This window comes from Rhinolophus hipposideros (genome assembly GCF_964194185.1).
Source record: "Rhinolophus hipposideros genome assembly, chromosome: X".
Taxonomy (NCBI): domain Eukaryota; kingdom Metazoa; phylum Chordata; class Mammalia; order Chiroptera; family Rhinolophidae; genus Rhinolophus; species Rhinolophus hipposideros.
This window is the reverse complement of record NC_138046.1, coordinates 12,913,236-12,985,324: the sequence shown is the minus strand read 5'-3', so window position 1 is coordinate 12,985,324 and position 72,089 is coordinate 12,913,236. Positions and strand designations below refer to the sequence as shown.

At 40.4% G+C, this 72,089-nt stretch overlaps 1 protein-coding gene across 6 annotated transcripts; it reads left to right on the top strand.

Moving 5' to 3' along the window:
• Window positions 1-49,330: 49,330 nt before the first annotated feature.
• Window positions 49,331-61,259, top strand: SLITRK2 (SLIT and NTRK like family member 2). Of its 6 annotated transcripts, none has more exons than XM_081043839.1 (3): window positions 49,331-49,505; window positions 53,249-53,302; window positions 53,436-61,259. In XM_081043839.1, exon 3 carries the CDS (start codon window positions 53,821-53,823, stop codon window positions 56,356-56,358), a length of 2,538 nt encoding a protein of 845 aa, XP_080899965.1. In that variant the 5' UTR covers window positions 49,331-49,505; window positions 53,249-53,302; window positions 53,436-53,820; the 3' UTR covers window positions 56,359-61,259. The 6 variants fall into 6 exon arrangements, with proteins under 6 accessions (XP_080899965.1, XP_080899968.1, XP_080899967.1 ...); XM_081043841.1 differs by lacking the exon at window positions 49,331-49,505 and adding an exon at window positions 49,516-49,842 and having other exon boundaries at window positions 53,778-61,259; XM_081043842.1 differs by lacking the exon at window positions 53,249-53,302 and having other exon boundaries at window positions 53,778-61,259.
• The last annotated feature ends 10,830 nt before the right edge of the window (window positions 61,260-72,089 follow it).

Sequence of the window (72,089 nt, the reverse complement as noted above, 5' to 3'; positions counted from 1 at the left end):
ACAAAATATTACAAAATATTTACAAAATATTTACAAAATTCCTGCAAAATCAGTACTAGTATAACCCTGACATGGCTGATTATGGCCAAACAGAAGTCCAAGCGTGGAGTAGAACAAAACAAGTATAGCAGAGGGATATGAAGAATTAAGTGCAAGCTGCAACATGAAATAGCTCCTGAGAAAAGTCCTCACAAGAAGGTGGCATTTGAGTAAAAGAAGTGAAGGAGCAAGCCACGTGCTGTGGCCAGGAAGAGCACTCCACGGAGAGGGAGCACCAAGTGCCAAGGTTTGAAGCATGGGCTACCCAGCATGTCTGAGGAACAGCAAGGACCATGTGGCTGAGGTGGTACATGAGAGAGAGAGAGAGCTGTAGAAGAGGTAAAGGGGGGAGGGGCACCAATTGTTGATAGATTTAAGGATGTTAGCTTTTCTCTGAGTCAGATGGGAGCCACTAGAAGTCTTTGCAAAAAGGAGTGAAATGAACTAATTTCCGTGTTAATCTCCCTGTTAACAGATTCATCTTGGCTGCTGTATTCAAAATATAGTGGGGGCGGGTGTGGGCGGGGTGAGGGAAGCAGTAGAGGGACCAATCTCCACAAAAGTGGTGAAAACCAAAATCCAGTGTGCAAGTTACCAATTTATTGCCTCTCAGTTCCAAATTCAGTGTGGTGTCTGTCTTTTGATTAGACGAAACTGATATACCGAGGTTAAACTACATTACTTTATTTGAAATACTAATCCCTCTCCCTCCACCTCCTCCAGTCCTAAATATCTAATCTTCTGGGGAAGCTGTGGGAGTAATTGGTGTTTAGCCCAAGATTCAGCCATCATGGGTCTGTCTCATCATTCCTCCATCACTTTCTATCTGGAGATACCACTAAGAGAGCTATAGCCTTGTTTAAATTGTTCTCCAGCTAAAACAAAATTAATTCATGTTAATACATCTTTAGATTAAGACATGATAGAGAAACTAATGTGGTGATAATGAAAATTAGCTATAGAAAAATCAAATATTCATACGTGCTAATTTCAGCTAACAGCACATAGATTTCTGTCACGCGGGGCATCAGGCAGGGTCTCTGGTCCCGCTCCCCACATAAGAACGCAGGATATGATGAGGCCAAAAAGGAACACGCACGGAGCCATAGATATGGGAGTCATACCACTATATTCTCGCTGGCAGCTGAGTTGGAGACACAGGAGACAGGAGCCACATGATCCACAGCCCTCCATGATAACTGCAATCCACTCTTGCTAGCTCAGCCACCATCTTCTGGCTAGCCCCGCTTTTCTGCTAGCGTAGCCATGGCAGTTATATTAGTGGCCAATGGCTCACTGGTTACAGCTAACGGCCACCTAGCCACAGTTGATGGCCATCTACTACCCGAGCGAGCACCTTTCCACGTGAGGGGGAGAGCCTGGAAACTGCACTCCTGGTTCTGTCCCCACACTGTCTCTGTTACTTCTTTGGCAGAACTTTTTGAAGACCTAAGATTGTTACTAGATATGAAAATAAATGCTCATGAGAATAACTGAGAGTAATTACGTGCTTTACAAAAACATAATTGAGAAAATAACAAAAAAGATGGAGGAAAAACTATTGGTTTTGCTTTTGTAAGAAAATTCAAATGATGCTTCACCCAGAAATACTTACGTAATCAACACTTAATGAGCTGCAAAATGCAGTGCTCCTTTTAATTTCCAGCAGGTATTATAAGCTCAGAAAATCGTGTTATTTTAAGCGAGGAGAAAACTCATAACTATTACAGAGAGGCAAACTCTGTGCTATTTTGCCATAATAAGGTTTTTTTTCCCTTCTAGACATTCTAAATGCCTATAATTTTAGTCACCAAGACCCTAACATAAAGTTTTACTAGCAGAAAGCTGAAGTACCTTATTATCTTTTCTATTTATAGGGCACAGATTCACCTAATATCTGGGTCTCTGGCATCTTGGTGTTTCAAGCAGTATCGCAAATGCAAAGAGGCAATACCCCATTTAATCAGAGCTGTTAATTGACCTTTGATTGCATGACTGGCACAGCTAAATTAACTTACATCAAAATTGCTATTTTAAAGTGAAGAAAGAAATTGCCTCACAATCGAGGACAAGCCACACTTAAAATGGAAAGAATTTTAAAATACATGGTGGAATCAACGGACAGGAATGTTCGTAGATTGCAGATTTAAAAAAAAAAATAAAATCCATCCACCATAGGTGTGGCTGGTTTCAAGTATGTTTGAGGTGCTTACTGAAGGCTTAATGAGGGGCGGCGACACGCCTATTAATCTTTGTACTCTCAGTACCCTAAATGCCTGGCATGTAGGGGAGGCTCAACAGATCTCAGATTAAATATGTCGTATCACAGGATAAATATGTTATATGATAAATGTGTCAACCAAAATGAGATGGCAGTTAAGCAGCAGGGTGTAACATACTGTTTCCCAGACATCAGTCATTTCTAGGATACCTACAGGCTACTTACCACTTCCCTTATACCATCCATATCATTGTTTACTTAATGTTCTTGTAATTGACCCACATTTTTTACTTAAATAAATTGTGCTTCATCTTAGTTCATATGCTAATTATATTTTGACAAGCATGAAAATAAATGCATACCTTTAAAAATTTAAAGGTTCCTTCGTGTACCACCCTCAAAAATCTCATGCCTCACCAATTTTACATGTGTTACTTCACTTTGGGAAATACTGGTATAATGAGAAGGGCACACACTCTGGAATCATACAGCAGTGGGTTCTAGTTCCACCTCTGCCATTTCCTAGCTCTGTAATATGAGGAAAGTTACTTAAGCTCCTGAGACTACCACTTAGCCAGGTGGCCTATGTGCAGGAAATGCTTCTTTCCCTTTGGGTCTACGTGGCAGATGCTGGGAATACAAATATGACATGTCTTCACCAGGTTCACAATCTAGCTTGGAAATTCAACTCAGAAAAGCATTTACATACAATGCTCTGTGGCACATAAACATCATCATCATCATTATTATTATTATTATTATTATTATTATTATTATTGTCGTGCAGGGTGTCCAGCGGGGCGGCCTGCGGGGTCTCTGCTCCCGCTCCCCACATAAGAACGCAGGACATGGTGAGGCCAAAAAGGAACACCCACGGAGCCATAGATAGGGAAGTCATACCACTATGGTCTCACTGGAGGCTGGGTTTAAACGATGTGCAACCTGCTGTCCGCTTTGCTGCCAACCGACCAACTCTCCTTGACTCTCCTTACTCTCCTTCAGTCTCCTCCTTCACTCTCCTCGGCTCCCCTCAGTAGCTGCGGCAGTTATATCAGTGACCAATGGCTTAATGGCTACAGCTGATGGCCAAGCAGCCACAGCTGACGGCCATCCACCATCCGAGCCAGCACCTCTCCACATGAGGCCGAGAGCCTGGAAACTGCTTTCTGGGGCTCTGTTCCCACAATTATTATTTGCAGTTTAGGGCTTAAGACTTAGGAGTTTTTACAGTGAATGAAAGTTTGGCGATAATATGGTCCATCTCTGTGTAGATATGGTAATAAGAACTGGAACATTTCCTTCTGAGTTTGTTAATAATTGTGGTTCACATTTTTATTCTTTCAGGATTCAGTATTTGGACTACTTCCCAAAACATTTGAGACAGGTTAGAAATCTTTAAAAAATGCAAATCTGGACAATCAGGGTGTTAAATGGAACAGGAACTATTTAAAGTCAGCAGAAAGAGAAAATTCTACCAGGCAGCTGAGTTGAGTCATTGACTACAGTTTGGCACTGAATTGGGTACCAAGATCCCTGGCAATGAAATCCCAGAAAGGGAGACATGGTGGATCGTTCCTTTAGTCATTGTCTGAAGAAAGCACACACGTTAGTCTACAGAAACAAGCTTTGTTTCTGCAGAAAAAGTCTGATGACATCATCTGGTCTCTGTGTAAGAAACACCAAGAAGCACTGCAGGCAATATTTTTTACGATAACTCTAGAAGAGACACAGAAGCACTGTTCACAAATAGGCCATTCATGTCTAGACCCTTTAAAGAGCCGGAGGATATAGCATTCTATCATAGCTGAAAGGAGACATTGCCACACAGCAGAAAACATAGTCTGAGATACTAAGACATACAAAGAGATTTTGTTAACACATTACAGTATTAGACCTAAGAGAATCCAGAAATTACTAAATTGTACACCTGTTACACATTTCATTCATGTTACAGCTGTCTTACCTCCGTTTCAGATATTCTGCAGTTACCTCGTATGAGAGCCTTATCCTTGAGAGACCATATGTGCTCAATTGTATTGTTATAATATTTGCTGGCCTGTTTTGCCCCGAATTTCACTATAGGGTCATCCCTGCAGGAGAATTGTACTTTTCATCTCATTGACATCAGACTCAGGCATGTAACTTGGCTTGGCCAATGAAATACGAACTAAAGTGTCATGTGCCACTTCTGAGCAGAAGCTTTCGGAGCCATCATGTGGCATGTGGCTCTTCACTTTCACTTTTCCCTCTGCCCTGAGGTGGGCATGTCTCAGAAAGGGCCTGCTCCTTTAGCTTTGTTCGTAGAATGAAGAACATACAGAGTAGAACTGCACTTGACCTGTAAAGGTTGTGACAGGTAAGTGAGAAATAAACTTTTATTGTTGGAAACTCCTGAGATATGGAGACTATTTGTTACCACAGGACAACTTAGGTAGCAAAAGCTGATTAGTATGAAAAAAATGTTAGAAAGAAACTTGCTTTGCTTTCATGAATTAACTCTCAGTTGAGCTTATGTTCTACCAGAATGTTCTGTACTATATTACGTGGAAAGTACAACTCCCATCTTATAATTTTTAGTTCAAGGATAGGCCACTGATGCCCTCAGTTCACAGGGAAAATAATTTTAACAATGATCCCTGATAAGCATGTTGATAATGAATGTTGAGCTAGTTGCAATGTCCAAAAAGATAGATAGGGGGGAAAAAAAGAGTACTATTGAGTGTCTTCTATGTGCTATGTGCTTTACATATATTATTTCATTTAATGCTCATGGCAACCCTAGTTTTGCCTTCATGTTACACATTTAATTTAGAGGAGTTGGATAAATTGGCCATAATTGAAGAACTATTAAATGAGATAGCTGCAACTTGAGCCTAGATCTGACTTACTCCAAAAGTCTTTACTCATTCCATTTTCTTCTTTCTATTACAGGCTTTCCACTGTGCAAGACAGGATGAATTGATGACATAGTCACAAGTATCATTCCAAGGACTACTACAGAAGTTTTGCACTAAGTTTAAACAGAAAGGGGCCAGGTTGCAAAGGATTGCCCAATATGTTCATAGGTCTATAATTTGGGTTTAATATTAATGCCAATATTAACTATAGTTTAATATTTTAGTTGTAAAGGTAGCAGACGCTTAGAAAATTTGGAAAATATAAAAATCACAAGTAAATGTATATTGACCTTATTGATGGTCAGGAATTTATAAACTTAGAGACAGTGGAGGAAGTATCAAAAGAAAAAAAGACATATCTGACTACACAAATGTTAAAAAATGTTATATCTCAAGTACAGACCTTAAATTTTGGCAGACACATTTCTTCTGATATATTCAGTAAAATTCAATTATTGGGCAATCTGATAGTTCTATTCATTCTTGTGATAGTAGCATATTTCTAGGTTACTTTTTAATAGTTTTACTATAGATTAATTAATTAATATATAATTAATTGATATGTAATTAATATGCCATGTATATTATATAACATTAATTAATCAATATGTTATATATTAATATTAATAATCTACGTTATGCATTTTTCATGTATTTGTTTAGTTATAAACTAGAGCTAGAAATTGGGAGTAGGGGGCATAGTAGAACTATTCCACAGTAGACCTGAGGAATCTAACATCAAGAGAGGTCATGATTATTGGCCTGAGGTGATATTGCAGAGGGAACAAGCAGCACTGGAACCTAGCTATGCAATCACTGAATGGGGGTAAGAATGCAGGACTGTTTCTCATGGATCAAATGTGAGATATGAGCCAGGTGGTAGAGAGAGCCACTCACCTGAAGCCTTTTATAAATCCTGCCCAAAGAGACTGCCTAGAGGGTAAAGTGACCCCAGTAGAAGATAAGAATGATAAATTCTCAGGATAAAAGGGAGGTCAGTAGTGTTGATTCATTATTGCCATTGGTGCATCACCAAAGAATATGTGTGTGTGTGTGTGTGTCTGTGTGTGTGTCTGTGTCTGTGTGTGTCCCCAAGGAAAGGAGCTGATTTTTTCATCCATCAAGTTCAAGGAGAGGCAGATTTAAATATCTGCCAAAACACTCCTTAACACATGATCACATTAGCACTACAGCATTTCTTGGGGATATCAGAAAGTAGAAAGCACCAGACCTGCCTGCTCAATGACTCTAGCAGCAAGGGAGCCCACAGACATCACCACATGACCCACCCAGAATCTCTGGATAGTCTAACTGGTGAAGTGCTTTGCCTGCTGAAGCTAGTCTGTAAAGATTGGAAGAGGTGCCTACTTACTTAAATGTGCAGACACAAACACAGGGCTATAAGGATCATGAATAACCAAGGAAACATGACACCACTACAGGAAACTAATAAAACTCTAATTACTCACCCTGCAGAAATGGAAATCTGTGAACTATCTGACATAAAATTCTAAATAATCCTCTTAAAGAAATTCAGTGAACTATAGGAAAACACAGATAGGCAAATAAATGAAATTAGGAAAACAGTGCATGAACAAAATGAGAAGTTTAACAATGAAATAGAAACCATTAAAAAAAATCCAAATTCTAGAGTTAAAAAATGCAATAAATGAACTGAAGGATTCAATACGTAGCTTCAACAGCCGACTTCACCAAGCAGAAGATAGAATAGGAATTGGAAGGCAGGTCATTTGAAATCATCTAGTCAGAGAAGCAAAAAAGAATAAAAAAGAGTGAAGAAAGCCTACATGAATTATGGGATATCATTAACAGAAACAATCTATGCATTATTGAAGCTCCCAGAAGGAGACAAAAGGGAGAAAGGGGCATTAAGCTTATTTAAAGTAATAATGGCTGAGAACTTCTCAAATCTGGGCAGAGATCTGGACAACCAAGTTCATGAAGGTCACTCCAACATTCCAACCCAAAATCAACTTCTCCAAGACACATTAAAATAAAACTACCTAAAATTAAAGACAAAAAGAGAATTTTAAAAGAAGTGAAAGAAAAAAATTCCTCACATATAAAGAAATACCCATACAGACTATCAGCATATTTCTCAGCAGAAATCTTGCAGGACAGAGAGAGTGGGATTATTATTCTAAGTACTGAAAGAAAAAACTGCCAACCAAGAATGCTTTATTGGACAAAGCTGTCTTTCAGAAATGAAAGTAAGATAAAGACCTTCCCAAACAAACAAAAGCCAAAGGAGTTCACCACCACGAGACCACTTTACAAGAAATGCTGAAAGGAGTTCTTGAAGTAGAAACAAAAGGGCAATAATTAGTGACATGAAAATATAAAATGTACTGATAAAGGTAAATATATAGTCAAATTCACAATATTCACACTGTAATATTGTGGTATGTCAATCACTTAACACAAGTATAAAGGATTAAGTACAAAAGTTTTGAAAATAACTAAAGTTATATTAATTTGTTAAGTGATATAGAATATTTTTTAAAAAGGTAAACTGTGACATCAAAAATATAAATATGGGGGAGTAAGAGAGTGGAGATTTTATATGCAATTGAAGTTAAGTTGTATCAGCTTAAAATAGACTGTTATATCTATAAGACGTTTTATGTAAGTCTCATGGTGACCACAAAGCAAAGACCTACGGTAGATACACAAATGATAAAGATAAGGCAATCAAAGCATACCATTACTGAAAATTCTCAATTCACAAAAGACGATATCAAAAGAGGAAAAAAAGAGCATGGGAAAACAGCCTGAAAACAATTAATAAGATGGCAGTTAGTAAGTCCTTACTTATCAATACTTACTTTAAATGTAAATGGATTAACTATCCAATCAGAAGGCATAGAGTAGCTGAGAAGATTAAAAAACAAGACACAACTATATATGCTGTCTACAAGAGACTCACTTGAGACTTAAGGACACACATAGGCTCAAAGTGAAGGGACAGAAAAAAAAAATCCATGCAAATGGAAACCAGATGAAAGGAGGAGTAGCTACATTGTTTCCCCGAAAATAAGACCTAGCTGGACAATCAGCTCTAATGCGACTTTTGGAGCAAAAATTAATATAAGATCATACCCACACTTATTTTACTACAATATAAGACCGGGTCTGTAATGTAATGTAACATAACATAACATAACATAATATAATGTAATATATACATGGTCTTATATTAATTTTTGCTCCAAAAGATGCATTAGAGCCGATGGTCCAGCTATGTCTTATTTTTGGGGAAACAGGGTATACTTACATCAGGCAAAATACACTTTAAATCAAACCTGTAAAAAGCGTGTGTGTGTGTGTGTGTGTGTGTGTACATATGCATATACATATACATACAGAAGGTGCCAATAAAATGTACACACATTTTTTATTAAAGTTTACTGAGGTGACAATTGTTAGTAAAGTCACATAGATTTCAGGTATACAATTCTGTATTACATCATCTATAAATCCCATTGTGTGTTCACCACCCCGAGTCAGTTCTCCTTCCATCACCATATATTTGATCCCCATTACCCTCATCTCCCACCCCCATCCCCCCTTGCCCTCTGGTAACCACTAAACTATTGTCTGTGTCTATGAGTTTTTGTTTCTCATTTGTTTGTCTTGTTCTTTTGTTGTTTTTGGTTTATATGCCACATATCAGTGAAATCATAGGGTTCTCTGCTTTTTCTGTCTGACTTATTCGCTTAGCACTATAATGCTCTATTTTAAGCCTCCTAATTGTTTTCACATTTGCTGCCCAATGGCAAGGTAGTATTCCTTTTTCTTCCATTTTTTTTTTTTTTTGAAATCTTATAACAGTTTACTTGAGCCAAACTGATGTCAATTGCTGGGAAGCAAAGTCTCAAGGAATTGAGAAAATGCTCCTTTTTTTTTTTTTTTTTTACATTTTTTAAAAAATTTATTGGGGTAATAACTGTTAGTAAAATTACATAAAATTCAGGTGTACAATTCTGCATTACATCATCTATAAATCCCATTGTGTGTTCACCACCCAGAGTCAGTTCTCCTTCCATCACCATATATTTGATCCCCCTTACCTTCATCTCCCTCCTCCCACCCCCCTAACCTTCTGGTAACCACTAAACTACTGTCTGTGTCTGTGAGTTTTTGTTTCTCATTTCTTTGTCTTGTTCTTTTGTTGTTTTTGGTTTATATACCACATATCAGTGAAATCATAGGGTTCTCTGCTTTTTCTGTCTGACTTATTCCTTTTAGCATGATAATCTCAAGGTCCATCCATGTTGTCACAAATGTTCCTATATCGTCTTTTCTTACTGCCGAATAGTATTCCATTGTGTATATATACCACAACTTCTCTGTCCATTCACCTATCGAAGGACATTTTGGTTGTTTCCATGTCTTGGCCACCGTAAACAAAGCTGCAATGAACATTGGAGCACACGTGTCTTTATGTATAAATGTTTTCAGATTTATTGGGTAGATACCCAGGAGAGGGATTGCTGAGTCATATGGTAATTCTATTCGTAATTTTTTGAGGAACCTCCACACTGCCTTCCATAATGGCTGCACGAGTCTGCATTCCCACCAACAGTGTATGAGGGTTCCTTTCTCTCCACAGCCTCTCCAACACTTGTTACTATTTGTCTTGTTGATGATAGCCATTCTGACTGGGGTGAGGTGATATCTCATTGCGGTTTTTATTTGCATTTCTCTGATGATTAGTGATGTTGACCATTTTTTCATATGTCTATTTGCCATTTGTATGTCCTCTTCGGAGAAATGTCTCTTCAGGTCCTCTGCCCATTTTTCAATTGGGTTGTTTGTTTTTTTGTTGTTGAGTTTCATGAGTTCCTTGTATATTTTGGATATTAGCCCCTTATCGGAGGCACTGTTTGCAAAAATCTTCTATTCAGTTGGTTGCCTCTTTATTTTGTCGATGGTTACTTTTGCTGTGCAGAAGCTTTTAACTTTGATATAGACCCATTCATTTATTTTAGCTTTTACTTCCCTTGCCTTTGGAGTCAAATTCATAAAATGCTCTTTGAACGCAAGGTCCATAAGTTTAGTACCTATGTTTTCTTCTATGCAGTTTATTATGTCAGTCCTTATGCTTAAGTCTTTGACCCATTTTGAATTAATTTTGGTACATGGTGACAGATAGCAGTCCAGTTTCATTCTTTTGCACGTGGCTATCCAATTCTCCCAGCACCATTTATTGAAGAGGCTGTCTGTTCTCCATTGTATGTTTCTTGCTTCTTTGTCAAAAATTATCTGTCCATATTTATGGGAGTTTTATTTCTGGGTTCTCAATTCTATTCCATTGGTCTAGGTGTCTGTTTTTCTGCCAATACCATGCTGTTTTCATTATTGTAGCCCTGTAGTACAAGCTAAAGTCAGGGAGTGTGATACCTCCAACATTGTTCTTTTTTCTTAAGATTGCTTTGGCTATTCGGGGTCTTTTGTAGTTCCAAACAAATCTGATGATATTTTGTTCTATTTCTTTTAAAAAATGCCATTGGGATTTTGATGGGATTGCACTAAATCTGTATATTGCTTTGGGTAATACGGCCATTTTAACTATGCGGATTTTTCAAATCCATGAGCATGGAATGTCTTTCGATTTCTTTGTGTCTTCTTCAATTTCTTTTAAAAATGTCTTATAGTTTTCAGCATATAGGTATTTCACATCCTTGGTTAAGTTTATACCTAGGTATTTTATTCTTTTTGCTGCAATTGCAAAAGGAATTGTTTTTTTTGTATTTCTTTTCCTGAGATTTCATTGTTAGTATATAGCAATGCAATGGACTTTTGTACGTTGATTTGGTAGCCAGCAACTTTGCTGTATTTGTTGATTGTTTCTAATAGCTTTTTGGTGGAGTCTTTAGGGTTTTCTTTATATAGCATCATGTCATCTGAAAAGAGTGACAATTTCACTTCTTCATTCCCAATTTGGATGCCTTTTATTTCTTTCTCTTGCCTGATTGCTCTGGCAAGGAATTCCAACACTATGTTGAAAAGTAGAGGTGATAGGGGACAGCCCTGTCGTGTTCCTGAACGTAGAGCAAAGGGCTTCAGTTTTTCACCATTGTTATGAGATTAGCTGAGGGCTTGTCATGTATGGCCTTTATTATGTTAAGGTATTTTCCTTCTATACCTATTTTATTAAGTGTTTTAACCATAAATGGATGTTGTATCTTGTCAAATGCTTTTTCTGCATCAATTGATAGAATTATATGATTCTTGTCTTTTATTTTGTTTATGTGATGTATCACATTGATGGATTTGCGGATCTTGAACCATCCTTATGCCCCAGGGAAGAACCCCACTTGGTCTTGGTGAATAATCTTTTTAATGCATTGTTGCACTCGATTTTCTAGAATTTTGTTTAGGATTTTTGCATCTCTATTCATCAGAGATATTGGTCCGTAATTTTCTTTCTTTGTGTTGTCCTTACCAGGTTTTGGTATCAGGGTAATGTTGGCCTCATAAAATGAGTTAGGGAGTACCGTCTCTTCTTCAATTTTTTGGATGAGTTTGAGCAGGATTGGTATTAGATCCTGTTTGAAGGTTTGGTAGAATTCACTAGTGAAGCCATCTGGTCCTGGACTTTTGCTTTTGGGAAGGTTTTGGATGACTGATTCAATTTCGTTACTGGTGATCGGTCTGTTTAGATTTTCCAGTTCTTCATCGTTCAGCCTTGGAAGGTTATATGTGTCTAAGAACTTGTCCATTTCTTCTAGGATATTGAATTTGGTGGCATGTAGTCCTTCATAGTATTCTTGGATTATCTTTTGTATTTCTGTGGTGTCCGTGAATAGCTTCCCCTGTTTTATTTTTGATTTTGTTTATTAGTGTCTTCTCTCTTTTTATCTTAGTGAGTCTAGCCAAGGGTTTGTCAATTTTGTTAATCTTTTCAACGAACCAGCTCTTTGTCACATTAATTTTTTCTATTGTCTTTTTGTTCTCTATTTCATTTAGTTCTGCTCTGATTTTTGTTATTTCCTTTCTTCTGCTGACCTTGGGTTTCATTTGTTCTTCTTTTTCTAGTTCTTTAAGGTGTAACATGAGGTTATTTATTTGGGATTTTTCTTGTTTCTTGAGATAGGCCTGTAAAGATATAAATTTCCCTCTTAAAACTGCTTTCGCTGCATCCCACAAATTTTGGTAGGATGTATTTTCATTGTCATTTGTTTCTATGTATCTTTTGAGCTCTCCTCTAATTTCTTCTTTGTCCCAGTCATTCTTTAAAAGTATGTTGTTTAATCTCCATGTATTTGTGCTTTTTTCTGCTATCTTTTTGCAGTTGATATCCAATTTCAAAGCCTTGTGATCAGAGAATATACTTGGTATGATTTCAATCGTCTTAAATTTGCTGAGGCTGGTTTTATGTCCCATTATATGGTCTATCCTTCAGAATGTTCCATGTACACTAGAAAAAAATGTATAGTCTGACGTTTTAGGATGAAGTACTCTATATATATCAATTATGTCCGTTTCATCTAATGTGTCATTTAGGGCTGCTATTTCATTATTTATTTTCTGTTTGGATGATCTATCCATAGCTGTCAATGATGTGTTTAAGTCCCCTAGTATAATTGTGTTTTGGTCAATTTCTCTCTTTAGTTCTGTCAGTAGTTGCTTGGTATATTTCGGTGCTCCCTGATTGGGAGCATAAATATTGATGACTGTTATGTCTTCTTGTTGTATAGTCCCCTTTACCACTATGAAATGTCCATCTTTGTCTCTTGTTACCTTTTTCACCCTGAAGTCTGTTTCATCTGATATCAGTATGGCTACACCTGATTTTCTCTGGGTACCATTTGCTTGGAGTGTCAATTTCCACCCTTTCACTTTGAGTCTATGCTTGTCCTTATAGCTGAGATGTGTCTCTTGGAGAAAGCATATGGTTGGATTCAGTTTTTTAATCCAATCTGCTACTCTGTGCCTTTTTATTGGTGAGTTCAGTCCATTTACATTTAGGGTGATTATTGATATGTGAGGATTTCCTGTCATTCTATCTTTAGTTTTCTGGTAAGGATGTGTCTCCATTGTTTCTTTGCCTGTGTGGTGGTATTCTATGTTTCCCTCTGTTTCTTCTTTCATTACAGTATATATTTCAGTTCTGGATTTTTTTTTTTTGAGTGGTTACCCTTAAGTTTATGTAAAAGAAAGTTTGATATTTAGAGTATTCCATTTTCTTCAGCACGTTTACTTTCTCCATTCCCATATTCCGCTTCAGGCCTTTACTCTCCCCCTTTTTATGTTGCCATAAATTGTCCCTGTTGATGGTCGTCAAATAGCCTCCTTTAGTATTTCTTGTAGTGCAGGTCGTGTATTAGAAAATTCCCTCAGCTTCTGTATGTCTGGAAAGGTCTTTATTCCTCCTTCATATCTAAAGGATATCTTTGCTGGATATATTATTCTTGGCTCATAATTTCTATCTATCAATACTTTGAATATTTAGTTCCACTCCCTCCTGGCGTGTAGAGTTTCTGCTGAAAAATCTGATGATAATCTAATGAGCTTTCCTTTGTAGGTCACCGTCTTCTTTTCCCTGGCTGCCTTGAGCATTCTTTCTTTGTCGTTGATTTTAGACAGCTTCAATACAATGTGCCTTGGAGAAAGCCTGTTGGGATTGAGGTAATTAGGTGTTCTATTTGCTTCTTGGATTTGAGGATCCAGTTCTTTCCACAAGTTTGGGAAGTTCTCATCGACAATTTGTTTGAATATATTCTCTGTTCCCTTCTCTCTTTCTTCTCCTTCTGGTATGCCCATTATTCTTATATTGCTCTTTCTGATGGAGTCAGAAAGTTCCTGTAGAGTTCTTTCATTTCTTTTAAGTCTCAAGTGTCTTTCTTCTTCCATCCGTGTCATTTCGACATTTCTATCTTCAATGTCACTGATTCTTTCCTCCCTCTGGTCAACTCTACCAGAGCTGGCTCAACTACCTAAGCTGGCTATTTCATTCTTAAATTCTTCTATTGAGTTCTTAATTTCCAGGAATTCTATTTGGTTCTTTTTTAAAATTCCAATCTCTTTCGTAAAATGCTCATGTTCTTTGATTGTGTTTCTGAGTTCATTAAACTGACTTTTTGTGTTTTCTTGCATCTTGTTGAGTTTTTTCAGAACTGCAATCTTGAATTCTCTGTCATTTAAGTCACATATTTCCATATCTTTAAGTTCCTTTTTTGGAGACTTTTCACTTTCTTTCTGAGCTGTCTTGTTGCCTTGGTTATTCATGGCAATTACTGATTTATTATTTCTCTTCCTAGACTTCTACAGGAGTGGGTTCTGCAACAGGTTGATAGGAAGACGTCTTTCTTTTGTTTTCCAGTACTTGTTGGTAGAATGTTTTATTTTTTCTCCGACTGCAGCCTTTTTTTCTCTCTCACACGGTAGTGCTATGTTTTCTCTGCACTATTCCAGCTTCTTACACAATGGGGGGATTCCCTGGGAGACGGGCTTCTCCTCTGTCAATAGTTCGCCTGGGTCCCAGGGCGCAGTGTCTGTGTGGGTATGTGGAGAGCTTTTGAAGTTCCAAAGCGCTTCCTGCACCAGATTCAGAGTCCATATGTTCAGCAGTTCTGTTTACTCCTGCAGGGATCTGCCCAGATAGGTGGGGCCAGGGGCGGGGTGAGTTGTGAGAGGTGGCCCAGAGCAATGGCTGCGACCACCACCACAGCTGGTCCTGCTTCCACAGCTCCCTCCCCTTTGCCGGAACTAGTTGAGCTGCGAATCTGTGTCTGCGGTCCACAGTTCTCAGAGCAGCAAATATTCTGTCCTTTGATCTGACACTGCTACTTTATCGCTTCTAGCACTGGGCAGGTAGGGGCGGAGCGAGCTCTGGGAGGGTAGGGAGTGGGTGGCTATTCTCAGTGCCTAAAGCTTCCATTCTCTGCTTAACAGTGAGGGCTTGAACCACCGTTTTCAGCCTTCTTCCCTCAGTCTTTTCTCCGAGGTCTTTGCCGTGAGTGTTGGGTTCAGCTGCATTATATTCTGTCCCCTCCGCCCTGTGGGCCATAAGCGGAGCCCTAGCAGTCCGAGTTCTTCCCTCTCCTGCAGCTGCGGTAGTTCTGGGATGCAGTGAGCTTGGAGCACTGAGCTAGGTCTGCATCCTGCATCCTGTACCCACGCGGCTCCGTCTCCACACTTCTCCCTTCCCTTCTCCCCCGCTTGCGCTATTCGCCCACCTTTAGGTGACTTCAGTAGTGGGCCTCTTTGTCTTGCCTGTCTGCTGTGTGCAGGGAGTCCTTTGTGGAGTTACAGTTGTTTGATTAGTTGTAAATTCCAGGGGAGATTTACAGAGGCTCACCTCACGCCGCCATTTTCATGACGTCTCCCACACATTTTAAGAAAAGAAAAACTGGATTAAAATTGTAATACTCAATATATACCAATAACAAAAGATGAATACAAGTCACATTTGACTTCTGCAATTACAAGAGGTGCTCAAAGTGGTTATCATCAGTGTAATTTTAATACAGTTTTTTTTTTCTTTCTTGAAATGTATATAAAATGTATATACATTTTTTTGGTACCCTGTGTGTGTGTGTGTGTGAAATAGAATACTATTCAGCCATACAAAATAGAAAATTTTGCTTTTTGTGACAATATGGATGGACTTTGAGGACATTATGTTAAGTGAAATAAGTCAGAGAATGACAAGTACTGCATGATTTCACTTATACGTCGTATCTAATAAAATGAAACTCATAAAAACAGAGAGTAGAGTGGTGGTTGCCAGAGGCTGGGGATGGGAGAAATGGGGAGATATGGGTCAAATGATGCAAACTTCCCGCTGTAAGATAAATTCTGGGGATATCATATACAGCATGGTGACTGTAATTAATGATATTGTATTGTATACTTGCAAGTTAAGAGAGCTGATCTTAGTTATCATCAAAAAAGAATAGTAATTATATGAGAGAACTGAGGTGTTAACTAACCTTATTGGGGTGATCATAGATATAATCATCACATTGTACACCTGAACCTTACATTTGTTATCGGTCAATAATATCTCAACAAAGCTGGAAAAATCTTCAAATGAAAAAAAAGTGATAGGAATGGAAATAGAATTGATTCAGAGAACAGAAGAAGAGAAGTGGGAAGAGAAGAATTTATAAAGGAGGTGAAAGAGGAGGAAGAAGATGTAGAAGAAGAATGGACTGCAAAGGAATAGCAACTACAGCAACAGTAGCTGTAGTCAGCTCCTCAGTCTATGAATGGGTGGAGGCAGCAGCCAAAGAGAAAAGTGTTTTGCATTTTAAAAAATTAATGAAAAAAAACACCAAGAAGATGTTATGAAGTAGGTATGATCAGAAAGAGTTCTTGAAAATTAAAAATATGATCGCTGAAATTTTAAATCTAATTAAAACATAATAATGGAAATCTCCTTCAAAGCAGAATGAAACTAAAAGAAGAAGGATAATGTGAGGGAAAATATAAAACACAGAAATTCAATACAGGCTGTCTAACATCCAACAAACAGGTGTTCTAGAAAGAGAACTGCAGGGGAGAAATTGATAGAAGGAACAAAAGTAAATTTCCTGGAGCTGAAAGACTTGAGTGTTCCTAATGTAGGAGCCCACTAAGTGCCCGGCACAGAATAAAAGATGAAAGGCTCACACTTGACACATCATTGTGATATATCAGAACCGCCAAGAAAATGCCACAACCATTAAGAGAAAATGTTAGGTTACCTACAACAGAATGGTAAGCAGACGTGCATCAGATTTCTCATCATCAGTAGTAGATGCCGGATGATAATGGAGCCATGCATTCAAAACATAGGGTCAAATTTTATGCTTGAACCCTATATATAGCTGAAATATTTCTCAATGTTGAAAAAAGGATAAAATTAATTTTCAAACATACCAAACCTCAGGTTCATCTTACAAAACTAACAGAAAATATCGAAGGTGCCAAAAAATGTACACAAGTGGACACTTTGGTCAACGTTGCTCAAGCAGTAGTTCGCCGTAATCAGAAGTGTCTGGATGCTGATGGTAACCACTTTGAGCACCTCTTGTAATTGCAGAAGTCAAACGTGACTTGTATTCATCTTTTGTTATGGGTATATGTTGAGTATTACAATTTTAATACAGTTTTCCTTTCTTAAAATGTATATACATTTTTTAGTACCTTCTGTACATAAAGGAGTAAACAGACAGAGGAAAACATGGAGTCGGGAGACAATGTAATTAAGCCAAGAAAGCAGTGAAGAGATGTTCCAGGATCACAGCTGTGCACTGAAGTTCACCAAACATCATCTTACCAAATGAGTAGTTCAGAAATACTGTCTGAAGTTGTTTGAATGTGCAATAAAATTGTTATTATATTCCTTAAACTTACAAAGTTAATCAGGAAAGGAGAAAAAAAGAGTGAAAAAAAACATACCAGGGAGCAGTAAGTAAAGATGTATGATGTACAATACCAATAAATCAAGAAACAGTGATGTATACAAATTATTTAGAAATTTATCAGTAACCAGAAGCAACAGTTTATAAAGCTAAAATGTGTGTCTGTTGGATGAACAGGATTGATAGTTGAGAGATGAGGGGCAAGAGAATGTTGCTTTTCATTTTAAGCAGATAATTTGGAGATGGAAGAACTGGATCAAAGTCGAGGAGACCAGTCAAGAGCTATTGTAATTGTTCAGCGAAGAAATGCGGAGGTCCTGAAGTAGAGCACTGGCAGTGGGCATGGAAGAGAGGACTCTGAGAGAGCCTACTAGTGAGTGAGTAGTGTTAGTGGGTAAGTTGAAGATGACTCCATTGTTTCCAGATCAAGTGATTTTAATTAAGTAAGATTTCTGTTCAGTAAGCAGTTTTTCCTGTTTGTGTGCAACCTTCTTATGCAAATCCAAAAGTATCTACACTATGTGGAGACCTCATTGATCCATTATAATTAATTATTGATATTTTCCAACATATTCTTTACATTTAGTAGCATCAGATTGTGCAACTCAAAAATTCCATGGCTGCTCATGGCTTAAATTATTCCAAGTGGAATGGGAAAATGGAAATAAATTGACTTATAGAATGTTGTAGAAAGAGTCTTTTTTGATGGTGGGCAGAATGGGGATAAAATCAGCTTGGCTTTATCTACATATCCAAAATTAATCACTATTGTAAGGGAAAAGCATGCTTTTTTGTTTGTTTGTTTCATTTTAACCATTTTTAAAATTAGTTTCAGGTGTACAAAGCAACGTAATAGTTAGACATTTACACCCCTCATAAAGTGATTACCCCCCGCTGCCAAGCTACGACCCCTCTGACATCTTATATAGCTGTTACAGTACCATCGACTATCTTCCCTATGTTGTACTCCACATCCCGTGACTAAATATACCTATATATAGTTGACATTAAATATTATTCTCCTTCAGCTCTTCGGGTGTACAGCGCATTGGTCAGGCATCTACACAGTCTATGACCTGATCCCCCTGACAAGTCCAGTGCCCATCTGGCACCTTCCATTGATCTTTACAACATTGTTGATTATATTCCCCATACTGTATTAACTACCAATTTATATTTCTTAATGCCTTCACCTTTTTCACCCTGACCCCAACCCCATTCTCATCTGTCACCCTGATAGATCTAGTACCTATCTGGCCCCATACCAATAGGTATTACAATATTGTTGACTATATTCCTTAAGCTATAACCTACATCCCCATGACTACTGTATAACACCCAATTTGTTCTTCTTTAATCCCTTCCCTTTTCACCTGTCCTTAACCCCACTCCCATCTTAAAGAAGTGCCTCTTAGATTCCTTGTAATACTGGTTTGGTGGTGATGAATTTCTTCAGCTTTTTCTTGTCTGGGGAGCTCCTTATCTGTCCTTCAATTCTAAATGGTAGACTTACTGGGTAATCTTGGTGGTAGGTCATTGCTTTTCATCACTTGGAATATTTCCTGCCACTCCCTTCTTGCCGGCAAAGTTTTTGTTGAGAAATCAGCTGACAGTCTTATGGGGGTTCCCTTGTAGGTAACTAACTGCTTTTCTCTTGCTGCTTTTAAGATTCTCTCTTTGTATTTAACCTTTGGCATTTTAATTATAATGTGTCTTGGTGTTGGCCTCTTGGGGTTTATCTTGTATGGGACTCTCTGTACTTCCTGGGTTTGTATGTCCATTTTCTTCACCAGGTTAGGAAAGTTTTCTGTCATTATTTCTTCAAATGCATTTTCAATTCCTTACTCTCTCTTTTCTCCTTGTGGTACACCTACAATGTGAATGTTGGTACACTTGATATTGTCCTGGAGGCCCCTTAAACTCTCCTCAATTTTTTGGATTCCCTTTTCTTTTTGCTGTTCTGATTGGGTGTTTTCTGCTACCCTATCTTCTACCATCACTGGTTGGATCCTCTGCTTCATCTAATCTACTGTTGATTCCCTGTAATATATTCTTAGTTTCCATTATTGTATCCTTTATTTCTGACTGGTTTTTTAATGGTTTTTATGGTTTCCATCTCCATTTTTATGAGATCATTGAGCATTCTTATAGACAGCATTTGAAACTCTGCATCTGATAGATTCCTTATCTCCATTTCGCTAGTTCTTTTTGTGGAGCTTTGTTCTGTTCTCTCATTTGGGACCTGTTTCTTTGTCTCCCCATTTTGACTGTCTCTCTGTGTTTGTTTCTATATATTAGGTAGGGCTGCTATGCCTTCCAGTATTAGTAGAGTGGCTTTATGTAGTAGGTGTGCTGTAGGATTCAGTGGCGCAGTCTTTCTGGTCACCTGAGCCATGCTTTCCAGGTATGTCCCTTGTGTGGGTTGTGTGTGCCCTCCTCTTGTAGTTCAGCCTTGGTTGATAACTGCACATCAGTGTGAAGGACTGACCCTTGAGCTCACTGGTTGTGAGGACTGGCCTTCACTACAGTGGAAGAGTTGTTGTGCACGGGCTGATTCTACGGAGCAGGATCTGCCTCAGCAGGACTCTGATGCCTGTCCAATCTGCCCCTTGGGTGAGTCGTACTTGGAGACGGCTAGATGATGCTCCTATTTGTTTTGAAGCTGTCCACTGGTGGCGCCAGCCCCAGGACCAGCTTGGAGGGGATCCATTGTAGGTCTACTTCAGCCACAGCCTGTGCCCTACCCAGGACCACCTAGCTGGAGGCAGAAAGAAATCTGCAGATGGCTGCCATCCATGCTGTACCTGGAAGTGCTTTGAAAGACCAAGCCATGAACCAAGGCTGGCTGCCACTAGTGCCGGCTTAGGCTGCTCAGGCAGAGGTACAGGACATACTCAAGCCACATGTTGCTTATCTGGGTTCTGCAAACCTTTGAGAGACCCTAGGAAAGTCTGCAGCTTGAGTCAAATTAGGCAGTCTGCATGAGAAAGCCACTGACAGCAGCCTGGGTGTGCCCAAAAGTTGGGTGGGGCCAGGTCTCAAATCACCAGGGTGGGGTGAACAAATGGCAGAGACTCAGAAATGGTGGCGCCTGTGTTCGCACACTGGGAAGGGGAAAGGCTCAACAAAGAAACAATGGCCTCTGCCAGCTCCCCCATCCAGGAAAAAGCTTTCTCTCCTGTCCTGTCCCAAGTCAGACAACTCAATTCCCCACCTTTTGTCCCTGCCATCTTTCCAGATGCTGCCCCAGCTCTGGAGCTCAGAGCGAATGATTCCACTGGTGGGTAAGTCCGTGTGCAGTCCCTTTAAGAGGAACGCCTGTGAGTGCAGCTGCATGTCTCACTCAGTCATAATCTCCGCTGTTTTTCACAACCAAAAATTATGGGGACTTCTCTCCCCAGCACTGGAGCCCAGGGCGGGGTGGGACTGATATCTCTCACTCCTTTAGGGTGTAGGGGGACCTTCACCACTGAAATAGCCCTCAGAATTTTTAAAGGTGTGGGACTGGCCTGTTCCGCGTCTCTGACCTTCCTACCTGTCTGGAGGTGGCTTCTTCTGCAAGTCCTTAGTTGAAAGGCTTCAGTTAAGCTTGATTTTAGGCAATTCTCAATAATGGTTGTTTTGTAGATTAGTTGTAATTTTGGTGTAGTTGTAAGAGAAGGTAAACAGCATTTACCTACTGCGCCATTGTGGTTTTCTCTCTCTCTCTCTTTTTTTTTCCAAATGGGAGATTTCAGCTCAATTTGCCTTTAAAACCTCTCTACTGACTTTAGTAACCATGTTCTATACCTCTATGATCAACAGACCAATAATGAAGCAATGGTAAGAAAATCGATGGTGTTATAACATTTTTGTGCTCAAATTAAATACCACAGCTTATCTCTGTAATTATGATATTTAGAAAGGGCGTCACCAGAAAGAATGGGGCAGAAATCACCAGAGAAAGCTATGTAATCAATATTTGGCATGAGTGAGAAAGAAGTCACACAGAGCAGCCACTGAGCTCCAAGAGAGTCTGACTGAGAGGCCATTAGCTAAGATGATGATTATATCATCAGATAGGTTAGCTGATAACTTGTGTAAAGTGCTTAGAAAACTCCTTACACTAGAACAGTTAATAAGGTTGACTTCTTTGTATCTGATAGTTAAGGCACGAACTACCATCCCATTAATAGATGATTTTAAAAAAGAGATAACGAGAAATCTGGGCTTCAAGTTTTAAAAGATGGATAGAGCATACATCTACTTCTCTTCCCTTCCAAGGTCCTCTTGAAATTATTGAAAATATTTGTTGGGGGTCGGGGGAAGCAATCGCAGTGTCAGAGAAATCAGAAAGACAGCGGGCTGAAGATGAGAGATTTTGAAGAAATCCTGGATGATAGAAAGATAGTAGAACGCAGATGAGATGGGTTTGATTGAGGAAACAAGATTGAAAACCCTAGCCCAAATAGAGGGCAAAGAGGAAGTAGCCATAATAATAATTATGGAATACAGTGCATTTGGAATAGCTAAGCCAATCTGCCACTTTATTCCAGTCTCTTCAGCATTCTGCCCGGTGTACTGGTGTGCAAGGCACAGGCTCTCAGAGTCCTGAGAACTTGTCTCCAAATTAGGTAAGCAGTTTGCCTGGAGAGGGTCCTTGGTGTAGATGTTAGGGCCTGAGAGAAAAGAATTTGAGGTAAGTCTGTATCTTCATATGAAGCACTGAGGGACAAAAATAAATGAGAAGACAAAACAAAAGAAACAATAAAAAGCTCCACTCAGGAGTGCAATACTCTAAGACCCTCCCCTCCCCCGGAGAGGAAAACCATCCTATTTTTGACACATGCAGCAGCATTCTGAATATTTGTCAGCAGTCATTGGAAGCCAAGCAAAGGAGATGGGTGGGCAGTTTAAAAAGGGCTGTTAGAACTGGGGTGCTACAGAGAGTTTACTTTGGGTAGGAGAGACCCTGGGCTACTTAACTAGCTAAGAAGACGCTGAAAAATGGCAGGGATAGGATGAGGTCTGACAATTAAGTTCGTGAACTTTTTGCCATGATGTTGCTGACCTTTATTGATATCAAAGGGATTATTCATTATGAATTTGTACCAACTGGACAAACAGTAAACCAAGTTTACTATTTGGAAGTGCTGAAAAGGCTGCGTGGAAAAGTTAGATGAAAACGACCTGAACTTTTCACCAACAATTCATGGCTCTTGCATCACGACAATGCACCAGCTCACACGGCACTGACTGTGAAGGAGTTTTTAGCTAGTAAACAAATAACTGCATTGGAACACCCTCCCTACTCACCTGATCTGGCCCCCAATGACTTCTTTCTTTACCCAAAGATAAAGGAACTATTGAAAGGAAGACATTTCGATGACATTCAGGACATCAAGGGTAATACGACAACAGTTCTGATGGCCATTCCAGAAAAAAAGTTCCAAAATTGCTTTGAAGGGTGGACCAGGTGCTGACGTCAGTGCATAGCTTCCCAAGGAGAGTACTTTGAAGGTGACTGTAGTGATACTCAGCAATGAGGTATGTAGCACTTTTTCTAGGATGAGTTCGTGAACTTAATTGTCAGACCTTGTACACCTCCACACACATAACAAATACATAGGACATATGGGTCAGGACCAAGTAGTTAGATTAGGGGAGCCCCTTCACCTCCTCCCTCTTTACCATCAAGAAGCTCAAGAGTGTGTTATAAATATGTGATATTATAAAGGAGAAATGACTACTCTTGCTCAAATATGAATAGTACCATGCTCAAGAGTTCCTCTTACAATTTTCTTTTTCTGATAATGAATGTGGTCCAATGACCTTTCTTTTTTTTCTCCCTGAAGCACACTTTATTTCTGGAAATGCAGATAAAGTGCAATGCAGGGAAACACAATCCCTTTTGTTTTGTTTTCCTTTAAGATATGGAGTTCGGTAATCAGGAGTAACCTGTCATGGCACATGTGAACATTGGCAGCTCAGGGTTAAAGAGTCAAAGGAGCGAATGTGAAGGCTTTTTTCTCTCCTCTCTCTGGCACCCCTCTAGGGAGCTCACACTCCTCCTGGGAACTCAGGGGAGGCTGGGTGTCGAGATTTGATAGATAAGAAGAGCTTGTGGTTATTTATAAAATCCACTTGTATAAAATAGCTTCTGGAGGGCTCGGGTGTATGTATTTCCTGTGAGTTCTGCTTGTGCAGCTGCAGCTTAGCATAAAGGTGGAGAGCTGAATAGCACACATGCTGAATGTTTAGGTCAGCTAGCAATGATGAGCCCTGTTTTTTCGTGAAACCTTGCATATAAATAATCAAGTGCCTTCCGAGGTATCCACAGAGCCAAGGAGAGAAAGATCACTTCCAGGGATGATTAGGGACTGCTTTATATGATGGGGGGCTGGATTGATAAATTTCAGTTCTTTAGCTCTCTCTGAAACATAGTATCAGTTTAAAATACCTACAGAATTCCTTATTCAAAAGCATATTCACTACTCGTTGGCTGATTTTCAGCCTTTGAAGGGAAATTTTCAGAAAAATCCAGATGCCATTTGAAGCTAAATCTGGTTTTAAAAAATTGAATGACCAACCTGGGTATTATTCTTTGAGTCACAAGAAATGTCTGGTGAGAAAATAATGAAAACAGTTTCATGTGTTCCTGGAAAAAATATTTGGGTATGTGATGGCCAAGGAGAGTGGCTCAACGTGCCTTGAAGAAGTGTATGGTATCCACAAGGAATTAAGTGGAAAGATGTGCACAGTTTGGGGCAAAGCAGTCCTTGTCAGTTCACTTCTGAGGACAGAAGCACATTATGGTGCTTTATTGGTCACCTATGAGCAAGGGAGATGGACTCACCAAGGAAGAGGCATCTGGGGATACTGGCAGGCAAGGGAGGTGGAATGTACATGCATAGGCCCCAGAATAAGACTCACATATCAGAGATAAAGTCCAAAAAGATTTATGGAATTTAACAGAGTTAAAAGCTGAGAATGATGTTAGGTGAAAAATCAGGAAATAATTGTATAGTGAATGATTTCAATTACAATAAATGTTATGTATGAAAAAACATTGGTCTGTCTATGTCTATCTGTCTATCTATCTGAAATTAAGACATGCCTACAAGATTGTCAAATTTCACAAGTACTCCCATCATTGCACAAGCTCATGGTGGTCCCAGATCCTTGGAAGATTGGGACAAAATCGCTGTCATGTTAACTGGGTGAGATTCTGCACAGGAGGAAATAAAGAAGATTGTACTCCACATCTGGGCAAAAGAAGGGTTATCCAGATGTTGCTGCCCATAAATGCCTGTGGATATCACGCTCTTTGGCCCTCTGATGTAGGAGAGTGAAAGGATCAAGTCGTGAACATCTGTGATCGACGAAGACAGAGCACACAATGACAGTTCTAGTTTCTTGAATTAAAAAGTCTCATTACAGGGCTGCCATGTTAAAAGAAGCAATGCTTAAGGGAACTGGCCTAGAGTTACGCTCCAAACAATGAAGAAGGTAATTAGAGATGTCCAGAAACTCTGCAGAGATTTTGTTTGATGTTCGTTGTTTTAAATGGTACAAATCCTAATGGAATGTTATTTTCACTTCAATATTTAGTGTTTGAAGAATGTTTCCAAGTCGGAGTCTCTTGCTATCTACTCCTTTCTCCTTGGCTACTATGGTAAGCACTGTGGGCTTCCTACCCAATAGCCTTAGGTCTCCCTTCTTCCTTGGTAGTATAACCCAGGTTTTGTTCAACGTTCTCTGAATTGCAATATCCTTCCCCATACTTAAGTGGTGAGTTTTGATTGGACTTTCTAAGCTGAGCATTTCTCTTGGTCAAAATGTAATTCTGCTTGCGCAAGTGATGTAATTCTGGCCAATGAGACTTTTGGAAATCTGATGGAGACTTCTGGGAAGATTTTTTTTTTGTTCTTAAAAAAGAACTTAAGAGAGATATAGACTCTTGTTGTGAGAATTAAATGAGTTAATGGATATAAATCACTTATAAGAGTGACTGCCACCTAGTCAATAATTGACTGACATGTAACAATTCAATAATTGTTAACTATCATTGTTGTATTGTTGCTGTTGTTATTGTAAACATGTAGCAACCTAGAGTAGCTATGATACCCTAGATATGGTATAAAATGTATACTACATTTCTATCATTGTAGCTAAGACAAGCACTCGCCTACAATGAAGGCACATAGCCACAGGAAGAATTTTGACAAAAACTGGGAAAACCAAGATCTCCAAGAATTTTTCAACTTAAACCTGCAGAAGCTGTTTCAGAACTAATGGGATATAGGTGTGGAGTAATATTATTCATCTCACCATAGTCATGGGGAGAGCTCTGATGCTCCCTCAGTAGGAAGAAGGAATAATCTCACAGAACTTGTGTTTATTTTTCTTTATTCTCCATTTGCTACCCTACTCCAACTTCCCAAACCAAATCTTTCCACATGTATAACATATGTATTATGTATTGGTCACATGGTAATAACAAGGTTATAAGAGCTGCAATCATAAAATAATATATTCTAGAAAACGAAAACCTCAAACCTCAAATTTAATACAGAAACCTTTCAATTTCCAGATGATTTTGATTTTCATTCATTTATCTCTAATGTGAATACTAATGGAAAGGTTTAGAAATATGGGCATACGCAGGACACAAATGCCATTTCCTCCCTGAACTCTTAGGTAAGACATTAAAGTATAACGTATAACAAGTATGAATATTAAGTATTCTAGCTTTATATCTCATGCATATTTTCGAAAAAATCTACTTAATGTGAACAAAACTCATTAATGAGCCAAAAAACCCTTTCAGCACCATAAAATAATGCCACACCAGTCCATGACTTGAAAGATGAAACTTATGCTAAAACATTAAGACATTATATATACATTTATCTTGGCATTTGTAAATTTGTTCCTTCATTCGTTAATTTTAAAAAAAATTATGGTTTATTAGAGGATGTTGGGGGTGCTGCTGATAAATTTCCGTTTCCCACTAGGTAGAAGATTGGTCCACAGGATGCTAGGAAGGGTCTGAACTAACCCCAATTGCTATCTAGATACTAAGTGTTAGAATATTTCTCTAGTCTTGCACAAGGTTCCCCTCACAACTAGACTCAGTTTCCACTTCCATAAAATAAGATGTTGAGCTGAAGGTTTCTTCCAGATTTAAGATCTGAAAACTTTCTTCACAAACTGTGGCAGAGACAAATTATATGTGTTCACCACATGGCTTCATTTTCTCCAGGGCACACAGGAAGACTACACTTTCCAGTCCTCCCTTACATGTAATTAGGACCACATGACCTAGTTCTGGTCAATGGAGTGTGGTGGAAGTAATATGCACCACTTCTAGGCCTGGCCACTAAAGTGCCCCATGTAATCTTCCACAATCTCCCTCTCTCCCCCATCTGCATGGGTGGAAGTGAAGCAATCCAAGATGATGGGAAAAGCCCAATCCCCAAGTTCATGGCTAGCAGTAGGGCTGCCCAAGAGAGCTTCCTAATCAGAAAAATCCACATCAGATTTTAAGCAAATGAGAATAAACCCATATTAAGTTAAGATCTCACACATTCCAGGTAGTATGCTACTGCCAAAATGAGCATTAGCTTGACTAATGCAAACACACATACATACATAACACAACAAAGCCAGACCTGCTGTCACAAACACTGACAGCAAACGCCTGAATATTGGTCTGAGTACCTCCCTTGTCTGGAATTGCGGATATTGTTAAGTACACCAAGCCTCTGGGAATAGATAAAGGTAAGGTAATAGCACAAATGAAAGACAGTGTCTGGATACTTCATAACAGCTATCAAGAAATTTTAAAAATGTGTTCTATGTTGTACATCTTATAAATTCTAATAAAAGCATGTACAACTAGAGCATTTCCTACTTTAAAACTATGTGTCCTTGAGTTCAATAACGTATGTTGTCAATTGTTCAATATATACATGTATCAAATCATCACTTGGTACATCTCAACCTTACGCAATGTCACATGTCAATTATATCTCAATAAACCTGGAAAACATAGTTTAGATTGTCTTAAAATATAAACTACTATTGAAACATGGGATATGTATACATGTATAAATTTCTAATAGGTCATGGGCTTAAAAACTGTAAGTTCTAAGAAATTTCTTACAAATTTGTTTTCAGAAGTATTTTTTTGTACATAGGGATGTCAGAATATTAGGCGTTTTTTTTGTGTGTCCTTCCTAACTTTTCATGATTTTTCAATATAATATTCTGCCTTAGGGTGTTTAGAAGTACTGTATTATATCATTTATAACCACTATGAATATTAAATATTTCTACAACATAACTTTTAAACACTTTATCATTTCAATGTTTATATAACAAGAAATGGAATTAATTTAAAAATAAAACTGACTAGTATTCATTGTATGATTATTTCAAACACTTACAGAATAACCCTGGAAAATGAACTAAATCCAAAGCTGGGGGATGAGTAAGTAAATGGGGATTTCCCTCTCCCTCTCTCTCTCAAGGCAAGGGGGCAGGGTTTTGAGGTTGTTTAATCAACTGACCTTGGGGTGGGGAGATCATCCTGGATTATTTAGATGGGACCAATGTCATCATAAGGGTCCTTATAAGTGAAAGAGAAAGCGATAGCATAAATGGACATTGAGATTATCATGCTAAGTGAAATAAGTCAGATCGGAAAAGTTGAGAACCACATGATGTCACTCATATGTGGGATATAAATCTGAAAGCAACAGACGAACAAAACAAACAAACAAAAACTCATAGACACAGATGATAGTTTAGTGGTTACCAGAGGTCAAAATGGAAAGGAGGGTGGTAGAAGAAGGAAAAGGGGGTCAAATATGTGGTGATGGAAGGAGATTTGACTTTGAGTGGTGAACATACAATGCAATATATAGATGAAAAGAAAAGATTCATATATACAGTAGTCATTTTTCTTCAGCATGCATCTTATCTCCATTCCATTTTGCAAATTCAGACCTTTACTCCCTCCCCTTTTATGTTTTTGCTATCACAAATTATCCCTATTTATGCTCTGAGTTCATTTCTGAGTTGCAGTGAGAACCATATGACTTCACTCATATGTGGGATATAAAACCAAAAGCAACAAAGGAACTAGACTAACAAAGAAACAAACACTCATAGACACAGACAACAGTTCAGTGGTTACCAGAGGGTAAGGGGTGGCAGTAGAACTGGGTAAAGGGGGTCAAATATATGGTGACAGAAGGAGATCTGACTCTGGGTCATGAACACACAATGCAATATATATACGTGGATGATGTATTATAGAATTGCACACTTGAAACCTATGTAAGTTTACTAACCAATGTCACCTCAATAAACTTAATTATAATTGATTTTAAAATACAGACGATGCATTATAGAGGTGTATACTCAAAACCTATATAAATTTATTAACCAATGTCACTCCAATAAATTTAATAAAATTAAAACTTTTTTAAAAAATAAATAAGTAGAAGAGAAAGGCAAAAGACAGGTAAGAGTCAGCGAGACTTGACGATGCTATGCTGCTGGCTTTGAAAATGGAGGAAAAATCCATGAGCCAAGGAATAGGGGTGGTCTCCAGAAGCAGAGAAAGGCAAGGAAATGGATTCTCCCCTGGAGCCTCCAGAAGGAACACAGCCCTGCCAACATCTTGATTTTAGCTCAGTGAGACCCATTTTAGATCTCCAGCTAGCTGTAAGATAATACATTTGTGTTATTTTAAGCCACCCAATTTACAGTAATTTGTTACAGCAATGTTAGAAAATACAAAAAATATTCTTGTTGAGTATCTCTCTGTGCTTAGCACTGTGCTGGTCATTTAGAGAGATGCCAAAAATGATTTAGTCCCTGCCTTTGAGTTGCTTACCATCTGCTTGACAAGACAAAGCTTAGACAAGGAATGCCTAGGGGGTAATAACAGATGACAGAGAGTTTAGAGCTAAAGTGAAGGCTACAGAGGATAAGTGCTTCTGGAATTCTGAGCACATAAACAGACATAAATCACCGGGCCTAGCATGCTCCTGATGAAGAGTTCTGTAGGTACAGGACGATGGCGTTGGAGAAGTGCTGACACAGTGGGTTATCTGTCATCATACTGTGCTGCAGGCCTGGCATGTTACAAATGAGATTCCTGGGCATCCAGAGGGAGCTTGAGGTGATGGGTGGCTCTCATCTCCACACTGATGTGCTGTCATACAGAAAAGAATCACTGAACACTGCAACAAAAATAATCCATTAGCTCACACTCTCCCAGCCTCCTTAAGAAAGCTTTCCAGCCTCCAAACATCCCAGCTGAAGGTATTGTCACACCGCCTATACAGTGCATCTGTATCATCACTCTTTCCCTCATTCCAGCCACCCTTTCTTGTTTTCAAGCTAACTGATAGTCCCATTCACCTTCCCCAAGCTCTTGCCATTTTTCTCTGCACCTGGGAACTTAGCTCCGGACGCCTCAGGTTCCTAACCTGTAAGATGTGAATGATCAGAGGATCTATCCCACAGGGTAGTTATCTGTGAGGATTAAATGAGACTTGGTAAGTAAAATGCTTAGTACAGTGCCTGGTAAGCCCTCAATCAAAGTGCAGTACAATTATCATCATTCATTGGGACCAGGTACCACTTGATCATAAGTTGAGCAATCATTTGTCCAGTTTGCACGGACAGCCCAGGTTTATACATCCTGTCCCATATTAATTATTAATAGCACCCTTTTTCACTCACAAAATGCCCCCAAATGGCATCTTAATCATAAGGAACAAGGCAAGAAGCCAATTGTTAGAATTCAGTTAGCAGATCGGTAGCAACAGAAAAACTGATTTATAGTAAAACGTCTGACTTCTTCAATCTTCCCTGCCTAAGGAGCAGGGTGGGTGCTTGAAACAGAGCTGGGGCTGAGTCCCTGGAACAGGCCAAAGGTACAGCAAAGGCTGTGGACAGAAGACTTCAGAGAGATGTTATATTTCTCTGCTCCTTGAACAATTTCTTCTCCTTGCTCCCTAATCCAGGGAGAAAGCAGGGATTAAAAAGAGCCAATTCTGCTGCCATTTGATTTTTTTCAAGCAGGCATTTTTGTCTGTCTCCCTAGAAAGAACAAAGTCAAATCCTTTTGATATCGAATTGCCTCGATGCTTTAAAGCCCCAGAGCTGTGATTATGGTCTGAAAATAGCTCTTGACATAAAACAAAGATTAAAGATTCAGGTGAGTTTAAAGATGGGTTCTCCTTAGTTCTAAGGAGGCTAAAACCAGGGTTAGACCAAGCGTCAATTTATTACAGGCATAAGATAAGAAATTGTATCTGAGCATTTCTTCCTTTTAATAGCTTTTCCTTTAGAATGACCTCTTTCCATCTTTATAGTCACGATTTTACATGTATATGGGTATATCGATATATATTGTGTATATATATGTGTATATATATATGTATATATATATATATATAAATTGAGAGAGAGAGAGAGAGAGAGAGAGAGAGAGAGAGAGAGAGAAGAATATCTGTAGGTATTGAAATGGAAGAACGCTATATACATGCTGCAATGCAGAATATAGGTGTAAAAATAAAAATATATGTAATATATGTGCCTGATATGCTTAATGAAGAATCTGAAAGAATATCTCGGGGGAGTGAGAAAGGAGAGTGAGAGGTAGGTAAGCTTTACATTTTACAGTATAATCAATGTGTTTCTGTATCATTTTACTTTTTTAACTTATTTGAGCATGTTACTTTTGTAATTAAAAAAATTCACGCCAAAAATTATCACTTTGATTTTTTTAGCATAATTAGGTTTCCAAAGCATGCAAATATCTTTTTTAAGACTATGTATTACTAGACAAGATGGTTGCACCAGAAAACTGAGGTCTTAATTTGAAATTATATGTTAATTGGAGGCCAAACAACTAACAGGAAATAAAGCCTCTCGAAAGCATAACAGCGTCACCTTGTAACTTCCATACTCAGGAAACTCATTCACTTCTTTAAACCTACAGAATCGTGGAAGGCAGAATTATAAAACACCCCCTTTGTGTATAAAACCTATATAGTCCTTTCCCCTGGAGTGTGGTCAGGACTTGTAAATATGATGGGATTTCACTCACATGAGTAAACGAGTATGCCATGCACCATGCACCTCGTAAAGGTGAACGGGTTTTGCAGATGTTTATTAAGGTCCCTCCTAAGTTGCCTTTAAGTTAAAAAAAAAATGGGAGATTTTCCTGGGTGGGCCCGACCTAATCAGGTGAGCCCCTTAAACCCGAGACTACAGTTCAGAGACAGCAGTGGAAGCAGCAAATATTCTCCTGGTGACTTTGAAGCAGCAAACTGCCATGTTACATAGAGGCTCATGTGACAGGAAATGACAGGCAGGCTCTCAATGGCAGGCAGACTGAGGGTGAGGGCCTCAGTTCTACAACGTCAAGAAAATGAATTCTGCCAACAACCAACAGGCATGAAAGAGGATCCTAAGCCTCAGATGAGAGTGCAGCTCTGGTGAGACCCTGAGCAGAGGCCCTGGCTAAGCCATGCCTGGACTCCTGACCCATGTAAACTGTGAGGTAACACATGTGTGTTGTTTTCAGTTGCTAATTTTGTGGGAGTTTGCCACACAGTGAATGTGGCATGTAGAAAACAAATACAGGGATTAAGCCCAATTTCCTGCCTAGCATTCAAGACCAGTCTCCACTTCTTGCTTTCACAAAATAGTCTTAGTGCTCTTTCTTCTAACCCAAGACAAGTCTCTCTGCAAGATCTCACAAAAATGTAGTTACGTTCCACATACTATCCTTACTACAAGAAGAGATAGCAGAGGGACATGGTTAAATTCACAGACAGCAAACAAGAGCTGTCTACCAGAAAGTTCTGTGATGATGGAATTGTTCTCTATATCTGTGCTGTCCTCTACAGTAGCCACCAGCTACGGGTGGCAATTGAACATTTGAAATGTGGTTAGTACAACTGAAGAAGTGAATTTTAATTTAATTTTATTTTAATGCACATAAATTGAAATAGCCACCAGTGGCTCCCAGATTGGCCATCCAGGTCCAACTCCCAGCTCCACTACTTAGCTGGGTGATATTGCACAAGTTCCTTCACCTCTCTGTGCCTTAGTTTTCTAAGAATTTGATCTACCTACCTCATAAGGTGTTTGTGAGTATGAAATGAGTTACCACTCGAGAAGTACTCAAAATAGGGTTCTGTATATAGTAAGCATTATATATGTTTGTCAGATGAATAAGTAGATCCCACTATCACCTTTCGCCCCATCTCAATCCTACCTATTTACTTTTTAAACCGTAGAGATGTCCCCTCTTACCTGAAAACTTTGGGACAACTCCCAAATCACACAATACTTATTGGTTGTCAAATTAATTTGGCACCTAATTGCATACTGCCTTGAATTATTATTGAAATATTTGTAGGTGCATTTTCTCTCTCTCTCCAAGGGTGAACAGTCCTCGGTGGAAATTGCTATATCACGTGTGCCTTTTTGTATCCCTTACAGTGCCAAATACATGTAAGTTTATCTAAAAGACCTTCAATCAATAGTGCTTGACATTTGTATAAGGCATTGAAATAGAGATGAAGAAAACAGAGACAATGACCAGAGATATTGCTAACACATTTCTTATGTAGCTAAGGTGCCACTAGGCTCAAGAAACAATGAATCTTTAAAAACATGCTGCCAAGACCTGAGAGAGAAGAGGAAGTTAGAATCCCAGGAGGAGAAGTTTCTGAAAAGGATGTCAATGACCCTTAGAAGGAATTCGTACCCAGGTAATACACAAACCCTCCCTCACACCAAGCACAGCCCATAATACTCCCAGCAATTGTGGTATCATCATACGCTGTGGGCACTGGGGGATTCTCAGAGGACAGAGATCCAGCCTCCTTCCCTGGAGATTGGGGACAATCAGTCCAGATAGGTTTTGAGTCTTGACATCCTAGGATGCTGGCTTCACTGTAAGCTCCCAGAGCAGTCACAAGACTCATTAGGAACTAGTTCTGTTGCAAGCTAGACCCTCATCCCAAAGTGTGACTCCTGGTCTGCTTCCTTCCTGCCTTGTACTCAGCATCACAGCGTCCTGTCCACTGATCTTGCCCAGATTTTTCTTTGGGATCATGCCTCAGTCTACCAAATCATTTGAAATCGCTTCACCTCCTGCCTAAGAACAAGACTTGGGTTCAATTTATGTCAGGACCTGTGTCCCCAGCAACTCTCTATGACTGCACTTCTAGCTTAAGCTCTGTCTGTACTGACTCGTTTTGGCTCCAAGGAGCCTGACCACCTCTTTCTCCCACTTGGATTTTCTTTGACCTGCCAGGCTTCCTAAGAAAGGATTCAATGGGGAGTTAGGAGGTACCAGGGACAGCAAAGTGATACCAAGACTAGAGCCACTGCTTTCTCAAATCATACTGAATCACTAGCTCAATTCTGTGCCACTGTGCACATGACAAAGTGACAAAAAGGTCCCTCCAAGAGCTTACTTAAGCTCACACTCTACTCTCTTTTATAATCACCAACTCTGTTTATTGAATGGTTATACCTATTTCTCCTAAGTTTAGGAAAGGCCAATCGACTTTTACTGCCAGGCATATCCATTTACACTTGAGAAAAGTTCTGCATATAGTCTTCAACCATCTAGTTGGTTAAGGAAAAAAAAGAAGATATAGGGGTTAAATCCTCCATTGTGAAACAGTAGTAAAGCAGCAAAAAAATAAATTTAAGAAAAGCAGCAAACTAGCAACTGTAATATTGTTCACTGTTAAGAACTTCTCTGCCTTTATTATCCATTACTAACGTAGTCTTTTATTTTTGCTGCAGTTTCGTCAGTAAGTCTGCATACAGTATACTATAATAGGAACAAACACTCACTCTACTCCTTCTAGAATATGACAACAAAGGTTGAATCATGAAGCTCATTAGTAAATACCAGTAACTTTTAGTCATTTAGTACTAGAATATTAAACACAATATTCTCATTGTTATTTTGCATCATGATTCAAAACAAAACATATCATTATAAAAATATAAGTTTAGTTTAACTATAAGCTGTAAAGACATTTCCATTACATATTTTAAGCATTATTATTATTATTTTTTTTACAATTCTGGAATTGCAGAAATACTTCCATGTTCTTCTTGGAAATCAATCCTACTGATCAGTAATTCATGAAAGTTGTATTGTAATCTGACTACCAACATGTCACCAGTTCATATTAACTGCAAAGAAGACCAGTATGAACTAATGGGGGAAAAGAATAAAGAAAAGTATTTTCATTACAAGAACACAAAATGTGACAAATTTCTAGTCAAAATATTTCTAAGCATTTGCCTCTTCTGTTAATGAAAATAATGCTGCCTTTCGGGTGTTATGAGCAATAAATGAGATCATGTTTATCAAATGTTTTACGTAGGGACTACAGTAAACATTCAATAAAAATAGCCATTGTGCTAGCCGTTATTATGGAACCCCAGTGCCCCAAGTTTTCTAGCCTTCTAGGAATCTCCTTTCTTGAATGTCTAAGTAAAGCAACTTGAGACCTTACCCTAGAAGCAGGGGTGTCCAAAGTTTTTTCAATGTTTTTCACCAAGGGCCATATGCGGTAAAATACACACACAGCCGGGCCACTCTCTCGAGCTGAAGTACGTATTGCCTCACCTGGTTTATTTAAGTAAACGAAATATATTTTTGGAATTTGCTGCAGGCCAATAAAAAATGGATTGCGGGCCGCAGTTGGCCCGTGGGCCTCAGGTTGGACCCCCCTGATGATGACGAGTAATCCTGTGTATTTCAGATGATTCTGGAGGAGTATAAATCCGTCTCTCTTACTTGTTCCTTAGAGACATCTGGCTCCAAAATGCTACCTCCTTTTTCTCAGGATCACTGCTGACTTTGGTGCCTCTGGTTACCATTAAGCCATTCCAGTTCTCAAAAACAGTTCTCTCTCCCCTCCTCCAGGTAGAGCTAACACAAATTTGAAACCGGTTTGTGGTGGTTAACACATCGTGCTGGAAACTTGAGAATTTCATGAGAATATTACAAGGCAGAAAAAAACAAACTTAGCTCAGTATTAGATATCATTTCTCCCTCAATCCATAGGATACACCCCATATGGAGGGTCTCTTGCAGGTAAGCTGCCAGAGTTTTTCTCCCATCATCTCCCTCTCTCTGTCTCTGTCTCTCTCTGTCTCTGTCTCTCTCTGTTTCTTTCTCTCTCTCTCTCTCTCTCTCTCTCTCTCTCTCTCTCTCTCTCTCTCTCTCTCTCTCTCTCTCTCTCTCCAATTCCAAAGCTCTTAAGCTTTTTTGTCCCAGGGCATGCCAGAGGAAATGAAAAATCCCTAGATATCTATGAGGGTTTGGATTCCCATCCCTCCATTCCTCACTAAAAGTAAACTTCTGTATTATTAGAATCAGTTAGCATTCCATTTAGAATTATTTATACTTAGATTACTTCCAATATCAGAGGACAAAGAATAAGTACTTAGCTTACTTCTGTATGTCAATAAAGCTCACAATTAATCCCTTCCAGAACAAAGAGAAAGACTACCTACTCCCAAGGCACATTCCCACTTTCACTCTTCCAGCCCCAGGAAGCAAATTTCCTGCAATTTTTGAAAAGCAGTTTTATCCTTGCTGCCAGTCATCAAGGAATCAGAAATATTGAGGTTCAGTCTTCAACTACCTCACTACAATATGAGTAACAGTAATAGGGTCTTGCCAGGCTATTTTAGCAAATGGATTTAAAAAAAATAACGTTTAAAATTAGTGCATTGACTATTCTATGCAAATGAAAAGCTCCCAACTTTCAATTAGAAAGCAATTGGTTTCCACTGTGCTGCACACCTGAAGCTGAAATTGAATAATATTGAATGTCAACTATAACTTAATATATATATATAGTCACAGGATGTTGTCATGCAGGGTCTCTATTCCCGCTCCCTACCCAAGAACGCAGGATATGGTGAGGCCAAAAAGGAACACCCAAGGAGCCATATATAGGGGGTCATACCACTATATTCTCACTGGCGGCTAGGTTGGAGACACAGGAAGCAGGAGCCACACGATCCGCCACCTGCCGTCCACTTCTCTGCCAACCAACAACCTCTTGCTAACTGCAATCCGTGCTTGCTAGCTCAGCCATGGCAATTATATCAGTGGCTAATGGCTAACTAGTAACAGCTGATGGTCAACCAGTCACAGCTGATGGCCGTCTACTACCTGAGCCAGCACCTTTCCACGTGAAGCCGAGAGCCTGGAAACTGCTCTCTGGGACTCTGTCCCCACAGATGTGCAGTACAGCATACGGAATATCGTCAATGGAATTGTAACAGCTACATAGGATGTCAGAAGGGGTAGTAGATTGGGGGGGGTTATCACTTTGTGAGGGGTGAAATGTCTAACTAGTACATTGTTTTGAACACCTGAAACTAATTTAAAAAAGAAAGAAAGAAAGCAGTTGGTTTCTAAAGTAAGCCAACAATTACCCTGCAGATTTGTTGAGGGTTTTTTTTTTTTTTAGATAGAACAAAGATAAACTTCAGCTTAGCCTCCATTCAAATGATGCCAAAAAAATCCAATTAATGAGCTTTTGAGAGACTGTAAAGACGGGCTTCATTTCTTTCTAATGGTGTTTCAACCATCCAGAGTGATTGCATTTAGATACGGTCACAGAATTCCCTAGCAGACAACAATCTTATACTGTCTTAAGCTTATCCTATTGTTTTGTAGGAGAAAAAAGTTAGGCCCTGAAGGGGACTTGCTCAGGTTTACACAGCTATTCTATGGCTCCTGTGCCAGGGCGTACAGATATTTATTCTTAAATGGCAAGACCCTCAGGATGGTATCGCTTTAGAAAAATGTCCTTCGATAGATGAATGGATAAAAAAGTTGTGGTATATATACACAATGGAATACTATTCGGCGGTAAGAAAAGATGATATAGGAATATTTGTGACAACATGGATGGATCTTGAGAATATAATTTTAAGCGAAATAAGTCAGACAGAAAAAGCAGAGAACCATATGATTTCACTGATATGTGGTATATACCAAAAACAACAAAAGAACAAGACAAACAAATGAGAAACAAAAACTCATAGACACAGACAATAGTTTAGTGGTTACCAGAGGGTAAGGAGGGTGGGGGTGGGAGATGAGGGTAAAGGGGATCAAATATATGGTGATGGAAGGAGAACTGACTCTGGGTGGTGAACACACAATGGGATTTATAGATGATGTAATGCAGAATTGTACATCTGAAATCTATGTAATTTTGCTAACAATTGTCACCCCAATAAATTTTTTTAAAAAAGAAAAATGTATCTGTTTGGATTACTGTCACCTGAATATAGAAGTTTAATTCTCACATTAAAAAAATAATAACAGGTAAACAATATAGGCTGATATGATGGTTCCATGTGGTCCTTAGGTACCTAAGCATATTCTAGAAATCTGTTCCACCACCTTAGAGAGTAACCTTAGTCTTTATGGTCCATGATGACTGTTGGAACAGAATCAAAGCACAGCGGAATATAGGAATTCACCTCCCCTTTTAAGGAGACTTCCTAGAACTCCCAAATGGCATTGCATGCTCATTGGCCAGAACTTAGTCACGTGGTCATGCTTAGCTGCAAAGAAGTTTGGTAACGATAATCTTTACTCTGGAACACAATGCGCTAGAATAAAAATTGGGCATCTTTGACTCAGCAAGCAATGGAGAACAAACACTGAAAGGTTACTTTCAATATCTACTGCAGCAGCTTTTGCTTGTCTTAAGGTCTGCCTTAAGCTTTCTAAGGATAAGTTTATATTCACGAAGAATGACAGTCACTTCTATTACCAGTGACTCTAGATTCAGGTAAATAGCATGTCCATATGGGGCCCGGTTTCATGGTAGATTACACCACATGTAGCAGAAATTTGAACTTAAATTTAAGCCACATTTACCATGGGGAGTCAGGCAGGTCTGGGTATTTTTAGCTAAGCCATGAAACAGGCTTGCCAGGGGCCTATCTGTATGAAGGACTGAGGAGATTGCTGGCGGAGAATTCACCTTAAGGATAGAATCATTCATTCGTTGTTGTCCTCCCATTCATTTATTCAACAAATATTTATTAAGTATGTTATATGCCAGTCACTGAACATATACAAATTGGTGAACAGTAGCAATGACAAACCTAGTTTCTGCATATAGACTTTCCAATCTAGTGGGGGAGGCAGTCATTAAAAAAAAGTAAATAATAAATGAAAGAACTAAATACACTGTTATAAATAGTGTTAGATGCCATGAAAAATAAAATAAATAGGAGTTTGCAATACAGAAGAAAAAGAGAGCCAGCTCAGAACACCGAAGACATGGTAACAAGTACAGGTGTTTATTATAAGGGTGTGGCTTGTTTCTATTGGTGAAAACATTGGAAAAACTTAGATATCTATTAACCGGGGAATTGATAAAAATAATTTGATTTCTTTCTATGATGACTACTATATAGCAGTTAAGCTGAATGCATTAGATTTCTATGCACCAATATGGAAAGATCTAAAAGAAATGTTAAATTAAAATAAAGAATGACATATACAACATTTTCTCACAAAACAAGTCTATATATTATCCATGTATACATATATAAATATATGTATGTATGTATATATACATATACGTATGTCATGCAGGGTGTCATGCGAGTTCTCTGGTCCCGCTCCCCACATAAGAATGCAGGACATGGTCAGGCCAAAAAGGAACACCCACGGAGCCATAGATAGAGGAGTCACACCACTATATTCTTTCTGGCAGGTGGGTTGCAGACACAGGAAGCAAGAGCCACACTGTCTGCAACCCGCCGTCCACTTATCTCTGCCAACCAACCTCACTTGCTAACTGCAATCCGCCGTCCTAACTGCAATCTGCGCTTGCTACCTCAGCCACCATCTTTTTGCTAGCCCCCATTTTGCTGCTAGCGTAGCCACGGCAGTTACATTAGTGGCCAACAGCTCACTGGTTACAACTGATAGCCAAATAGCCACAGCTGATGGCCATCCAATCACAGTTGATGGCCATTTACTACCTGAGCCAGCACCTTTCCACGTGAGGGCGAGAGCCTGGAAACTGCACTCCTGCTCTGTCCTCACAACATATATATGTAAATATATATAAAAGAGACTGGAACTATACACACCGATGTTTGCCTTTGGGAAGAAGTGAAAAGAATGAAACTGGGGATGGGATACAAAGCAGACTTCACTTGAATCGTCACCTGTTTATTTTTATATTAATAATATTGTTAGTATTTGCTTTAGCTCTTTTTTTACATCATGAATTTTGGAACAAAGGTATTTACTATGTTATTCTCTCTCTCTCTTTCTCTCTGTCTCTTTCTCTCTCTCTCTCTCTCTCTCTCTCTCTCCTTTTTCAATGTTTCGTTCTGTTAATTCTTTTAAAAAAAAACGAGATAAAGAACTTTGGGCTCCCCCAGGAGCAAAGATTCTACTGCTAATATTTCCCTTTGGATCCATATATTTTTATTCAGCCACTTACTACATTCATGTCACAAAACACAAATGACAATTAAATACACACACGCACACAAATTCTCACAAACCAGGTGAAGCCACCATAAGAGCATTGGTCTTGCTATGATAAAGATTATTACTTCACAATACCTCTAAATCCAGTCACTTTTGATCTATCAGATACTTTCTGAGTTTAAAAAGAATGCATACAATGTATGACTAAGCAGACTTGACCTCGAAGAAGCACAAAGCATAGCATTTCTTCTTGCTTTGAAGTTGTAAAAAAGAATTTCAATTTTAACAAACTACGAACCAAATCATGGTACTCCATTAGAGAAAAGACATTAATGGTCAGTTTTCCCAATTAATTACTGAAGAATTAGTGTATATGGCAATGTCCCATGAGGACATTTTGTACTTTAAGTAGATCAAATTACTACAGAAAGAATGAGGGTACAGTCACAAGACCCCATGATATTAGTAGCTATCATTTATTGATTGTCTACTGTTGGGGACTTGGGGGTGACAGCTGTTCACTCCTTGAAATTCACTGGGCGTTCACAACTAAGAAGTAAATGAAAGTATCATGCAGATGGAAATAAAATATCAATTATTATGAACCTTAAATTCAATCAGTTGGTTAGATCTATGGCCCCAGTTGGATTTCCCAGTGAAGACTTGTGAATTGCATTTAGCCACCCAGTCCCAGGTGGGGCTAAGCATATTCTGAGGGTAGGTGGCATTGACTGAGAGAGAACACAAAAGACGCCGAGCTAAGCTTGTTCAGATTCTTCACCAAAAGTCACTAGCAAGGTCACTTCTCTTTTGGGCTTGAGGGAGAGACAGAGAGAACACTCTTTTCCTATCATTTCCGAAAAGAATGGTATTATTCCTAGCTCTGTGGACTGAGCTAAAGACACTGGAAAGAGAACATGGTTCCCTCTTCCCCTACTAAATGTCAAGCACAGTAGGAATTATTTTGTATGGATTTTCTGTGTTGCTCACAACCCTTCCAAAGTCAGCCTAATTACCCAGACTTGACAAAAGAGGAAAATGAGACTCAGAATTTAAGTCACTGGCTCATACTCACACTTTTGGTTAGATGGTTGAGCTGGAATTCAAACTTCTATCTGTACAACTCCAAAGCCCACACACTTTCTGCCATCCACACCTCATACCCATGAAACCACCCGATTTCCCTTGAAAATAATTATCGTAATGTAGGTAGGACATGAAAATGTCACTAGTCCTTTCAACTCTCTTAGATAATTGGTGCTTGTCAATCTGGTGCATTTGATGCCGTATTAGATCATGCTAAATGCAATGTCATTTCACAAACATTTATTGTTTAATTTTCAGTTAATTCACCTTTGTAACTAAGAGATCAGGTCTCATTCTGTGTGGGATGTGTACACACAGTACGTATTAGAAATTAAAATGAGTTACAAATGTGTCAAGAAGAGATCCTGCTGCTAAAATCCAGGTCAGGTTACTTGAAATGGATATATATCTTCCTCTTCTAAATGTTAATTAGATGTTCTATTTTATCTTCAAAAGTTTCTAGCAAAATTTTCTTGAAGTTGACACTTATAAGTGAAGACAGCTTCAAGATAGCATCCTCAGTCCCTATTCTAAAGGGTTTATATAACTTTACTCAAACTTTTGAAATACAAAAGAAAGCAAAATGAAAAAAAAAAAACCCTATTATGGACCGTGGTCTCCCTGTAATACCCTCAAAATGATTCCGTAAACCTAGTAAATGATAACACGAAAAGGAAGCTATTTCCGACTCCATTAAATTTGACATTTTAGCATCTATGTGTCTAAAAGAAAGCAAATCTTTTCAAAAGAGCACTCAATACCAAGGTCTGTGATCTTTTTTTTTTTAATTCAATAGTTACTTTCAAGCATTTTTTTGTTCCATTTTATGTTGTTTGTTACTCAAAGCAGAAATAAGTAGCAATAAACTTTCAGTCAAAACGGTTTGAAAATCCAGTGTTATCACTTCATGTGGCTGACCAACGAGACACTTTATGGGCATATCGTAACATGGTTCATAAGCAGAGTGTATTGTGCTGTGTTAAATTTTGCTGATTGTCAATGACAAAATACAGTTCTAAAACGAATGTATCAAAACATCAAACAACCGAGCAGAGACATTTAAATGAGAGTTGGGAGATCTGAGTTTTACTCTTGACTCTGCCTATGTGACTTTGTATAAGTCACTTCACATCTCTGAGCCTTAGTTTCCCCATCTATAAAATGAAGATTTGGGCTAGAATTGGCCCTGCAATTTGCATCACATTCCCTTGAGAGTCTTATAAAAATACAATGCCCAGACTCCACCTCCCGAAAATTCTATTCAGTGAGTCTGGAGTGGGGCTCAGAAATCTGTTTGTGTACCAAGGTCCCAGGAGATATGCATGCTGGAGGTTTCACAAACCACATAGTAAGGTACACTAAATCTGAATCCCCTTCTAGCTCTACCATTCTACTAGCCCATGGAAAATTCAGTAAAAATAGCGATCACGAAGGCATCTGTCCTGTAGAAACTTCTATGTGGTGTTGGCTATTTCAAATAATAATTTTCTCAGGCTATAGACCGCTTCCTGTGGTGCTGATAGTTTTCTTTGACAAAACATTTAATGGTGGATGAAGGAATTCCCAAATCAACTTTAAAAGAAAAAAAGGAGGAGGAAGGGAAGGAGGGAGGGAGGGAGGAAGGAAGGGAGGGAGCGAAGAAAGCAGGCAGGCCTCTACACAAAACACAAATTCTTAGGCTTTCCAAGTGCTTTTTGTCAACATCTATACTCAAAATAATCACTGACATTTTGCAAGTAACAAATTCTGAAAGATGACTAACTATTTTGGTATCTCCATGAAAGATAACAATTGAACATGCATGAAAACAGCTTTGTAAATCTGCAGAGTTTAACTGTAGATCACTTGCCCTACTCCCCTGTATTCTGAGACTTTTCTATATAGAATTATTTGTTGTATTAATATATCATAGTAGTTTTTAAAATTACTTAAGGTGTTGTTGCATATTTTTACTGTAAATGGATCAAGAATTTGGATAATTTAACTTTATATAGGTATTAGGGTTCATTAGCATTCTGGGACTTTTTTAGACAAAGCACTTAGTTAAAAATCAGTGGAGAAGCATAATTTGATGAAGGCAGGCAGCCTGTGATCAATATCACAACAGCTCAAGACTGAATTTGGCTAATGGCCACAGAAGGGGTAATGAATGAACAATATCATTGTTGCCTATACACCTCAATATTGTAAATGTAAACCACAGTGGATCTGTTCAGACCCTTGAGTAAGTCATGTTTGAATTCCAAGCAACTGGCACTTTACGTCAGGGACTCAGGCTTCTCTAAAATTGTTATGTACTATTTTTTGTATTCAAGAGATAGGAGTTATCTTAGATTGAGTGGTTATATTTTATAAAAATTGTAGACAGAAGATAAATTCATTAATTTAACAATTATCCTTCCTTGCTGCAAACAATAACCAGCATTTATCCTTTAGCAATAGTGTATGTATCTTCTGAAGTATTTTTACTTCTATTGAAATATACATTAAAATAAAAACAATTCAATATATTTAAATGATGGCAAATAAGGTGTCTCGTTCAAATAGTGCCATTTCCTGACCTGTACCATCTACACCTCAATAGGAAGAGCTAAGGGACACGCATACCAAATTCATTATTCTGAAGCAATGATGAGTTGCAAAAAAGGAGCTTGCTTTTGCTTTCTTTCAAAATATTAATAAAGTGACACTGACCCTACTACTGTACTTGAGTTGCTGTGATGCTCAGGGTGGGGGACAAATCTGGTGGGGATTATGCCTCCAGTTTTGTCATGGATTCCTGGAGTTGCCCCAAAGGGATGCTTTTGAGAAACTCCATATGCTTCCTCCACCCCAGATAGACTTCAGGCTATTTTTCTGATAGAACTTTGGGGATATTTGGATTATCAAACATGTCGTGGAATTTGAAGCTTTTTTTCTTTTCTTTTTAATTTGCCAAGGAACTAAAGTACTATCACAGACAGATGCAAAAGTTGTTTGACATACATGCTGGGGCCATTACATATGACTTAGAGGTGACCTCACCTGCAATAATCAGGTGAGTAGGGGTGTGTGCCAGGTGTCATTGTAATGTCACTTAGGGAATTTTTTGGGAGATGAAAAATGGAAGGGAAAAAAGAAGAACTGATATCACATCTGAGTAATAAATCACCAAGATTCAAGTTAAAAAAAATCCATTCTTCTCTCATTGACTTGCAATGATGATTGAATTCCGCATTCAGCATGTAAATGATTTTTTGTTTTTTACTTTCTAGATCTTACTCACCTCCCCTTTGAACCCACAATTTCTAAACCCTACTTCATTTTGTGCAAATCACAACTTCAGGGTAGATCGGGAATGTGTCATCTTTGATGTTTTTTAATATTAATAGCCTAGTCTTCTTCACAAACAATGACTTTGAAAAATCAGAAATACTTAATGCAAATCCTTAGTAGCTGTTCTTCTGGATGTAACTCTTTAGAACTGGGTGTCCTGCGTGCAGACATTTTTGAATGTCCCAGCAGCGTCAGCATTAACCTCTCTACCACAGCACATACTTTACCATATATTTATACTGGCCAAACATAAATACATAAATAAAATCAACAGAACTTAGTCCAGAGGCTCAAGTGCATTATACCATTCCAATGATGTACAATGTCAAAGCCAATAAATTTGGTTCCCTCCTGAACGTGTTAGCTTGTAACTCCAGACCAACTTCCAGCTGCAGTGAGATTAATAGGATGGAATGTGTCAAGAAAAATGAAATACCTACTAATGCCGTCCTGAGCCTTGTCTGTAAAATCTACGGTTTTTGCCGTGTATATTCACTCTCAAGTGCAGTAAGCTTAAATATGGTTCTTACAATGAATCACAGAACTCAGTCGACAAGGAGGGAGACCTAAAACCCTTAGGGAGCAGATGCCATCGCAACACTACGCTTGAGAATTGGTGGAGAGCCGTAAGTTTTTCTTTGCATCACATGCATTTCTTGTTTCTTTATTTCTATTCTTTTTCTTTACTGCCCCCTTTCTCCGTTCTGTCCCATTTTTTCCTTTCTGCGCTACTCAAGCCAGCATGTCAGTGTTTTTCAAACCTGTTAGTTACTCATGATACAACCTATTAGTCACTCATGAAATCAATTTAGTAGGCCACAGCCAGCCACTTTTAAAATCAACCACAAAAGAACATTTCAGGATGCATGGCTTTGACAGGGGTAATATTGTTTCAAAGACTCTTGTTTCAACCCATGATGGCACCTTGGGTCATGACGGAAAATATATTTCTTCATGAAGAGCAGTTCCAGTGTATATTGCTTGCCTCCATTCATGGTACTTGGGGCATAAGAGGTGGCAGCCTGTGGGGTAAAGTAGATCATCCAGCAGGGCATCATGGAGCCTGGGGTCCTGCTCTCGCTCCGTCACCAAGTCGCAGTGGACATTATGCGTATGTTCCTTCAATTTGTTTAAGTGCTAAATAAACATAAGGTATTTATACACACATACACATACTATATTTGTCCACACAGAAAGCATATATACACATATAATATAAACAGATATATAGATGATATATAGATATAGAGGTATGATTATAGCTTAGCTACAGACACAGATATAGATATATACATATGGCATGCTGGTGCTACTCAAGAGTGGTAGAGACCAAGAATGCTGCTAAACCTCCCACACTACACATAACAATCCCTCAAAACAAATAATTATCTGGTCTAAAGTGTCAATAGTGCCAAGGTTGAGAAACCCTGATAGATACGTACATATTATATCCAACTATTATTTAGAAAATCTAGGGAAAGGATAGGATGTTTTGAAGTTTTCATTTGAATATTTGAACTCATACAGCTCCAACCAGAATCATAAATAACTTTCTAATCCTGATTTGATCATCCAATTGAAATTAAAACACTGCTTTCTCCCTAAAACCATTGTTGTGTATAATTTACTTCTTTGAAGAAGTGAGATCAGGAATTCCTCATTTCCAGGTTTCCCCTCACATGTTTACCACTTCACAAGTTTCAAAGGCTTTGGTCTGAATCCTGTCCTTACAGACTCCACGTGGCAGATGCCAGTACCTAGTTTCACACATGATAGGGGCGCAGTGCCTGCTCGGGAGCCCCGATGAGTAAGAAGCAGAGGTGGGATCTGAACCGAGGTCATTGGTCTCCCAGGGTTTGGATACGTGTTTGATTAAAAGACAAACTACTCTGGGTCATGGCCCAGCACAATCCAACCAAGCTAATATGCCTGCCAAAATAATCAAAATAATTGAATTGAAAACTATCCACACTTTCAATAGCATCACAGAACCAAAGTGTACAATATCCCTTAACCTATAATTACTGGTCTTAACGGCGTGTCCTCTGTGTTGCAATTCTTTATTTAGGAACTTGTTGGTCTCTGTCTGAACTCTTTGAAACCTTTGGTTCAAAATGGACAGTAATCTCTGAAAACACCTCACATCTGTCTTAGAATTTCTGACTCTGCATGCGGTTTCTACTTTGTATGATTTTTATTTTGTTTGCTTGTTTGTTTGTTAAAGCTTTCCGGCTCTGGATAGGTGCGGAAAGGTGGAGAAACCACATTCTCAGGCAAACTATGTACTACCTAGTAAATTGGAGAGCATTTCCACCATCTTAGACATGTGTGCACATGTCCTTTTTTACTCATCCTAGGTGAAATTTCTGATTTCCTCCTACTCGGAGAATGAAATTATAAAAGCACAAACAAAATGTAATTTTATTTCTCTATATCCCCATCAGCATTGCAATCAGGAATCTCTAAGCCCTTTAGTAATAGGAACTAATCAATAGAGAACAGCACAGAAGTAGAGAGGTGCATTTACACTGCTGCTACACCAAAGAATCAATTATGCCATTTTTGTTAATTAACAAAAGTACATTAATGTGCAAGTCTTTTTTTTTTTTAATGTGCAAGTCTTTGATATATGTTTTTATCAGGACATTTTCACCAACACAGAAACTTTTAGAAAAGTCAGTATAAAGCAGTTCTCAAATAAATTGCTACATTTAAAACTCTCATATGCTTCCAGTTCTCTTCTACAATTATCTGCAACAACCCTTCTATCAAGTTTTGCATTGCTCGTAGATTTTTTTGTGCGTGTGCATTCGGGACACCCTTCGAAATAGCTGTTCACATACTTGAAAAGGTGACACCGACAGAAAGAAAAGTCTGTGTTTTTTCATTTTATCTTACTCTCAGTGTGCTTTTCTGACGGGTGGTAAACACGTGAGACTTGCTTACAAGGCTAATTAAAATTGAGGCATGTCTTATTTTACATGTTTCTACTGGATCAAAATAAAATACCGTTTTTTTATCATTGATGTCATGTTCCTCATCTAATCTGTACACAAGTTATTGCTTCTTTGTGTGTTCCGTTTGGCTGGGGACACACCACCCTTCTCAGTAAACTGTCTCTTTTTTTCAGCATGACTGTCTCATTATTTCTGCCTGTGAATGGACTCTTAGCTCTCTGTTTTGTGGTTGTTTATAGCACCCATTAAATAACTACAGGAAAAGATGACACAGTCAGAAATGAGGTAAAGACAGAGGAGACAGCATTAACTGCCCTAAGTTAGTAATAATATGATGTGGCCAGGCTGCAGCTGGAGGGTGCATCAAACAGCGCGGTGGGATTTACACAAATAAGGAGATAGTAAAGCAAGGCAATGTTTCTGAATATGTAACTGTAAATAGCCTGCGCGCATCCATATGTGAGAACTGTGTTATTCTGAAATGGCTTATCTCACTGGCAGGGAAATCTCAAAAAGGCTTTCTCAGGGATGAAGTAAAAGGAACAGTAATGATCCTTAACGTCTCAGACATATGATTATAAGAGATCATTCTTTGGAGTATTACTAAACTCTGCATATGTTCACAATATAAGATTACCAATAATGTTCCTCTGAAAAGGCCCAGCATGGTCTCCTCAGAAAACTATCATGAAAAAGAAAGCCAAGAAGAGAAGGAAGAAGCACACACACACACACACACACACACACACACACACACACACACAAAAACCCAGGGTAAGGACAAGAATGAGATGGAAGTCAGTGCTGGGAGAACCTGGTTTAAATGTACAGGAAATAACCTTGAAAGCAGACAAATCCCGACCCAAAGTCATTAGCACGAAAGCTAATTTTGCACCCCTCTCCTCCCGTCTCCTTTTATTCTCCACCATCAAGCTTGTGGATATTCTAAAGAATTGGGGGTTTTGCAGACTGAAAGAGATGTGAGAAGGACAGGGGAGGGTGATGATTTGAAGGCCACTCTCCTCCAGGATGGAGGGGGAAATGTTTTGGTGCCATCAAATAAACTCCCTACTCCTGGCTTAGATGAATAAACTGCAACTTCATCCGGAACACGCTGGGAGGGTGAAGGAAGGGCGTAGGGAACGCAGGTCTGGAGGAGAACTACAGTGCTGGGGCGAAAACCGCACCCCCTCTTGAACTACAGTTACTCTTTCACAGAGCCTTCCTTTAATTGAATCACAACCACCTGGACTATCCAGGGGAAAAAGGAAGGAGAAGACGGAAGGGAGGGTGGCCAAAAGTACTCTCTAGTTGATCTGGAACGCTAAGGGCTTGCTTTTGTTAACAGGCTTGCACAAATCTAGCTCAGCCCCAAATCTACGGAAATTCCTTGTTTACCATCCTCCTAGGAGGGTCCTAAATATCTGCCTGCAAACTCCAATGATTGGGCGCTTACTAGTTAAGGGAGGCAGCCGTCCCGGAGGGTGTCCAGCTCCAAGGGCTGGCTGCTCTTGGACTTGTCCGTAACTTCCACCCAGTGGTCTTAGTCTCCCCTCGGCTTTGGTACCGAGCGAATGCCATCCTTATTTCCCTTGACCGAGTCCGAGCTGCAGCCCACGGTAGAAGCTGCAAGGGCTGGGCAGAGTTCCAGGCGCGAGGGGCCGAGAGGCGTGAACAGCGCTCCGCGGCGTTTGTCAAAGAAATGGAGCAGCGGCTCCTCTGTGGGCTGGTACATCCCCCTCCCGGGTACACAGCGGGGACATTTGATCTGCAGGGTGATTGATAAGTGCGGGAGAGGGGCCGTCATCCCTCCCTCCCTCCCTCCTCCTCCTGCTCCCTCCTGCTTTGCTTTCCTCCTCCTCCACAGCTCCCTCCCTCCTTCCTGCTGGAAGCGCTGCCCGGCGGCGAGCAGCTCCAGTGGGGATCTGCCTGCCCGGGGGCGCCGCCCGTGCTCGCCGCCGTGCCCTCGCTCGCGGGCCGCGCGGGTCCCAGGCTGTGTCGGCTCCCGCGCCTGCCCGGGTCGCCGATGCTGCGGGTGCCTCCAGGGGAAGCTGCGGGCGGCACGCTCACTGGGTAAGTTCTAAGCACTCGGGAATGCCGCGGCGGCGAGGCGGGCCAGCGGGCTCCGCTCGGCCCCCTGGCCCCTTCTCGGCCATCTCCCCTCGCGGAGGGAACAGCGTGGAAGGGCCGGGAGCCTGCTGCCCAGGACTGCGCGCTGGGGCCACCCTCGCCTCCCACCCCGCCAGGGCTGTGTGGCTCCGGGACCTTCCGCGCGGGCGTGGTCGGGCTCCGGGCGTGGCACAACCCCCGCGGTCACTGCCACCCCCGGGGCGAGGACAGCGCGTGTGGCCGTCTCGGCTGTGGGCCCCCGAGCCCGGCACCAGGCGTCTTGCAGCAAGGGGGAGAGCAGGTAGGGTTGCGCTAGCGGTCGGGGCCCGGCGACGCGGGACTCGCCGAGCCCCCTGGTCGCCTGGAAGCGTCCTTGGGGAAAGGCATTTGCCTGGGGTTGGGGAGTAAGGTGGGGAGAGAAGGCGGCCGCCGGCAGGCAGTTGAATACCCCCCTGTGCCCCCCCCACACACAGACCACTGCTGCCTTGGGGACTCCTGTTAACCCCCTGGTGGGTTGGCGGGTGGCCGAGCGGAGGTAGGCTGCGCGCCCACCCAACTCACCCATCGCGCCCTGGCCAGCGCTGGTGACTGGAGCCAGACTCTACTCGGTTAGATGCGAGGGACACTGACGCCACCGAGTCCCGGTTTCTGCCTCCCTCGCCCCGGCGAGGAGAGGGCGCGTTTGCCTTATTTTAGCGTCCGCCTCTGCCTCCCTCGGGCTCCCAGCTCACCTTCCCACTGCCTTCAAGCCCGCTCTCCCTCGCCGGGTGTTGTGGCCGTTCTTCCCTAGACGCGGGGCCAAATGAAACTTGCTTAAAGTGCTTTATCGGGGTTGAGGCTGATTTGCTCTCTACAACTATGTTTGGGAACGCCGCTGGGGAAGCTCAGGGACGGACTGGAGACTAAGGATTGGTGGGAGGTTCCACGGGAAGATCTGCCACGACACCTCAGGGTCCCCCGTGCTTTTACCCCTAGCTGGCTTCCCGCATTTCCTTCACTAAGGTTGTCAAGAATTTCAAGAGCCCCCAGCTTTCCCAATTTCTTCTCTCTCTCTCTCTCTCTCTCTCTCTCTCTCTCTCTCTCTCTCTCTCTCTCTCTCTCTCTCTGAAATTCCTAAGAAAAGTGTCTGTCCTCAAGAAATATTGACAGCATCATCAATGCTTTGAAGGAAATTACCATATTTGAGAACTAAAACTAATATTTGATATTTCACTTTCAGATACATTTTTTTAAAGAACACATTTAGGTAAAACATCACCACCCCTATTTAAGTTTAGCTAGATAGTTCTTCCATCATTTACCCAAAGCAGTAGTGAGCTTTTTGGAAACCTGCTGGACTGGGACTCAGAATTCCTGGGTTCTGTTTCTAATTTTATACCTTCTTGACCTTAAGCAAGTCAGCACTTTCCCTGGTTGAGGAATGTCCTGTCCGTATACTGAATCTGATTTCAAAGGTCTTGTCCAGCTCTCCTGTTGGCTTCTACTTCCATGAAATATTAGCCTAATTAATAAATGTTTGTTAAATGGATGACTGAATGAGTACACCATATCTCTCTAGGAACTATGTATATGTAATATTTGGAAATATGTAGAAATAAATGCTTCTTTGCTATGAAAGGAAGCTTAATCATGGTCTTGCGCTGCATCACTCTGCTTGCATCTAATGATGCAATTGCAATAGAGGGAGGCCCCCTCCCCCTCTGAGGACAGCTCATCTCAGTGTCACCCTTTGGCATAGAGAAGGACAATGTCAGGCCTCAGAAGGAAAGGATCTTGCCCAAGACCAAGCAAACATTACAGAATGGGGAAGGGGCTCATGATGTCTGGTGCAAGGCTCTTCCCAGAAGGAAAAGGAAGGGGGAAAGAGAAAGCCTGTGGAAAATTCTGGGGGCGACTGCCATAGCCACAGGTTGTTCTAGTGTGTAAGTTTATATATAAAGTGTCCTGAGCCCTTCTTGGGGAGGAAGAGCTTATACTGACAAAGAATCCCAGAACTTGAGTTTATGAGGGAAGAAGGAGGGAAGAAACAGAGGGCTTTGTTTTCTCAAAAGGCTCATTTTGCCTATGTGATCCTCTCTATTCCACATTTGCCACAGCAGTGGGCCCCTGTGTTGCCTCTATCTGCAGCAGGCTGGGCCTGAAGAGGTGGGGAAAGCAAGCTGAAGTATTTCGCGGGACAGGCACATGACTTGCTCCATTCCTTTCCCACTCTTTCATTCCCTCCTTTTCCTGCCTCATCTCCCTGAGAGGTAGCCCCTGGAACTTCCGGGCAATAGCAGACGTTCACATCTTGCAAATGGACTGCACACTGGGAGACTCCTGAGTTCTGGGAACTTAAGGTAACGAAGGAAGGAGTAATGATATGAGGAAAGCAAAAATCCAACCCCTGGCCATTAACAGGGCTTTGGAAAGGTTAACTGAATCTGATTGAATGTCATAGCTGGGAGGGTCCCTATAGTTTCAGTCCGGACTTGGTTCATGTCTCCTCTCTTTCTCAGGAGCCAGTCTTCCTGCCTTGTTGCTCTCTGTTCTCCTAGCTTCCTGGCCCCTGCCTGCAGCCTGGAGGGCTTAGGCACCCTTCCTTGGGCTCCCACTCCCAGCTGAGGCTCAGCCTGGCAGTGCCTTTCTGACACCCACTCCTCTTCTCCTTCCTTTAGGCAAAAAGCTCACGTTTAAATCTCATTATCTGGCTAAGTATAAACCTCTGGGGGAGAAGGGTTTGGTTGTTGTTTATTTCGGTCCATAACCTAAGGTTGAGCTGACTTTCAGAATCCAGGCAAATATCGGGCCAGTCACCACCAGAAAGTAATTCTCTGAGTACTGAAACAAAGCTCTGTATGTAAAACATACATCCCCTGGGAGAACTCCTCACCCTCCTACATAGACACACTGGTGCGCACATTGTCCCCCCCCTCAAAGCATCTGAGCTAGGAGATTGGCAGGCAGCCCCAATCCTGTAGCAAAGAGGCATATCTACAGAGAGAGAGAGAGAGAGAGAGAGAGAGAGAGAGAGAGAGAGAGAGAGAGAGAGAGAGAGAGAGAGAGGAGATCCTAACGGACTTCTGCTTGAGAATCTGGAATGAGATCCCCCGCCTTGGAATGGCCAAGGAGGAAGGGGCAGGTGGAAAAAACCACCAGCAGGGTGCCAGCCCCTTAGCCGGGGCCCTCCTGGAGAACCCCTCTCAAGGCGCCTCGCCAGCCGCTCGCCGCCCGCGGGTTGGAGGTGGAGTAATTCAGAATCAACTGCTGCAGCCGGGATTTGAGCTTTGCAAAGCCACTAGCTGGGAAGGGAAGCATCTGCCCCTCCCTCGCCCAGCGCACGCCCTGGATCCACTGCCTACCCCCACCCCTGTGACGTCACCCTAGCCCTGTCCCGGGGAGCCTGCAAAGCCTCTCAAATTCAAACTGCTAAGCGCACTGCTGCCGCTGCCACCGGATTGGAAGCGCGCACCCAGGCTCAGCCGTCGCTGCTGCCCGCAGACCGGGCCGCCCGGCTCCCCAACCTCCCCACGCAATCGCACCCTAAGTCCGGATCGGCTCAGCTTCCCGCCGCTCCAACCCTCCGGTTCCTCTCCTGCCGCCTGCCGGATTTCTAATTTCTGCGCACCCCCCCCCCACCCCGGGCCAAATTAAATCAACCAACAGAAAGCAGGGCATCCCCCCGAAGCGGCGTCTTCTTTTACCTTGCTCTCCCTCTTTTTCTGAAGATGGTAAAGTACTGGCGGACTGCAGAGGAGAGGGGTCCCGACTTCTCCTAATGTGTGAGTAACCCCCATGCCGCTCTATCTTTGCTCTTCCATCCTCCCCCTCCCCCGCCGCCAGTCCCCTGATTTTCCCACCCCTTTTGCGCAGTTAAAAAAAAAAAAAGTAAAGCAATTTCTGCTGCGAGCGCAGGACGGGGGAGCCGCCCGCGATCTCTCCAAGATACCCCAGGGAAGGAGGAGGTGGGCTGAATTTAGTAGGACAACTCGGTTACTAATGACTCCGTGGCTGGCTGCGACCCGCCGGGAAATCAGGTGCAGGCATGAGTGTTGGGGGACGCTTGTGTGGGTGAGCTGGGGGCGGGGGAGGGAAGAGAAGAACCGCTTTGAAAAACGCAGTGATTTCATTCTGCCTTGTGGCCCACTCCCCGCATTCTCCCTCCCTCCCACTCGGCCCCCTTGCTTTGCCATTTTAATCGGGCTTCCTTGTTTCTTTCTCCCCGCACCCTGCTCTCTCCTGCTCCCCCCCCCCAAGGTTTGCCTGTAGGTACCAGAGCTGACACCGACGGTGCCTAAAGATGCTGAGCGGCGTTTGGTTCCTCAGTGTGTTAACCGTGGCCGGGTTCTTACAGACGGAGAGTCGCAAAACTGCCAAAGACATTTGCAAGATCCGCTGCCTGTGCGAAGAGAAGGAAAACGTACTGAATATTAACTGCGAAAACAAAGGATTTACAACTGTCAGCCTGCTCCAGCCCCCTCAGTATCGAATCTACCAGCTTTTCCTCAATGGAAACCTCCTGACGAGACTGTACCCAAACGAGTTCGTCAATTACTCCAACGCGGTGACTCTCCACCTGGGTAACAACGGGCTGCAGGAGATCCGAACCGGGGCATTCAGCGGCCTGAAAACCCTCAAGAGACTGCACCTCAACAACAACAAGCTCGAGGTGCTGAGGGAGGACACCTTCCTGGGCCTGGAGAGCCTCGAGTACCTCCAGGCTGACTATAATTACATCAGTGCCATCGAGGCAGGGGCATTCAGCAAACTGAATAAGCTCAAAGTGCTCATTCTCAATGACAACCTTCTGCTGTCACTGCCCAGCAATGTGTTCCGGTTCGTCCTGCTGACCCACTTAGACCTCAGAGGAAACCGGCTGAAAGTAATGCCTTTTGCAGGTGTCCTTGAACATATCGGAGGGATCATGGAGATTCAGCTGGAGGAAAACCCATGGAACTGCACTTGTGATTTACTTCCTCTCAAGGCTTGGCTGGACACCATAACTGTCTTTGTGGGGGAGATCGTCTGTGAAACTCCCTTTAGATTGCATGGGAAAGATGTGACCCAACTGACCAGGCAAGACCTCTGTCCCAGAAAAAGTACTGGCGACTCCAGTCAGAGGGGCAGCCATGCTGACACACACGTCCAAAGGCTGTCACCTACAATGAACCCTGCTCTCAACCCAACCAGGGCTCCCAAAGCCAGCAGGCCACCCAAAATGAGAAACCGGCCGACGCCCCGGGTCACCGTGTCAAAGGACAGGCAGAGCTTCGGCCCCATCATGGTCTACCAGACCAAGTCCCCCGTGCCCCTCACCTGCCCCAGTAGCTGTGTGTGCACCTCTCAGAGCTCAGACAATGGTCTAAACGTAAACTGCCAAGAAAGGAAGTTCACTAATATCTCCGACCTGCAGCCCAAACCTACCAATCCAAAGAAACTCTACCTGACGGGGAACTATCTTCAAACTGTCTATAAGAACGACCTCTTAGATTACAGTTCTTTGGATTTGTTGCATTTAGGAAACAACAGGATTGCAGTCATTCAGGGAGGTGCTTTCACAAATCTGACCAGTTTACGCAGACTTTATCTGAATGGCAATTACCTTGAAGTGCTGTATCCGTCTATGTTTGGTGGACTGCACAGCTTGCAGTATCTCTATTTAGAGTATAATGTTATTAAGGAAATTAAGCCGCTGACTTTTGATGCTTTGATTAACCTCCAGCTACTGTTTCTGAATAACAACCTGCTGAGGTCCTTACCTGATAACATATTTGGGGGCACGGCCCTCACCAGGCTGAATCTGAGAAACAACCATTTTTCTCACCTGCCTGTGAAAGGCGTTCTGGATCAGCTTCCAGCTTTTATCCAGATAGACCTGCAAGAGAACCCGTGGGACTGCACCTGTGACATCATGGGGCTAAAGGACTGGACAGAACATGCCAATTCCCCTGTCATTATCAACGAGGTGACCTGCGAGTCTCCAGCTAAGCACGCAGGGGAGATACTGAAGTTTCTGGGGAGGGAGGCTATCTGTCCAGAGAGTCCCAACTTGTCAGACGGAACCATTTTGTCAATGAATCATAACACAGACACACCTCGATCGCTTAGTGTGTCTCCCAGTTCCTATCCTGAACTCCACACTGAAGTTCCACTTTCCGTCCTAATTTTAGGATTGCTTGTTGTCTTTATTTTATCTGTCTGTTTTGGGGCTGGTCTATTCGTCTTTGTCCTGAAACGCCGAAAGGGGGTGCCAAGTGTTCCCAGGAGTGCCAACAACTTAGATGTAAGTTCCTTCCAGTTACAGTATGGGTCTTACAATAGCGAGACTCAGGATAAAACGGACGGCCACGTCTATAACTACATCCCCCCACCTGTGGGGCAGATGTGCCAAAACCCCATCTACATGCAGAAGGAAGGAGACCCAGTAGCCTATTACCGAAACCTGCAAGAATTCAGCTATGGCAACCTGGAGGAGAAGAAAGAAGAGCCAGCCACTCTTGCTTACACTATAAGTGCCACTGAGTTGCTAGAAAAGCCGGCCACACCAAGAGAGCCTGAGCTGCTGTATCAGAATATTGCTGAGCGAGTCAACGAACTTCCTAGTGCAGGACTAGTCCATTATAACTTTTGTACCCTACCTAAAAGGCAGTTCGCCCCTTCATGTGAATCTCGACGCCAAAACCAAGACAGAATCAATAAGACCGTTTTATATGGAACTCCCAGGAAATGCTTTGTGGGGCAGTCAAAACCCGATCACCCTTTACTGCAAGCTAAGCCGCAATCAGAACCAGACTACCTCGAAGTTCTGGAAAAACAAACTGCAATCAGTCAGCTGTGAAGGGAAATCATTTACAACCCTATGGCATCAAAGTATGCTGCTCCAAACTGTTGGAAGCACCGCATTTGTTTTTATGTTTGTTTGTGTTCTCCCCTCCCCTTGCGTCAATGGGGGACTTTGAAAATGTTTGGGGGATGGGGTGAAGCCATGATACTGCTTTTTCGAGCTTTCCTTTAAATTATTTCTCTCTTGCTCCCCTTCCCCCCCTTTCCTCCTTCTCTTCTTAGGAATCATCATTGACCATGAATGTTTCTACGATGCATTTTTTCATATATTTTGTTTATGGTTTTGTTTCTTTTCTTCTTTTATTTTTTCCAGTGGGGAATGGGAAGAGGAGATTATAGTGAATGAAGACAGAGTCAGCAGACTTTTCAAGTGAAAATGGCTATTTAGTGTATTTTGTAGAAGATCTCCAAAGATCTTTCGAGAACTATAAATTCTTTTGTAAATAATGATATGTGGTATTTCCATCTTCAATTATCGGGTGTAGCCAGTAGGCATCACTGCTTTGTGTTAAAGTGCCTTTGCACTTTACGTACATTACTTAAATGTTGCTTTTAGCTTCGATAAATTGAACATATTTTAATGTGTTGTATTTTTGAAATTAAAAACACCGTAAAATAGATCTAAATGTGAGCTATATTAAGTCAACGTACAATTTGCTTGAGTTGTTGAAACCAGCCTGTCATCAAATGATTCTAGGTCTAGGGCTTCATAAATTTAACTGTAAAATATTTCCTTTCCTCTGGATTTGTTCTCAGTGATTTTATTTAAGTCAACTAAGGGGATTTAACAGTGGACTAGAGGTAATAAACCGCCTCAGTTGGGATTAGTAATTCATTAATAAAATATATTTAACCCAATATCAGAGTGAATTGAACAATTAATGCCCTTCCGTAAATCATTATTTTACACTAACATGGTCAGTGTTTTAGATTATTTTTCTAATTAAGAGTACATTACACAACTTGTAATATATTTTTTCTGCATTAAATTAGATATTTTTATATATTTAAATGACAGAGTCTGTATTTCTAACTTTTTAATTGAAATTAATATTTTTTCTGCCTATTGAAACATTTTCTATAAACACACACCAGTAGAGGCCGCCACACACCTCATTTAATAAAGACATATGAGCCATTAAATACCTTGAAGGAAGACTTCAAAGGTGAGATTAAAACTTCCCAAGTAAATTCTCTGCAAATTCAAGGCAGCAGAGACGAACGCATACGTTACTTTCTTTTAGGATTAACGTTTAGACTCGGAATCCTTCTCAATTTTCACCATGTTCAGAGAAAGCAGGTTTTCCTCTTGAGTTTATCGGAGTGTTAACAGGGTGCTCTCGAATCATATACTATTTGCATCTCCAAATTGATTAAGAAGTACCTAAACCAAGAAAGTAAGCATCTTTTTTTCTTCTGCCTTCTTTAGGCATGTGTTACTTGATTTTTTTTCCCTTGTCGGTTTGAGCGAGCCTTTTGTTTTGAGCATTAAAATGATTTTAACTAACCAAGTCTATATAACGTTTATGAAGCCTTATTAGCCTGTAAGTAATTTTTAGATGCAAGCATTATTGTGTGATTTAAACAAACAGCCCTTCTTTACAACAAAAAATAGTTTTGTTTTGTCTATTGTAAATCCTTATGCAACTGGGATGGTGATCTGCATATAAAGTAGTCCAGCTTTTCAAATCCTTATTAAAGCAATTGATGGCGTCTGAAAGGAGCACACTGTTTCCTTTTCATAAATAGGTTACTGAACATAATAACCCTTTATTATCATGTGGAGATTGAAGTGGATCCTCATAACTTACTTTTAAAGCTTTAAAATGACGAATAGTATATTGTCTGTCACTATAAACAATTCATGTGATAGGCTTTCAATTAAAAATTACTTAAATCCAAATTATTTGGATGAATGACTGGTGCAAAACAATTTTTTTTTAACAATAGAAGGTAATTGTGTCTATATAAATGTAAAGAAATGCCTCCGACAGCCTAGAATCTCTGAATATCTACAGTGACAAGCTAACGTGTTCATTCTTTGATTAGAGATCATAACTCCTATTTAAATCCATTAGATCAAAATTGAAAACGATGGCCTGAAATGATCTACAAGAAAGTTAATGTAAAGAGATTTCACAGAAAAGGAGTTAGAGTATTATGCTAGCTGAACTTGGAGATAGCTCCTGGAAACCACTCCTCTTTGAATGAAGTATTTATATATGAGTTTCAAAAATCCTCTTGTGGCTGCTCTCATTTGGTGCAATGACAAATACAGAATACTGAGGTAGGTATTTGGGGAAGCGATTATGAAGGGAAAATAACATACATATTCTATTAAGATAGTTTTCAGGTTTAAACTATATGACCAGGACTATTGATGTAGCGATACTACTTCAGCATTTGTTCTTATTCTCCTGAAAGTAAAGTCATTCCTGTAAAATGCCATTATCCATAGAGAAACTAATTCATTCATTTTAAATACAGATACTTTCATATTCATTTAGTTACATGATTCTAAAGAGGCCTCCTGGAAGAATTCAGATTCATAAACTCTCCTACTTAATAATTATGGTTTAATTCTAGATTCTCATGCTTTTTAGATCTCTACTTTATTTGTATTAGGTTTGAAAATGAAATCGTTTGAATTTGCTCCAGATTATTTCGTTTAAAGGCATAATATACCATATATTTTGAAGCTTTATTTTCTAATGCAATCACAAACACTTTATGTTTATTAACTTAACATCCCCACTGACTACGTATTGTTTTGCTTTATCCACTCAAGTGCTTTCAAACATATTTTATTTCAGGATTTTTATTTTTATCTCCTACAGCTGGATTTTGCTATTTCACTTTTATTTCACATGCACCTTATAATGGGTATGAGCATCCGCACAGGGAAATGGTTGCAGCCAACAGAATGTGATCTCCCCTGGCCCTGCCTGGAACAGATCTATGTCTGGCCCTACAAAGAGCAAATGGCAATTCCCTTGGATGCTAGCTCTTAATTAGTTGCTTTCACTGCTTCTGAATATACCTGTGGCAAAGTCTGTATCAAAACACTCAAAAGTACCATTTCTCAGTCTGGACACAATTGCCAAGAGTCTAATTTGGTTCTGGACATTGGTCAACTTGTGTGCCTTGTGAGTTCACTCCAGCAGTTTGATGAGGAAGGAGATTACCCTTCAATTTACTCTGCTTTGTCCTCTGACCTCTAAGGTGATTTTGTTTTTCTACGTATCTCCATGTCATCAAGGGCTCAATATTTTATGGATTTTACAAAAAGTGTATAAGGAACAAGAGAGAGGTTCTGGGATTTTTCAGACTGGGAATTCATTTTGATTGGACGCATTTTGGAAACACACAGGATTGGAGGCTAGAGTGAAGAAAGCCTTCCAGGCAGTTCTCCCAATGCAGTCATTTCTTCAATCAGTGAAGAAATAGTTATTGAGTGCTTGCCTCCTAGATGCCAGGCTCTATGTTGTACGCTGAGGGGGCACAAAGGTACAGTAGACAGGATCTCAGGCCCACCCCCTCACCCACAGCGGTGGAGAGCTCAGTACTAATAAAGGATAGGAATGACAATTGCCCAGAGTAAATAGTGGGAACATGGAAGAAATGTAGGAAGTTGCGTTTTTTTAAAGGTGATGCTGTGCAATGAAGCATGAAAACTGTCATGTCTTCAATAGACTAGCTATAGTGTAACCATTATTGACATCTCTTTAGAGTTACACAGGTAAAAAGGAAAAAAACCCACTAAAATAAAATAAAACAAACTTCTGTAGAACAAGGCCCAACAATATGGCCTGAAGGTAGCTATATATGTGTGCTGTCTAAAGATCTACAATTTAAAGATGAGTCCCAAAAATGTAAATACAAAATCACAAATGTACTTTACTGTTCTGGACTATCCATGTTTTAGAGGCAATATTTACTTTATATTTCAGTGGCTTAAAAGATCACATTTTGGCTTAAGTGTCTTTTACCAATACAGTGTGAAGGCACTTACTTCAATCCTGAGAGAGAAAATTAAGTACTGTATATAGGTGTACTTTGCTTCTCACAATGGTTGTGCAAAAAGTCATGCGTAAATTGTAGTTTTGTAAATCAAATTGTATTTTAAATGCATTAGGGGAGCTGCCATTTAGAGGAATCTTGTGAATCCTTTTATAAAGCAGAAAAGCATTTTATAATACAAATAATCATTCTCTAATTTATCTGTTTTGTATATTTGGATTTTCAATATTGACTTTGCTTAAAACAGAGCCCACCTGCATAATAAGAGTGTATTTTGCCAATGCTGCTTGTGCTACCAGTTTCTTGGTTGCTAAGGGCTTATACTTGAAAATCTGCTGCAGTTTTGTGTGAATTGAGCTATCAAGCGATTCCATGATGGTGCAGTAGCATTCCTGAACAGTCCAAGTAGGCAACCCATTTCAACTTAATTGAACGCAGGACTCTTCTGCCCAGCAGCGTCTCCTCTCAGATGTGGCCATGTTTCATTAGAGGGTAGAGTGACTCCTGGCTATAAAGTGCTCAGAGTCACAGGTTTTATAATAAATATGTTATTATGTAAACATATTGAAGTGCATGTGTGTTAGAATTTTTTAGCAGTATTTTAGCTTGAAAGTACTTGTACAAATACTGTTAGATTTAGTTGCAAATAATTGTTCTCAAGTTACTGGAATAAATGGCAAATGAAACAAGCTCTCGTGTAAATAGATTTCTGTGCCAAACAGTGACATTGTTTCAAAAAATAAATGTCATATTTTTGGGCTGTTAATAGGCAAAATGAAATATTGGAAATGTGATCAAATGATATTGTGTTTTATTGGATAAACTGTTTACACAGTTATTTTATGCTGTAGTTAGCTTTCAGTTAATAAATAAATATTCACTAAAAATGAACACTTGAATTAGAAAAATTCTTCAGACTCTTAAGAGGAATTAATTGCAAAGTATTACTGGAACCATCCTCTTTGACTTGCTATGTGCTCTTCAAAGGTTTACAAATTAAGGTTTCTCTTCTTTATATGATCATAATTTACATATGAAGGGTCAATGAGCTCTTTAAAAACAGATTAACACTTTTCTTTGAATGTCCATTAGTATCAGACTTGTAAAAATCAACAAAAACAATTCAAACAGAGACGTTTCTTTAGGAATTAAAAAGTCTACTGATTTCCCACTCTCCCCACCCACACCCCACCCAACTAGTTTTCACCATAATGTTCTAATACCACAACTGATCTAATAAATTTATATTTTATAAAATAGGAGACAGATTTACATGCAAATCCAAGGAATAGCAATTATGAATTCATTAATGGAGATACTATTCCCTAGATTCCCAAGACTAAAGCTGAATGAGACTGGCAGGGGGCGGGGAGGTGGATTTGTTGCTGTCACTGTGGTTATGTGACAACAAAGTTACTTCAGCTGTTTGCATTTGGTGGAACATCAGACTGTATCTGCCAGGTATGCTCCATTCGCAAATGTCTAACATAACAAAGGATGTGAGATTCCTGTGGTGGACACGAGGACTTAAAACAGAGTATCCTCTCTTGAGATTATTAATTTGCTATGTGCACAGTAGATTCCGTTTATTTGTGTAGCCTTCACAGGGTAGCTGAAACAATTGGAAGAGCCTCATTGTAAAGTGTTTTGTTGGAGAATGAGAGATGGAACTTTGTACAGTACATTATCTGATCCTTTCAAAAGATGAGTTGAAATGGAGTGGGAATGAAAGTAATGTCCAGCTCCGCATTCTGAACACATGTAAGATAAAATATCAGCAAGTCGTGTGTGTCTATTGATGCTGGCAAAGGATCAGCAAAAGATGTTGTCATTCCCGAATGGGGGCTGGAAACGCACCTGATCCACGTTCCCTGGGTAACCGCTTTGTCATTAGGTAAACATCATTTTTATTAATTGGATTTTCAAATATTATTTTGTTTGCCATCAACATTACCCTAAAAAGGAACATTTGAGCTAATTATCTGTCAGATCCAGTTCCCTGCATTTGGGGACATATTTGATCTTGACGGAATGTTGGCGGCAGCGTGAACGTAAGGTAGTTTCTGGCTCACAAAGTGACTGTTGGGCAGACAGAATAGGTGAAAGGCGTCTATCTAGGTAATCCCCGGCCAAGCCCGCACTTCTCAAGCCCCTTTCACCTTCACATTGTTAACACCTGACATAGTGTTTTAGAACATAATAACTCCCATAAATGTTTCCTTAATGAGTAAATGAATAAGACTCTGGCTTTCATGTGAACATGAAAGAGTTGAAAACTGGAGGATCTAAGTTCAAAGCATAATTACAATAGATTCTTAGATTTCCAGGAAGTCTTAAACAAATATTGAGTTGGAACGTTTTCAGAACTTATGCGAAACACACACACATGTGCGAGTGCACACACACACACACACAGAGACACATCCCGTGAGGATTGTTTAGAAGTTTCGGTAACACACAGCCAAGATCCAAAGCTTATTACATGCAGACAGGCCCAATTTTAACTGCCACTTGAGTCTGTCTTTTGAACCCAATGATCTCACTGTAGAGCTAAAAGTAGCTTTACTGCTGAGCTGTGAGATTGCCTTGGCATTGGCTTTGGGAATGGGGAGATTCTGAGGTGAGAGGAAATGCACTCCCTGACGAGCTAGAATGACGAATTCTTCCAGACTTTATCATTTAGTTCTCCCTATGGCTCTGTGTATTTCATTGGTTTGTTTAAGTCTTCCAGATAGGAGAGAAATTCCTTGGGCTCAAAACTATATTAAGGCATATTTCTGTCAGAACATGATTGTCTCGTCGTCTGATTTATACAAGATAAGAACCTACAGGTGTTGTTTCATAACGAAGACTCCTAAGATGTGGGGTTCTGATCTTCGTGCACCTAAAAAGCTGTGAGGATGAGTTATAACTCTCCTTGGGTCTCAGTTTCCCCAGCTTGGAATAGTATTGGACTGGATGAAGTCAATGGACATATCCAACTTTAATTCTCCCTTTGGTTCTAGGCTATTTTGGGAGGGTTGCCACACACGAAACAGGGCATTGAGACAATTACTCAGGTGATGCAAGTCTGAAAATCCCTTACCCCTCTCCTCCCTTCAATTGTCTCATTTAAGCATGGCCTTACTCTGATTTGATTTTTACAGGATTCAAAAGTACCATTGGTCTTGGGTTAATTTCTCTTCCTAAATTGGTCTTTAAAAAATGTTTAAACCACTTTCCTTACTTCTCTGTAAATCACAACATCCTACGAATTCTTTTGGTGGTGGTGGGGGTGGTGGCTGGGGGAGTTGATGGCTTTTTCATTTAGATGTTTTGCAGAGGAGTTGTCTATTGGGTTGATGATTTTAGTTATTCTGTGTGATAATTAAGAAAGTTAAACTATGAATCTAAAAATACCACATTATCCCATTTCAGGGCATAGAGCAGTTTGCCCATTTATTTGTTCATCATCCCACCCTTTTAGCCAACACTGCCAAGTGTCTTATCATCAGGGAAACTGATGGACCCTTGAACAATTCTGTTGAGCTTCAGAAAAATCAATGATTCATTCCAGTGAAAAAAGATCTCAGCTGACAAGTGGTGTTTGTCTTCTTTCTGATCATAAACTTCAGCCATTGTTTTATTGCTGGGCCAACGTGTCTCTATCTGGTCAAACAGATTTTAACTGGAAAGCAAAGAAATAAAGTTTTCAATCTTATAATATTCATGAGACATGATCTTTGCAAGAGTGAAAAAGAGGAAAAAACATCCATGCAAAATCTTTTGCTGCTTTCCAGAGGTTTCCGAGGGGCTTGTTAAAAGCATTAGTGAATAAAAGGAACTTCTAGCTACACTTTGCTGTGTGGTTTCTTCCGCCATGTTATAGAAGGTTACGAAAAAGCAAGTGTCCAAGCCATCATCTTAAAAAATAAATAAATAGGATGCCATTGAGATACTAAAGAATTAGGGTATGATTACATTTCAAATGTTTTACTTGAAATTTGGCAACAAAATATATTTATTTACTAAATTGATTTCTGCAAAACAAGTACGTTTTTAAGCAACAATCTGGGTAATCTGAGAGAGGGTTTTGTTGAACGAATCTCATTACTTTTAGATTTTTGGGGTGCAGACTCATCAGAAAGTTGCTTAGATCTACAATGCAAATAGCTCGAATGTTCTGACATTTAAAAAATAAGTGAATTCTTCTGCTCTTACAGATTAAAATGGGGAGGCTCTGTCTGTGTTGATGCAGTTGGTTGTTTTTCAGTTGAACTTTCTGAGTTTTCCTTTAGAACAAAATCAAATATCCAAGGATAGATATTTGTACAAAGATAAAGTCTGAGGAGGAGAGGAGTAAATATATACTTTCTCGAATGGTTTCTGACAGAAGGCCAGGAAATAAGTAGTTTCACAAAAACCCTCTTCCCTTGCCTCTCCAAGAGAAATCTCCAAATTTTGATCCATGACTAAGAAACAAATATTTCCTATGTGAGTAAGACTTTGAATTTGACTGGGCTCTGTTTGCTTTTGTCTTCAATCACACTGACTTCCTCTGATTTGCTGACTGAGGGGGATCTGAGGACATTGGCAAGACAAGGAGCCCTAAAAGTTGGCCTCCATGTCTCTACTGACTCACCGTGTGTCACTGAATCAGTTCCTTTCCGTCTCTGAGCCTCAGTTTCCTCATCTGAAATAAAAAACAAAAAGCAGCTAGATTTAGCCTTCTCCGTCAAGAGAGCAACTCCTGGGGAAACCTGGAAATCCAGTTCAATTCACAAAAAAGTAGTAAATCATTCACAAACTTGATACATGAACGATCATTAATAACACATCATTTTCAACAAACCCTCAAACCTGTTCTGTGACACACCAGTGAAAACATTTGGAGTAGAAGGTTTATTGTTTTTTGGGGGGGCTTAAAAAACAAACAAACAAAAAAAAAACGAGTCTCATGATTTTCTCTCTCTCATCCTTATTCCAGCTCCTAAACATTATAATTGTATAAATCCATTTACACAAAGAGTATGAGTAATTTCTGGTAGTCCTTATGTGGTAACAGATTGTCTCTAAAAATACAATTTATGGAGTGCTCATTGTGTGCTGAACACTCGAGCAGATGCTGTGCACGTGGAAAACAAATCCACAAGTGTTCTTGAAGGCCCAGCCTGGGCCCAGCACTGGGATGAGACTCTGGGGAGAAATGGAGACACCACTAGGCACTGCCTGTGTGCCAAGGACCTCCTACATGTTGGGGTGATAGAACATATACACTCGAAATAACACACAGCTCCTGCCCTCGGGGAATGTATAATCAAGTGGGGAAGATGAGCTACTTATCCATGAAAGGAGTATGAGAGGTCAGGGTCAGAAAAGAAAAAAGATCAATGCAGACTAGACTGGCATTATCTGAGACAGCTGCCTGGAGGAGGCAGGACACAAGAAGAGCCTTGAATTGGGGAAAGGCTTGGGGAATCAGCAAGCTTGAAAATACAGAGGATGCCAAAAAAATGTACACACATTTTAAGAAAACTGTATTAAAATTCTAATACTCAATATATACAGATAACAAAAGACGAATATAAGTCATGTTTGACTTCTGCAATAACAAGAGGTGCTCAAAGTGGTTACCATCAGTGTCTAGACACTTCTGATTATGACGAACTACTGCTTCAGCAACGTTGACCAAAGTGTTAACATCTCTTAAAATGTGTATACATCTTTTTGGTACCCCCGGTATAAAGACAGAAATAAGAGTGTGAAAAACATTGAAGAGAATGGAAGGATCGGCTTGAATGACCTTTTGATGGCTTTGAAAGCCAGAGTAGGACATTTGGACTTGATTTCATTAATAATGGAAAGTTCTTCAAGCAAAAGTTGTAGAACTCTTAATATTTGTATAGGGCCTTATAAAATACTTCACATGTGTTTCTAATGTTAATCCTTATAATCACCATTTGAGATGATTATCTCTGCATTACAATGAGGAAACCGAGGTTTAGGGAGATTGGGTACATGGCCCAGTGACCCAGTGAGTGGAGGGAGAGGCCGCCTAAGTCAGTGAGTCAGCACAGAGAATTATTCACGAGCAGGCACTCTGGAGCCAGCATGCGGAGATTCGAAACCAGCTCTGCCACTCACCAACTGAGTGACCTTGGGCAAGTCACTTAACCTCTCTAGGCCTCAGTTCCTCATCCGAAACAAGGTGACCAGGATCATATTTTCCCTCACAGTGTGGTTATGAGGATCAGTGAGTGAATATTTGCAACATAAAATCTATTTGTTAAGCAAAACCAAAAGCGGCACAGGTATAATTTGAAAGCAGTTCTGACTGACTTTAAGCCTATGTCCTGTCCACTCCATCACTAGGTCTCAGGGGATAAACAGAGAAGCCATGAGTCCTTCCTGCAGAAAAAGCGATCTGCGCTTTGGGGCAGAGCGAACACTGAGGTCCAGGAAGCTGCTGTGGTAATTTAGGATTAAGGAAGTGAGCCCTCGTGATTAGGGAGATGGAGAGACTATGAAGCCAAAGAGACCCTGCCATATTTACTAACACATCCATCTTTCAGTAGCAGTAGATTCTTAGTTTAGTAATGTTCGTATTTTGTAAGGAAAAAGCAGAAGGCAAAATGGGTAAAGGAAAAAAGTACCTTTTATCAAGGATTCCGAAGGGAGAGAACTTTGAAGGGTTGGGTTATGAGAGAAGAAACCTGAGGCCACCTGGGGAGAAATGTCAAGCTGACCCAAGATTCACATAGACCATCCAGGTCTTAGATCTGTGAGGCACCCGCTTCACGGGTGTGCAACCTGTACAGTCGCCCAGGGACTCAAGCTTAGAAGTGTCCCACACTTGGTGTAATGCTCTGCTGTTCTGATGGTTCTTGAAAATATGAATCACTTTTGAACAAGGGACCGTACATTTTCGTTTTGCACCGGGCCTCACAAATGACGTAACCCATCCTGGGTCTCTGACACCAGTGATTCAATTAACTCGCCACAAATTCCTCTCACCTGAGGCAGATCCGCTTCTACTAGGACCATTACGTTATGAACATCCTGCAACCTCTTTTTCGGACTATGCGTTTCTCATTCCACTGACCTCTCATATGAGGCCTCACACTAAATGAAAGCGTGGATGCTACTCCTTTTAAACGCTTTTTAATTTACATTTTACACAACTTTTTAGCTAATTCGGAACATGTGTATGGGCGCATGCGCGTGTGTGGTTAAGAAAAATATAAGCATCCAGTACGAAAGTAGTCATGGTGGGGGCTACACTTTTTCTGTTCTGTGCATAGCCTATTGTTTTATCTCAACGGTGGAGAGCTGGTGAGAGCAGTCGAGTGATTTTGCAATGTGATAAGAGCAATTTGGGTTTTGTAGTTCAGGTAAAAAAAAATGCCTTCATATGATTTGGGTAAGCTTTGTGGGAAAGACATCGTGTACTTTTAAAAACTCTCCATTTACCTCCGGCATCTAAACTGTGACCACAAGAATAACTTCCAATGGGCCCGGGTTTCATTCATCAGAATAGCCTTAAGAAGAAAGGAAAAAGAATGGAGTAGAATTTTCTCCATTTAAGAACATAAAGACACAGAAGCATTTTGAGGGGAAGGGGACTTGAAAAAGTTGACGTGGTCAGTGAAAGCGGGGTGGATGTGATGAAAGCTTCATTCACAGCATCAGGATATTTCAATTACTTGCTATTGCTTCATTGAAAATGAAATTGCCTCAACAGCCTTTGAGGATTTCCATTAAATGGCACCCAGATAAATTTTCACAGTTATTCTTAGCAAAACTCTTTAAATAGTAAATGAGAAAGGTCACATCATGACAGCATTGTACAAGCAAAAACTCCCCCGACGCCCATGCAAAGATTTCCATCAAGCAGTTGTCAGGTACATAGGAGCGGCTCATAGGCGAACCTCACAGCTGCCTTTGAAGCCTGGCTCTTTCGGAAGCCTGAGATGTTGGGCCACATATCGGTCTTTTGTTTACATCTGACCCACAAACCGTGGGGCTTACTTAGAATGCAAATGAATGAGCTGTAGGGACAACAGTGTCTTTGATTGATGTATTTGGTCTTTCTGACCTGAAAACGCATCCATTATTGAAGGGCTGTGTGGGCATTGGTGTGACTTAGGAAGTGCAGACTGTATGTTGGGCTCAAAGATGAGGGCTTACATTTTTGTTTTTAATAAAAGCACTCAGCACATTACCCATTGATTCCTTAGGCTGGTAAAATCCCAACAGTGCCAAGTAGGGCAGAGGCCCTGAGCCCTGAGCCCTGAGCCCGGAGGAGAGGCAGACTCCACCGCTGGACTGGCTGCCTTGCTTCCTCAAGCATGGAAGTGTGGGTTCAGGCACCAGAGAGAAGCCTCTCTCCTTGAGCTCTGGGACTCTTCAGATGGCTACGATTCAGAAAGCTTTCCCCTGCAACTGCTAAAAGTTGCTGAATCACAGTAGAGAGCTAGCTTGTGACTTAGAAAACTTCTGTCGTTGTTTTGTTTTGTTTTATACCAATCACTTGAATTCCATTTATTCATAACTTATAAATAATCAAACCAAGCAAAGAGTATAGAAAGAAACCTTAAAGACTGATTTGGAAAATAAGAACATAGGTCTCTGGCTTAATTCTTAAGCAGATAAATCAAGAATTATTTACATTTATTTTTAGTTCACACTACAACTGGTAGATTAAAATCTGCCTTGTCTTGTACACCTGAAAATAATAAAAAAAATAAAAATTAAAAAAAAATAAGGTAATATTTAAAAAAAAAATTTAGGCCAAAATGAGATGCACGATACACAATTTTCTGGTAAATAAAGTAATAAACCTTGAAAAAAGAACAACAAAAAAACATAACATCCTTTCTTAGATTGCCAATGGCTTCCCCCCCCCATATAAGTAGTAATGATATCAGTGTCCCCAAATCTGTCATCTACATTGGACAAAAATGGCCCTAAAACCTTTTTGATCTAAAAATGCACGATTCTATGGCTTACTTTACAATTTGGGCTATGATTCGAATTATACTACAGTAAACTTGTGATTTAAACTTTGGATGAATTCCCACAGTTTTGTAAATTGAACAAGTAACTTTAACCTACAGCAAGCAATTTAATTTTTAAACCATGCTACCACATTTGTAAATCTCACCGGGCCTTCATAAAATTATAAAACTCAAGAACAATTAATGTGAAAATATTTCCTTTTCACTTTTTAGAGACCAGAAGTCTGGATGAAAGAATTTGTTGTTGCTTTTTGTTTTTTGTTTTTCATCTGGTAAACACTGCCAAGAGCAGGTGGGGGGTGGTGATTGAAATATGGGTTATCACCTTATTGTTCCCAGGGATAAAGAAAAGAACTTTTCACTCCTAGCTGTTATGCAACAAATCGTTTTTTTCAACATTCTCATTCATTATGTTTCCTGGAGTGTAACTTCTGTCTTTAAAAGGTTTAAACTAATGGATACTTAAAAACACTTTCCCATTTATTACATTTCCTTTTCCCAGACCTCCGGTAAACTTAAGAGGCCTTATTATACTATATGGAAATAAAGAGATTCCCAAATGGAAAAGGTCTGTTTTGAATGCTGACTAATGTCCAAAGCAGGGAAAAATAATTAACTCATTAAGTCATTCATTCATTCATGTAACAAACATTTATTAAACACTATGCAAAACTCAGGCTCTAATCCTCCAGGAGTTCACAATCAAGGGGTGTGGAGTTGTCAATGCCACAATAGAAGGATACACAGAGCACACTGAGAATAGAGAGGAGGCAGCCACGGACTCGGTCTGGGTAGGAAGATCTAGCAAGTTACACAAGAGCTGGAACTAGAGAAGTGAGTAGAATTGTGTTGACTGCAAAGGGTGGAAAAGGGAACAGCATATTCAATGGCACAGACCTGGGTAAGTGCACAACATGTTTTGGCCATGGTGAGACATCTGGTGGCACTAACTACAGGATAGGGCACATGAGGACAAGGGCAAGTATGAAGCTGACAAAGTAGGCTGCAGTCTAATCATGAAGGACTTTGAATGTCACGCTAAGGAGACTGAAGGTATTGTGACTTTGAGCACGGTCGTAACGTGATCAAATCTACATTTAGAAAAATCATTTTGGGGCCTTGAATAATGGACCAGAGTAGTGAGAAACAAGAGGTGGGAAAAACAATTTGGAAGTTATTATAAAACAGGAGTTGAAGCAGCTGAAAGCAGTGGATGGAAATGTCCTAATGAAAAGGAGGTATGGAATTCGAGGACCTATTATTAGTTATCTTTGCAAGATGAGAAAAAGGGAGGGGTCAAATCCTTCTAGAATCTTGTATGTTTATATCATCTGGAATGCTCACATATATATAACTAAAGTGTTGTATAATTAATAAAGTCTTGGCATAAAAAGCATTTACTAAGCCCATATCCCTGTTTGTATAGAATTCCAAAGTACCTATGAGAAGCATAGATATTTTCACTTCTTTATATGCATTGAAGGCTTTTGTAGATAAATATATTGCTTCAAATAAATGGCTGCATTGACCACATCAATTACAACTAAACCACAGAACAACCTTTATTGAGAATCACCTGAAGTCTAGCTGAACAAAAGCCCTACAACTACGGACATACAGAACAAGTCACCTTGAGACTGGTAGAAGGAGTAGAGACTCAGAACAGGCTGGTCCCACACCCGCGTATGACCATTAAAACTCGGGAAGGATATCTCGGCTGTGGAGGTCTCTGCTGAGGGGCGAGGAGTCCCAGCCCCTTCTCAGCCCAGGGTTTCAGTGCTGGGGAGAGAAGTCCCCATAACTTCTGGCTGTGAACACCAGCAGAGATTGTGGCTGAGTGAGATGTAGGGCTGCTGCATTACCAGGCGCTCCTCTTACAGGGCCCGTGCACAGACTTACTTGCTGATGGACTCATTCGCTCTGAGCTCCAGCACTGAGGCAGCAACTCAAAAGGCACCAGGGATATTTGGGGAGGAACTAAGTTGTCTGGTTTCAGGATGAGGGCTGGAGGGCAGCTTTCTCCTGGATGGAGGAGCTGGCAGAAGTCATTGTTTCTTTGTTGAACCCCTCTGAGTGCAAATGCAGGCAGATGTCATATTTGAGTCTCCTTCAAACTGACTAACAGCTTTCATCTGCCCAGCCCTAGTGATTCCCTGAGACCACGCCCCACCCAACTTTCAGGCACACTCGAGCTGCTCCCAGTGGCTTTTCCATGTAAAGGGCCTCCCTTGGCTCATGCTGCAGACTTCCCTAAAATTTCTAAAAGGCTCACAAAACCCAAACAAGCAGCAATGGGCTTCAGCATGTCCTATACCTCTGGCTGAACAGACATAAGCACAGCACTAGTGGCAGCCAGCCTTGGTTCATAGATTGGTCTCTCAAGGCACATCCAAGCACAACATGGGTGGAGGCCATCTCTGGATTGCTTTGTGGCTCATGCTGGGTGGCCCCAGGCAGGGCACAGGCTGCTGCTGAACTTGGCCTGTAGCAGGTCCCTTCCCAGGAGTCCCTGTAGCCAGCTTCAGACTGGGCTGGAGAATCCTCTGGCCACCTCCAAAGACAACACACCCAAAGGGCAGACTGGACAAGCATCAGAGCCCTGCTAGAGTGAACCCAGCTTTGTAGGGTCAGCCCTTGCACCACAGCTCCTCCACTGTAGTCACAACGAGTTCTCACAACCAATCAGCCTGAGGGTCAATCCCTCCCATTG

What these genes read in the sequence shown, in the direction of transcription:
- SLITRK2 (XM_081043842.1), top strand. Translation starts at nt 53,821, where the DNA reads ATGCTGAGCGGCGTTTGGTTCCTCAGTGTGTTAACCGTGGCCGGGTTC.